At 42.6% G+C, this 70,651-nt stretch overlaps 2 protein-coding genes across 7 annotated transcripts; one reads left to right on the top strand and one right to left on the bottom strand.

The window, feature by feature from the left end:
- Positions 1 to 2,081: 2,081 nt before the first annotated feature.
- On the bottom strand, positions 2,082 to 8,558 carry EXOSC9 (exosome component 9). 2 transcript variants are annotated; one of them, XM_030478763.1, is made up of 12 exons: positions 8,222 to 8,558; positions 8,003 to 8,097; positions 7,299 to 7,418; positions 7,009 to 7,111; positions 6,324 to 6,461; positions 5,786 to 5,868; positions 5,385 to 5,517; positions 4,887 to 4,975; positions 4,541 to 4,687; positions 3,974 to 4,164; positions 2,949 to 3,027; positions 2,082 to 2,374 (listed from the first exon to the last, which is right to left on the bottom strand). In XM_030478763.1, exons 1-12 carry the CDS (start codon positions 8,285 to 8,287, stop codon positions 2,293 to 2,295), a joined length of 1,326 nt encoding a protein of 441 aa, XP_030334623.1. In that variant the 5' UTR covers positions 8,288 to 8,558; the 3' UTR covers positions 2,082 to 2,292. The 2 variants fall into 2 exon arrangements, with proteins under 2 accessions (XP_030334623.1, XP_030334622.1); XM_030478762.1 differs by having other exon boundaries at positions 7,946 to 8,097; positions 8,222 to 8,332.
- ANXA5 (annexin A5) lies at positions 8,387 to 50,247 on the top strand. 5 transcript variants are annotated; one of them, XM_030478767.2, is made up of 14 exons: positions 8,387 to 8,784; positions 29,209 to 29,365; positions 32,610 to 32,677; positions 35,924 to 36,008; positions 37,120 to 37,214; positions 37,850 to 37,963; positions 40,475 to 40,565; positions 41,553 to 41,632; positions 42,099 to 42,155; positions 44,481 to 44,574; positions 45,648 to 45,743; positions 46,288 to 46,346; positions 48,437 to 48,559; positions 49,688 to 50,247. In XM_030478767.2, exons 3-14 carry the CDS (start codon positions 32,669 to 32,671, stop codon positions 49,748 to 49,750), a joined length of 966 nt encoding a protein of 321 aa, XP_030334627.1. In that variant the 5' UTR covers positions 8,387 to 8,784; positions 29,209 to 29,365; positions 32,610 to 32,668; the 3' UTR covers positions 49,751 to 50,247. The 5 variants fall into 5 exon arrangements, with proteins under 5 accessions (XP_030334627.1, XP_030334629.1, XP_030334628.1 ...); XM_030478769.1 differs by lacking the exon at positions 8,387 to 8,784 and having other exon boundaries at positions 29,349 to 29,365; positions 32,622 to 32,677; XM_030478768.1 differs by lacking the exons at positions 8,387 to 8,784; positions 29,209 to 29,365 and adding an exon at positions 32,342 to 32,356 and having other exon boundaries at positions 32,622 to 32,677.
- The last annotated feature ends 20,404 nt before the right edge of the window (positions 50,248 to 70,651 follow it).

Here is a 70,651-nt window from a genome sequence, read left to right on the forward strand (position 1 = left end):
ATTGAAGGACTTGAATTTACAATGACAGGCAACTTCAAGGATGGCTTTCAAGAAAGAGAATGGCTTTGGCTATGCTCTTGCTTCAAGAGCGTGGGGTTTGCGGCTACTGGAAAGCTAGAATTGATCGTCGTTGTATCCACATGCGGAACGGGACTGGAGATGCGGAGCATGACTTCTTGCAAAAGGTAGAAGAGAATACTGGAAAGCTTCACCAAGACATCCAAGAAAGCTGGAGAGAGCAAATCTTCAAGGGCTTAGGATGGAATTGGAGGTGAGGGACGGAAGCACCGATTAGCACTGCATTAGCCATGTTGATAACCTTTTGAACAATTCTTTCGATCTACTGGTGTTTCCAAAGGCAGCTAAAGAGGAAGACTGCCTTGAATGGAATGATCATCCAAGCAGCGGCCAGAGCACCAGACGAACAAGAATGAATTCCGAAGAGTCCCACTACCCTAGAATGACTGCCACCACTAAGCCCTAAAAAGAAACATTTCAAGGTTGGAATGAAAGCAGTGAAATGATTTTGCAGACTTTGGAAGGGGGGAAATGTCAGGCAGGGTCGGGCTCGGGTAGTGCTTGGATGGGAGAGCGCCCGGGAATGCCGGGCGCTGTAGGCTTTTGGCAGTCCGTGGGGGCCCGTGCGGGCGACGGCGGCCCCCTTGTTGTCGGTGGGGAGTTGCGGAGGGGCAGGTCGGCACAACGGGGTCGGCCGTGCCATGTTCCTGGCGGGCGGCAGGAAGGGAGGGAGCGTGGCGTGTCTCGGGCGAGCGGGTGTGTGTCGGGGCGGCGGGGCCAGGGCTGTGCGGGGCTCTGTGCTCGGGGGTGTTGCCGCAGGGCGGGCCGGGGCGGGGGCGCCCAGTCGGGGTCGTCCCGGTGCCGTGAGGCGGTGGGGCTGTGGGGCTGGGCCGGAGCGTGGCGGGGGCGAGCTAAGTGCGCCGCTGGCGGGCTCCTGGTGGCCTACGGCGGCACCACCCTGAATGCGCCCGATCCCGTCAGATTTCGGAAGTTAAGCTGGGTAGGGCTCGGTTAGTCCAAGGATGGGAGACCTGCCTTGCATCGGATCCGTCCGTGCAAGGGAGGAGACCTATCTGCGGAAGGCCGCGTGCTGTAGGCTTTTTTCAGGCGCTGCCGGCCCCCTTTTTTTCCTTGTGGGGCTGCTGCGGCCGGGCTGTTGGCGAGGGGCAGCTCTGCGGGGGGTGCGGGGGGCGCCCGTGCGGCTCTCGCGGGGGGGCGGCAGGGAGGGAGGGAGGGAGCGAGGGAGGGCGGGAGCGTGGCGTGGCTTGGGCGAGGGGATTTGTTTGGGGGCGGCGGGGCCAGGGCTGTGCGGGGCTCTGCGCTGCTCGGGGGGGTCGCGGCGGGGCGGGTCGGGGCGGGGGTTGCCGCAGGGCGGGTGTGCGTCAGAATCGTGCCGGGGCCGTGGGCCGCTGGGGCTGGAGCGCGGGGCGGGAGCGTGGCGGCGGCTCGGCGAGCGCAGCAACCTGCGAAGCTCCGAGCTCGTCTCCTCTGGGAAGCTAAGCAGGGTCGGGCTCGGTTAGCACCTGGAGGGGAGAGCGCCTGGCAGTGGCGGCTGCTGGAGGGAGGCTTTGGCCAGGCGCCGGGAGCGGGCGGACCCCTTTTGCTTTTGCTTTTGGTTCTGGTTGGGGGGGTGTTGCGGATGGGCAGGTCCGCGGGAGGCGCGCGTGCCATGTTTTTGGCTGGCTGGCTCACACGGCCAAGTAGTAATCCCAGCGCTTGGAAGGAGGGTAAAACGACAAACCATAAAGAACGGCAAATAGACTAATCCATCTATCTCCCAAGAAAAAGCCAGGTTGAAACTTTGACGTTATGATTAGTGAAGCGTTTGCTAATTTGCAAACCCTGTCGCAGGTGACCGCTTGTTTACCAATTCCATGAGCAGTGTGTGAATAATAAAAATTATTTATAAAGTTTTTCCATGGCATTCAACTCAAGCCATAATTACTTTTAGCACCTGACTTGTGACTATGTGCACCTCAGTTCAGTAATGGCAGAGGGAGTTTTGTTATGAAAAGCATGCTTTTTATCTGTGCCACTCACTCTGTAGAAATCAAATGAGTGAATTTACTGTTGTAGCTGTGTGCTAATTGTGAGATTTCACTTTCTTGCTTTTTATTTTTTTAGGTAAACGTGTGTACAACAATTTAATAACATACACACAAAAGCAGAACCAGATAGGGAGTGGTAGTATGTAGAATTATCTACAGAAGTAAGTTCAGTAACTATAGATCAAACTATGAATTATACAGCATTTCTGAAGGAGGGATGACAGCTCTAATGAGTAGCTCTCTTCTTTTTTCTTCTTTTGGTAAATGCTTTCTTACTTGTACTTCCTTGTTTCAAGGTGGTGTGTGCTCTGTGAAGAAACAACGCTTTTATCATAGAAATGTACTGAATGGTTTTACTTCAAGAAAACACAGGCTCATCGCCTGTAACAGTGCATCCATCCACCATTCTCAGCACAAAGTTCAAACTTCGTCCTACACGAAACAACAAGGGTTTCCATGGCTAGTGCAGAGCTACTGTAATCGATCTCGCTTCTAGGAGATAAAAACTTAAGATGCAATACAAGATTCAGATTAAGTTAAGACGTGGTAGGACGTCTGCAGCATCTGTAAGGAGCAGCTGCTGTAAATCTACTTCTATGCTCTCGCTCCCTTTGGAACCATTAGTCATCTATAAGTATCTATACTTATAGTAATCCTCATTAGTATCTATAAGCATTTCAGCTGGCTGCAGGTCAGCCAGGATGAGGAGGACTGGCTTCCTGGGACAGGAGCAAACTAGCCTAGATTTAGAATTCCTCACTTTCAGTGATCTTTGTATTCCCCTTGATCATCTGAGACCTCTCTTGGCCTTGCCAAATCCTATGCTACCTGAAAATACTCCTTACGAACCTCTTTCCCCTCCTAATTTCAAATAATGGTTACCTTGTTTTCTTCGGTAGTTCCTGTGGCTCTAGAATGACAACTTCTTCCTCTTCACTATCCGACAGCACAATAGGTTCATCTAAAACAAACCAACCAACCACAAACCTGTGATCATTTTTGTACAAACAACTTCTGCAACAAATAACTAGTAAGACCATTGTCCTGGGTTCATCTGTAAGAGTTATTTTTGTCCTTTTTAGTAGCTGGTGCAGTGCTGTGTTTTGGCTTTGGTCTGAGAACAATGCTGATAACACACTGATGTTTTAGTCGTTGCTCAGTAGCTCTTACCCCGATCAAGGACTTTTGAGTCTCATGCTTTGCTAGGGAGAAGGGGCACAGCAAGCCAGGAGGAAGCAGAGACAGGACACCTGACCCAAACTAGCCAAAGGGTATTCCCTTTGTGGTATTCTATACCACAGCACATCATGCCCTGTACAGAAACTGGGGAGAGTTACCAGATCACTGCTCGGGTCAGGCTGGGTATCGGTCGGCAGGTGGTGAGCAATTGTATTGTGCATCACTGTGTTTATTGTTGTTTTTTCCCTCTTTAGTTTTATATTCTCTCCCCTTGTTTTTTCCCTTATCATTATTATTATTGGTGGTAGCAGTAGTGGTTTTGTATTATACCTTAGTTACTGGACTGTTCTTATCTCAACCCATGGGGTTTACATTCTTTCGATTCTCCTCCCCATCCCTCAGGAAGCAGGGAGGGATAAAGGGGGGAGTGAGCGAGTGGCTGCGTGGTTCTCAGTTGCGGGCTGGGCTTAAACCACGACAAGCATTTTTCAAGAAACATTCAGAGTGGTTACTCTTTAATATGGAGCCCTCCATATACTACAGAAATCAGTATTTACTTTGAAGAAAACAACTGACCTGGTGAAGTGAGAGTAGCAGACGTGTGTAGCTCAAGTGGAAAGTGGCTACAATGGTTCTCATTCCTTACTAAGGACTTCTTTCACATTTTAATCACTTTATGTTAATAAAGTGATGTAAGAAGCACATGTGATACCAAGATAAACGCTTACCCATCTTAGTTTCCTTCATCATACTTGCATCCTCGGTTTCCATTTTCTGGCATTCAAAGGCAGTAGCATCACCTTCACCTTCCTCTTCCGCTGTTTCTTCCCTCTCCGATTCTTCAAGGTCTCCCCAGGAGTTCTCTATTCCTTCCCCAATTTGTGCTGTCCCAGGTGTGTGCAATATTGGATTGGCAAAACTGAACTCGTTAAGAAAAATCTCGGTGTTTGCTGGTAAACTTGACATATTCTGAGAGCAAACCATTTGTTTTTTTCAAGCTGTATCTTTTCTCCCCAGGGAAGAACATCCTTAAAGGAGAGGTGAGAGAGAGTACTACTACTCCAGTTACTGTAACAGTCGGTCACTTCAGACCTCAGTGTTGCATTTTAGGCTAGGAATTAAGTTACCTACAAGCAATGAGAACCAAACCCAACGTGCTGTTGATGTTTCCTCTGAAGGCTATATCTAAGGTATATCTAAGCCCTGAGGACTCTTGGATGTGTGTTTAGTTTCTAGTGCTAATGCAGGTGCTGGGAAGCCTGGCTTCCCCCTGAATAATACAACAGAAAAGATACACTTCTGAAGGCGGGTCAGCTTTAGTTATGATTTCTTCTGCTTGTTCTTCCACATTGTTAGTATCCACAGCAGGACTCTCCATTTTGAAGGCAGTGATCTTTTGATTCGGTATAGATTCTGCAAAGCCAAACTTGCCACCTTCTTTCCTAGTCATTCAGTCAAAGACATTAATTTTTTCAGGATGTTGCACGCTTAAAAATGTTTTCTCTTTTCAAGCTCAAATATACAAGCACTTGCTATTTAAAACAAATACAAGTGAAAACAATTTGCCGTTCAAACTACAGGCTGACTTTTTAATATGTTTCTTAAAAAACACCCATTTCCCTTCCTTCCCAAAACACTCACCTAACTTTCTGGTCATTCTCCAACGCTTTTTGAATGAGTTCTGTTATTTCTGCAACCTTAACAGCTGTTATTTTACTGCATCTCAGAACCTGTTAGTTATACATATGACAACAGTTTACTATCATGAAAGTAAGATATTTTTAAACTGTATAACATGACAGGAGTCACAAACACTTGAAATAAAAGATAGTATGCTACTAGGAGGGACTTGGATATAGAGTTGATGCAGAAGGTTAACGCAACAGCCTCCAGCTATTCATGAGACTGTGGTCTGAATTAATTTACAGACTCCCACAGGGGGGGAAAGATCTGACCCAACAATCTGCATGATACACAGTACTACGCTCTTCCATTAGGACTAAAAATCCGTAATCTTTTCCAATTAAATCACAGAGGTAATTGATTTCTTAGCTTCCAAGTGTGAAGGATACTTCAATATCAAGATTACAGCACAGGAACTAGTTTCTATACAAGAGGCTGGCCAAGGCAAAGATTTACCTGATCCTTTATCAGCACAATCCCTCCACTAGAGTCGATGGTACAAATCTCTTGATGTTTATTCATGGCAATTACAAGGAGACCATCCATTACACGTTCCTCACGTTCACTTGGATCCACTAATAAATAGGTCCTATAATCAAGTTTTTAAAGATAAGGCAACAGTAAAAGCTTTAGGTGAGTTACTACCCTTAAAACAATTAAACAAAGGAATTGGTTTATGTATTAGAAATTATGAGTATACCCCCCCCCAAAAAAAAAGTTTTCTATGTCGTGTCTATCACTTCAGAAAGTGTTTTAAGAAATTGGCTTGTCAATATAAACATTTTTAGGACTCTTCTGTGTTTAAAATTCAATTCTGCAGAATAAGTTGTTTTTGCTGAAAGCCTGAAAAATCTTACCCTTGCTGGAAGAAGGCAAAGCTGACACAAATAGGCATGTGGTGGATGCTCAGGGGGACAGGGTCACGTTCCTCAGGAGTGTACTTTAAAAAGAGTTTGTTCAGAAAGACAATTACTTACAAAACACATTTAATTTTCAAATTACATACTGTACAAAGACATTTTAAAAAATAAGAAACAAACAAAAAGGCTAACAAATGTTTTGTCATCTAAATATTTCAAATATTCTTTTTATTCTTTTTGTGCAATTCTTACCCTTTACTAACCACACACGTAAATGCAGCATATTCATCAGCCTTATGCTTGGTTGAAATACTGTAAAATACTTGATCTTTTACGATTATTATTCTCATAAACTGATATTCCTAGAATTCTGTATTCAGCAGGCTTCCTTACTACCCTTACAATTTTTGAATAGCAACATATCTATCCTAAAACATAAGCACCTTGGAGTTTATCTGCTTACCCAAACATCTAATTCTCCCCTTTAGAAACAAACAGCTACCTGAGATGCCTCATGTAAACCAGTACAACTTACCACAGTTACTTCCTCTCCTTGCACAGACACATCTGGTCTGCGAAAATGACACAGAGCTACAATCCCTGCTATGCTGGCAGCATCAATAATGTTACCGTCATGATTTAACAGGTGCACGTCCAGCCGGATTTGCCAAACCTGAGAAGAAACCCATACACAGCTGCTTGGTCATTTGTGACAGGATTCTAAAGAAGTTACTAAAGTAATCGTTTTCCAAACGATTTCATTTTCTGAACCATAAGAACCACCATCGCATGTTCTTCAGGTCTTTGCTTAAGAAGATGAAAGATTTGAGCAACCTGGTCTAGTGCGAGGTGTCCCTGCCCCTGGCAGGGGGGTTGGAACTGGATGATTTTTAAGGTCCCTTCCAACCCTTCCATCCCTTCTATGATTTCAGTATATTCCAAGATAACCGGTGTACTAGTTTTAATTGTGACAAAATATGTAACACTTAAGTATAATTTAAACTTTATTCTGCAAAGAAAATACTTGAGTGTGCAGGGTCCCAACCACTTCAGAAAGCCTATGTAGATACGTAAGTTAAAAATGCCTGTAAAGTCAGATATGTGGATCTTTACATTAACCTACTATCAGAATTTCTATCTTGCAAAACAAGGACCATCTAAAAAACATAGTATATGCATCTCTGAGTTTAAACCCGCTTGAAATTCACGGGGTTTCATACCTTTTCACCAGCAACAACGCAGAGAGATTCAGTATCTATACATCTGGAATTTCTCAGGCATCGCTCTATTTGTCTGTTTAGTTTCACCAGCAAGTCAGACTGCCTGTCGAAACAAAATTAACCCCAATAGAGTATGATTATGCTCTACACTTCCTTGTATCATAGAATCACTAAATGGTTTGGGTTGGAAAGGACCTTAAGATCACCTAGTTCCAACCCTCCTGCCACGGGCAACCATGCCAGTGGCTCTTCTGTCACCCCTGTGTAGTCTCTTTAGGACAGCTACATACCTGCCAGGCTCAAGACCAGGTGCGGCCATCGGTGAGAGCTCAAGATTAACAAAAAGTATACCTTCTGTCGGCCTATTTGGCTTGGGGGGAACAAGCTCACATGATACTTGTGCAAGAACCCTGCAAAGGTAAATAAACCACCGAGTCACGGAATTTAGCTGGGAAAAACCTTCTACCACTAGAAACAAAACATACACTTTGAAAAAGCATGCAGTTAGGGTTTTAGTTTGTATTTCTCACTCCTGTCAGTTTCTCGTTCTATGCCTGTCATATGTATTTAAACTCCTGTCAGCAACTGAGAAAAGGAAATGTAGGAATCGGAACATTTTCCTGTCTCTGAGGACTAAAAATAGACTCAAACACATGGGAATCTATAACTAAACGCTTACGTAAGCGCACGTATTCCACTTTCCCACAATACAGAAAAGGCTGTTTGAACACAAAGTGTGAAATCAGCAATTAAAGGGACGACAAATTACAATAGTTGTGTCTTACATACGCTATTTTCAACCTACACTCACCGCAGAAACCCCACCCCTTCCCTCCTCCCCCCCCCCATCCCCTCCATGGTCTCTCAGCTCTTGTTTACTGCGCTCTCTCTCGGCGGGCTTTCGGACGCCCCACGTTGAACGCTACACAGGTTTTGCCTCCGCCCGTTCGGAAACGCAACGCCCGAAGGCCCCTCTCCCCTCCCCGCACACAACCTGGTCTTCCCCAGCTCCACGATGCAGCAGCCGTATTCGGTGCCGAAGGAGATGCGCACGTTCCGGTAGTCATAGCACTGCCGCCCGTCCAGGCGCTGCGGGCCCAGAGACACACACACACATGCACACCCGGTTAACGCGCCGTCCCCCCGCGGGGCGAAGGGGCAGGGGCGGCCGGTGCCGCTGCAGGGTGCGGGGAAGGGGAAGCCGGGGCCGCACCTTCCCCTCCTCGATGGCGCGCAGGAGGAAGCGCCGCTCGCAGTTGGACACCGGCGCCGGCTTCATGGCGGACCGCGACCCGCGCCTGCGCCACCACCGCGCGGCGGCGATGGGCGGTGCTTGCCCGGGCGCCCCGTTCCCGCCGTTCCGTGGGGTACGCGGGACCCGCCGCCTCACCGTTCCGACCCGCGGAGCCGCAGCCCCGAAACGATGGGTGCAGGCGCCTCCTGCCGCACCGCAGGGGCCGCCCAAGCCGCGGTTCGGAGGCAGCTGCCCAGAGCGCGGCCTGGGATCGCGGATCTTCGCGCGCCTTCAGCGGCCGGAGGGACGGAGGCCGGGAGGGGTCGTGCCGAAGTGCCGGTCGTCATGGAAACCGTCAGACATTAATAAACCCAGAGGTTTTGGGAGGTTAACGCTGTTGTAGGGCCCAGTCTTCAAGATGTGCGTGCTCCTGGAGCCCCTAAGGAACGGCCAGGGTGGTGGTTCGAGCGAGGCAGGCAGTGCTGTGGGCAAAAAGGCAGAAGAAGCTTCAAATCTGTCAGAATATCCTCTCCTGTTGGTCTGTAAGTAAAAACTCAAAGCCTTTACAAGTGGCGTTTATGCTTAGTTTGAGCTCAGAAAAAACGATTACTGTGTCTCCGTGCCAATGTTAAACCCCAGACACTGACTTTTCTCACACAACATTGTTGGATTACCTCAGTTACACTGTCTTTCTAAACCTTGTTAACACACTGGAGTTCTAGTGCAAACTACAACGAGCCACGCTTCAGAAACTCCAAGTTTATGCGGGTGAGGACAAGTGCTGTCTGATTTTGCAAGGGTATTACATTTTCAGGTTAGGATAGATGACTATCACCACAAATATTCGGTGTAAAAGAATATTGGTGAGATTACACAAAGACCCTTTTTCTGTAGGGAGAATAATAAGCATACAGTTTTCCCACATGGCGCTACACGTGGAGCAACAATAAGGAACAAAATGATGTAACGCTTGCAACTTTTTCTCTAGACATGAATATGATAACATTTGGCATAAGTTTCATCTCTCTTTGTGGTTGTTTAGGTATTTTCCTTGGAGTTCAACTGGCAGTCTTTAGGTAGAAATTCTGCCTGGTTTTGCCTTTTTTGTTAAGTTTAGTGATAATAGTATTCATTAGTGAAAGCCTGGGGTTAAATTCCAAAACTCTTTGGTTACTGTCAACAACTTTGGAAGCATTTGTATTGTTTGTAGGAGCCTTCTAAACTCTTACTCCCTAACAATTACAAAAGTGTCACCTTGGGCATATGCTGAGATTTGTGCTTGGGGCTGGAGTGGGAAAAATCTCTGTTCCGGCTTCTCCGGGTGAGCTATGGTGTGCCTCGATCTGACAGGCTGGTGGCAAATGCCCTTTTTCATCACTGTTCTTGACAGAATTGGGTGGCTGAGTGTTTGGGCTGGCGAGGAGTTGCGGTCTTGTCGCGTAGCAAATCGCAGCAATGGCTTTTTTGCAAAAGAAGCTTTGTAACAGTTTTGATGAAGTAGTGTTTTTAAAGGAGTCACATTTCTGCCACTAAACCAGAGCGTTCAACAGTGTTGTCAGTCATTTGCATTTGGTTTTCTTGCACTAATAGATGTTCTGTCGGAAACATTTCCAGAAGTGCTAATTATACCTTTATTACTGGGAAGGCAGGTATGGTGGATTTTGCTTCTGATGCTGGTCCTGTGCAAGATCAGCACACAGAGAAGTTGGTGGTGAACTTCAGGAGGAGATGGATAGGATTCCGAGGGAATCAGGTCAGGGGAAGAGAGGCCTAGAAATCAGCTATGTCCTTTGATCCCTGCCATCTTTGCACAGTCTACTTTGTGGATTTTGGGTGTGCACATGTGCTAGGAAGGGTAAAGAATTTCATGCACAAATCAAGCAGACATGAAATCGCAGCACTGGAAATCTGAAACAGGCTACGTGGAAAGTAAGGTCAATATAAAAAGTTAATGAAATAGAAGTTGAGCAATGACTATATTTCTGTATGGTGGAAGGCAGAGTTACAATTGTAATCAAGTAATAGAAATACTCTGGGTGTTCGAAACCAGAAGGAAAAAGAATGAGTGTATTACACTGCAGAGTGAATAAATGAGTGAATAAATCACAGGCACTCAGGCTAAAGCAGGAATTATCAGAAAGAAAACCCTAATGATCTATTGTGCCCACATAGAAGAATTTCATTTGAGATGAATGCTCTATAGGCTGCAATGCTTGAATTGGATTATCTTACCAAACCGAGCCATGAGGGAAAATCACATTTGAGGACTGAAGCAAAAAACCAAGCTGCATCAGAATCTCAGCGTCTTGGCAGCAAGCTTCCAGCAACCGTGTTTGATGGCATAATAATAAATAAAAAATTGATCTTGTCCTTTCATGGTAGCCTTAACTGTAATGTGCCTTTGCTGGTTAGCTACAAGCCCTGCTCTCCAGTGCCTCCAGTATACACACTTACCCGCGTATGCACAGCATCCTGCATACGGTATCTCAGTTCATAAGATTATTTGGGCAGAAAGGCTCCGCAGATATGCAATAATATCATTTGATGAGAGCCTTTAAGGCTTTGAAACAGATCCAGTTCCATGTGGGCGCGAGGATGGGTGATCACTGCAAGCAATGCAGCCAGCGGCACTGGAGCACAAGCAGCTCAGCGTGCGTCCCAGCTTGCTGCAGCAAGGTGCGAGGTGCTCTGGCCCTCATCCGGAGATGCACCAGTGAACACGCCTTTATCTGAAGCACAGCTGTAAGCGCATTTGTTCTTCGGTTATTAGAAGGAAGGTATCACAGCTTGTACAGCTAAAATTTAGGAAAGTAGTTGCCTAGTATATATATGCTAAAGTAATTTTATTCCAAAAAAGGGACCTGGAACTGCCAGCTTATCATCCAAACCCCAGCTTGAAGCAAGTTGGTAATAACTTCTGCTTCATCTACTTGCCAGATGTTTGTTTGATCATCTTTCATACTCTGGATTAATGATAAACTCCAAAATATTCTTGCCATACTTAGCCTTCATATAATCTCCTGGGTTTTATTATTCTTGTGAAAGAAATTGTTTGCACCAAAGAGTCCTACCAAGAGTCCTGATCCTGTAGACAGTGCTGCATTTAGCACTTCCCAGCTCCCAGCAATCTTTTTGGGAAGGTGAGATGTATTTGCAAGGCTGGATTCTTGACAAGCAACGAAGTTGGGTGAAAAGAAATTATACCCCTTCTTTTTTTGCTGCTGCTGCTGCCTGCTTCACCCTGTAGCATTCCTAAGAGCAACTGAAATGGCTGAAGTGCTGTTCTGCCACCAGGTGAGTGCAATTAATTAATGTGCAGCTCAGCACAACAGCTAAATGCAGAGGTCTGCTGTCTCTACATCACACAACTCCTCTTTCTCCAGACAAACTGCGTTCATGATTTGTACTGATTCAAGTGAAAACTGTTGGTAAGTGTCATGTTAAGGCAAAATTGTTACAGCTAGAGTTGAAGGCTCTGAACATACAAAACCAATGTCTGGATCAAGATTTTAGTGTTGTTTAAGATTTAATTTTCAAACCTTTTAGAAGCATCTTCAAATTCTCAAAAAAGTAACCAATGTTTGTTTTAAAGGAGAAACGATAGTTTGCTTTCATGTAGAGCAGGCATTGTGAAAAAAAAACAAAACTAAAGCACTTTCTCATATCCTAGTCTTAAATACTACTTGGCAGAGAGGTTAAAGACTGGCTTGGTACAAGATTTCAGGAGTGTGAAACTGAAGTGAATACCCATTTGGAAACTTTTTATTTCTATTTGAAAAGAGGACAGAAGATGTTTACTTATACCACATATGTGTGACCTCATGCCACGTACTCTACAACACACAGGAAATCCAGAGCACTGAAAAGCTTATAGGTCACATCTGCGTAGTAAGAGGTGATAGCACATTTAATAAAATTGGGGGATAATTTTCTCCTTTGAAGCCTGGATTATTTTGAATAATTCAGTTCAGTGTTGTGCCACTTTTCTCACAGTTTACTGTTCTAGTAGTGGATGCCAGATCACACTGCTGCTGGTGTACTGGCGGAATAAGTATCTATGGAGCGCTCAGATAACGTGATCTGGATTTCTGCTGCCTATAAATTGAATCTGCCCAGCTCTGCTGCTCTAACAAACCAGTATCATCCCCACTCCCAGATTCTCCAACGTGCCATCGTGACGCAGAGTGATAACTGAATGAATATGAATGGTTGGATACAAACATGCAAGGAAAATCTGACTGTGAACTTGCAGCATTGCCAACCATAACCGTGTTAGAACAGTGTGTCTTGATGCACTTACAGGAAAGGTGTGATCAGCCCCAGGATAAGCAGGATAAATGATAAATGATAGAGTTAAACCATTAAGTCAAAATGGCTCATTTCAGTTATTTCAGCTTCCAAGTATCTGTTACAAACCAGAAGTGACTCTTGAGCACCTAGCTGCTCGAAACGCTCAAAGTCTTCATCTTTTTGAAGCAAGTATTTTTTTAGTTCTATGCGAACGACCTCTTTTCAGGCAAATAAATCTTGATACTAAATATTTCTTTTGAATCAGGAGTTACATTTTAGAAAATTTATGCATATTCCTCTTCTGAGTAATTGTCTTGCCATTGTTCTGCAGAGCCTGACTGCTTCTTTACGTGAGGAATAAGGATTGGGAAGGAATTCTAGCATACCTGCTTGTTTAGGTTGTGTGTTGTACTCAAACTCTAAGCAGCAGCCTGTATTACTTCTGCACAGCTTTAAGATATTTCAGAATTTGTTTTGGTCATAAAACCCACAACCAACCTCCAAACCAATACATCAATTCAGCTGATTTTAAATACAATTTCCCATTTACAGTTGTATCTTAAAATGCAGTCATTGTTAAGGGTTAAAACCATGGTTTAGAAGGTACCTGCTGTTGTGTGCAACAGCTACACAGAAGGCACCGTGTCACAAGTGTCTCTTAACAAGAGCAGATTGTCTCTCACAGAGCTTCTGATAAACATTCTGTGCATATCAAGTGCAAACATTAATCTTACCATATTTCCCAAAGATCTTAATTCCTTGCAAAGAAACACTGATAAGAAAACTGTGTTTTGAGTAGTTCAATTCCCCGCTAATAATACAGACAAAATGGGAAAGTGCTAATTATAGTGCCTGAAGGAATACAGAGCTGGGATGTGCGAGTGCTGGGGTGCGATGGATGCTGGCCTTTCCTGCTTCTGACAGACAATGTTTTCTGCAGTAAGGATGAAGATGTCTGAATGAAGTTTTGCTACTTCAAGAAAAGGTGAAAGAACATTTTTGTCAAATGCTTCAAATTGTTTATTGAGCATTATTATGAAGTAGTATTCTAGAAGTCCAATAAGCATAGAAGATCTGGTGTAAAACAGTAACTCGACATGTAGTCATCTCCTTAGCTCAAACTTGCCATGGTGCTATACTTGCGTTAAGAATTTGGGAGTCTTTATGAAGCAGAATTTATGGAGTGTTTTTGATGTATTTCTTCAGGAAGTAACACGCTTTCTATGGCCTTGACAAAATTTTCAATACATGCAGCAGTGGTTGTAGTGACTCTATGAAACTTCACTTTCCGTGCTTATAAATCTGTGGAGGCACTGGGGATGTGGCTTGAGCCGAGACCAATCAGGTGGGCAAATGGCACCCAAAAAGCGCAAGTAGGGTTTTCCCTGAGGACAGCAGCAAGCTGGCACCCCTCCACCCCTTCACCTCGCCTGCTCTCCTGCAGCTTCAGTGCCCCAGTGGTCACTGGGGAGCAGGGAGAAGTAGAGGGAGGTTAGATGCGATAGTTTGAGGGTGTGAAATATGTCTGATTTTGTTTTTCCAATCGGAGCAGGATTGGAAGAACTGTCCTGAGCGGGCCAATGAGCCAACACTGCAGCCACGCTCCCATGGCACAACAAGTGTTTTCGTTTCTGGCCAAGGAGACGGTTCTTAAATGTCTTCAAGGAGACGGACATCTTCTGATATGGACGAAGTTCAAAGCTGGTTTGTGGGCAGCCTGTGCAGGTGGACGGCTGTGAAACGTGGGGTGAGAAGGATGGGAGGCTCAGTGTGGATGGGAAGCTCCACTTCGAAGTGAGCCACCCCAGCGAGCTTCCCTTGGCGGCGGCGGGTGGTCTCAGAGCATCGTTTCTGTAACAGCGACCTGTGCCCAAAGAGCACGGCCAGCGTGCCAGGACCACGGGCTCAGAAGTCTCAGCCGCCGAGGCGGGCGTGGGGCGGCCCCGGTGTCCTCCTGCTGCCCGGTACAGTCCTGCCCGGACCAGGAGATGCCGCAGAGGCGAGGGTTGAGGCAGGACCGGCTTCGCGGGCGACCGGCCGCAGCCCCTCCGCCCGGCTCCCCTCTCCAAGGGCCGGCCAGCCGCCCTGCCGCAGGGGAGGAGGCTCCGGGCGGTGAGAGGAGCGGCGGCTCGACCGGCATCAGCACCGGGTGGTCCGCGGGGAGCCGTGCCGAGCTGAGCCGCGGGCGGCATGGAGTGGGAGCTCAACCTGCTCCTCTACCTGGCGCTCTTCCTGCTGCTGCTGGTCCTGCTTCTGCTGCTGCTCTGCCTCCTCCTCCGGCAGCTGCGGGGCTCGACAGGCAGCGCCCCCGGTGCCCCCCCGCGCCGCCGCCCGCCGCCGCGGCAGCCGTGGGGTACGTGCCGGGAGCTGTGAGCCGCCCGTCGCCGCCGCCTCGGGCCGCCCCGCAGGTGAGTCCGCGGGGAGGGACGGGGGCCGCCTCCGGGTCATCGCATCCTCCGGGAAGGGCGGCTCCCGCTCTGCCCCCTGCCCCCTTTGAAGCGCGCCCCCCGTCCGCGCCCCGGTGCCCCGCTCTCTCTGGAGCGGCTGTTCGCCGCGCAGAATCCAGGGAAGTTTGAAGGTGAGCTCACCCTGCAGCTTTTACTCCGTAACGAAGTGTTATAAAGCTGCAGCCGCTGTTCCCAGGTACTGCCTGGGGCCGGTGTCCGCTGGCCACACTTCCTCGGTGCGGTGGGGAAGCCCTGGGGCATCATGCACCTTCCCGCCGGCTGCCCCCAACTTGTGCTGGGCATTGGACGGGGGGGGCATGGAGGAAGCAATTCGGCCGCTGGGCCTTTAGGAAACTCGTGCTTGAGGCAGACCGTTGGTTGCCATCTCCCAGCATCGTTTTTGGTAGTTCTCTTGTACCATAGTGGCTTTTAGAGAGAGAGAGCTCAAGCAAGTGTATGGCCTGTGCCCTGACGCAAGTTCTGATCCAGTCATTTATTTATGAGACCCTCTCACCATACTAACTTTTGTCAGTAAAAAATCTGAGAGGAGGGTTTAGGAGTGACTTTTGATGGCTGGAATGGCATGTAGGTACCTGCCAGGTCTGTGGGGCAAAGCGGAACTGCCTGGTAATGCACTATGTTAGGTTTGAGGTTGCTGAGCCATCAAGGTGGCAACCGGCAGACACCAAAGTGAAACCCCTCGCGCTTTTGCGGGGCAAGGAGGTAAAGCTCTCCAGTGAATTTCTGCGCCCTGGCAAAGAGTGGACACAGTTTTGTCCTTACAGGAAAGACACGTGGAGAAGTTAAGGATAGGTGCTAGCAGCTTGGTTGAAAGTATTTTAGAAGTACTATAGAGCTGGTGTTCTTGTTCAAACGTGTGGGGCTTGGGGGTTCAATTTTGAATCACATTAGATGGCAGCTGTTGGGGTGGTCTGGCTGTGGAAGCATCGCCGTGGGGTGTATTTTACAGGGCAGAAAGCTGCTAATTCCAGCAAGTGCCTCTCAGTACATGGTCTGCCTTCTTCATGCCTGCTGTGCATTGCTTTGTTGCAAGGCAGTGTGCTGTGAGGATGAGGCCACTGTTAGAGGCTGCAACGCTCATACGATGCTCTGGCTTCCCAGACCTCGCTTGTCCATTACCTTTATTTGGAAAATGAAAACTAATAGGTGATTTTCCTCTGACATGTATACATTTTACACCAGCGCAGTGCAATAGAAATTATGAGGGGGTTACTTGGTTAAATATTTGGAAGGTAGAAGGTTATCAGCTCTTTGCTCTGTCTTGTTTTGGTACTAGTACTGCATCTCAAATGTCCTAATTTCACACATACCTGCAGTAGGAATAAGCACCCCAAACTTCCAATGCAAATAAGACGAGCACTCCATATTTCACTGCTGTCACCTGCAGTGTAACTTGAAAGGAAAAGCGGGGGAGTTGTTTAGCATCACACACACAAGTGACATCCAACATCTGTGCCATTCAAATTAACTTCCATTTCTTGATACGGATTTTAGGGCACAGCTGGAGGCAACACCTTCCCCTCTGGTAGCATGGTCACAGGGCAGAAAGGTGAATGGGGGTCAAGCTCTTGTGTGCCAATGTTGTACCTGATTATTTTTCCAAACGGAGATTGATGTTGCCAACAGCTCCTTGATTTTTTGCTCAGAGAGGAGGGCAGGTCACCTCTTGCGCTAAGAGTGCCTGTCCCACTGTCCAGAGCTCTTCTGGGAAGGTTATAAATTCCTGCATCCAACTTCGCAACAAAAGACATTCATCATTTTGTTTAATTAGCGATGAGAGTCAGAAGTGAGCTGAAGACTAAAAGATCAGCTAGATGAATCATCTTGAGAAGACGTAAACAAATAAACTGCAGGGCTGGAGAAATACAAGATGTGACCATTAGCAGTAAATTAATCCCGAGGCCTGTGTGTGCTGAAGCGCATAGGCATAGGCAGCCTGTCCTAGGCGGGGTGAGGGCTCCTTGCTGTTCAACACTAACATGCTAGGTGCTGTCATGACACCTCATTACTAGGCCGTTGTTGACAACCAGGGGGCATTCAGATAAGAGCAATGAAAAGTCTTTGGGGTATTCTAAAGAAAAGAGTAAAATAAAAAATACGTATGCTTTTGTTAGCTGGCAGCTATAGGGGAATGCAATCATCTGCAAATACTTGAAAGATATAGATACCTAGGAAGAACTTACTTAGCATAATCTGTAACTGGGCATAACGACACAGAGTACAGATAGAGATGAGTAAAACTAATAGCAGGAGAACAAGGTCCCAGGAACAACCTGCTCCCATTTTCAGAAAACTCTCTAGCTCTCATGATGCGAGGAAGAAGTTTGAAATGGAAGAAGGTCATCAATCAAGGTCTTGTGGTTGCATCTTAGTCCTTGTGCAGAAAAGTCCTGATACCTTTTTTCTGCTTGCTGAAGATACCAGGTGATAAAGAAAAACAAATTACTTTCCTGTCTTTGTACACAAGGCTTTACCTAATCTCTATGTTAGTAAATGGAACTTCTGTCCTTCCAGTAAGATTCAATATAATGTGTTCAATATCTTTAAATTAACTGCGAGACTGCTGTGAACACCAAGGCATACTTGCACCTCTTTAACACCTGGGAATTGGTGTGTGCTAGCATGCATTTCCAAATGAAGTGAGCCTTCACATATCTAGGTATCCTTCATAAAAATTAATGTTACTGTGAGCTCTGTTTCTTTATCCCGGTTATTAAGATATCAGAATGTAGTAATCAATGAGCCTGATGATATAGTACGTGTCCTAATTTTGCAATTGGTATAGTACTGTTGTTTGTAGAAGAGTTAAAAGCATGTAGGTTATGTCAAAACTTTTGTACAAAGTGATCCATAACACACAATATGTCAAGATTAAAACCAAACCCAAACCCAAACCCAAAAGCAAAAAACCCAAATACAAGGCTAAAAATCAATTCCATGTCTTGGCTGCAATATCTGTGTATTGACCTAAGAAGCAGAGAATGACCTAGAGTTTTTTTGCTTATCTACTTATCCTGCCAAATACTGTAGAAAAAAAGTTATCTTGAAGTTATTGCTTCTGACCTTAATACTGTCCCCTTTTAATAGTGTTTTGGGTACCCACTTAATGATTGGAAGAAAAAAAAACCGGTTTGGATTGTCTGAGCAACTTCGTAGCAGCTGATGTGAGACAAGTGGTTATTAGAAAGAGGCTGATGGATGCAAACTTAAAGCCAGGCCTGTAGCCTGCACATGCAGGCTGCTGTTTCTCCCACATGTGATTAGCAGGAAAGATTTTCGGCAGTACCTAGACAGGAAATGAAGAGGAGTCATGGAGAATTGTTTTCCTAAAGCTCAGCAGAGTCTGGGACCTGCATTGTAGCTGGTGGTTTGTGCACACCTTATTAAAACTTACGCTGCCCGAGGCAACTCTTTGTTGTAAGGATAGCGATGAAGTTTTCAGAGATATCTGTTCTTTCACAAAAGACCACTTGTCTTTGGTAGAACAGGTTTTGCTGGAGCCTTGATTGACTGCTGAAGACAAGTTTAGCTATTCCCCTTGGTGAGAAAGGACCGCTGGCATAAACTTCTCTTTTGTTTTCTCTTTTTTTGAGGTGATTGATCTACTCAAACTGGTCCTTTCTACATGGTGTGAACGCCATGCAACATCCGACATGTGATGAAAACTGGATATTCCCATGCTGAAATTGATAAAAGCCTCTGAAAATCCGGCTTGGACCTTCATATTGTGACTGTTGCTGGCTTGCTGACTCTTTGGGATAGCCCAGGGCTGCTTCTGTGAACCCTGTGGGATCCTGCTGGCCAGAGGGAGCCATGTGGGGAACAAGGGGCGGGCAGGAGGTGAAATACAGGTGTTGCCAGTAGAGAGGGGAGCTGGCTTCTTTACTTGTAGGGAGGAAAGTATGGAAATGTGTTAAAAGGGGTGGGACAGACTCCTGACTGGGTTTCCTGGAGAGAGGTGAGGCCTGAGAGGGGTGTCTTGCCTGCTGGTGGTGATGCTCTTTAGAATGCCTTGGTGGGTGTCCGTCAACAGAAGCAGGTAAGGATGCAGGGAGATGGATGGGCTCAGGGCAGAGCAGATCCAGGAACAGCAGATGGCACGTGTGTGTGTTTTGCTATACTCAGTTGCTGGTGTGTAAGAAAGAGCAAAGGCCCTATATAGTGAAATACCTCTATGGGGGGAAGGAAAATGTGTTTGTGGGTTTGTAGGGGTTTTTTGTTTGTTTTGTGGTGGTTTGTTTGTTTGTTTTTTGTCTTTTTCAGCCAAATAATTTCCAAGAAAATAGTGAGATTTTGGTGTCTATGCAGAGGTTTCCTGTCTGTCTATGAGCACAGCTTAGCACCTTCCTGCCAGAGGGAAGTGTGTCTGGCCTTAGGGTGAGGTGTCCTCTTTTACTTGAAAACTGGGGAAAAAAAGAGAGTATTTCTTTATGATCTTTTCATAAATCTCTAACAAAACAATCTCATTAAGAGTGACTTATGGTAACTTGTCAGTAGTTGCAGTGACGTAAACCACTTGGGTGTTAAAATGCACACTTGGTAAAAATAGAAGTCATCATGTTTTTTATCTCTGATTTACCGAAGTCTGCTTTAACTGACCTGTCTGTGTCTGTTGCCCTGTTCCAAATATGAAATCCCTGGTGACTCTTGAGTTGTCAGAAGATTATGGATGTTTAGCAGCAGAATTAGAGGTCTACAATACATTATTGTGCAAGGAAGAAGCATGGAGGGAAAGATGATTCATCACTGCTCTACATCAGCCCTGTATTCATGTAACTCATTCAAACTTGGATGAATTCAGCCACCTTGTACACAGCTATAAAAGCCGGGAGGGAAATGTGCTGCTCATCCTTTCCTGGCTGCCATGTTTGGCAAAACCCTGTTACCCTACTCCCTCAGTTGGGGAAACTGAGGTATAAAAGAATCCAAATAGGCTCAGAGCTATGCCTGCATGCGCTTTTATCTGCTGCTTAAATGCTGGTCTGAAACCCAAGAGGCTGCTAGAAAGTGCTTTATAATGCCAGGTGAACAGAGATTGCAATTTGGTCTTCACTTCAGGAAACCCACAGCATTTTTCCCTCTTGTCCTGTTGCTGTGTGACAGGCAGGTGAAACTGCTTAGGAGAAAAGGAATGTTTACTGGGATGCAGGCTTATTTTGCCCATGGGTGGCTGGTTGCTAGGAGATGCGTTGAGGAAACTTGCTTCATGACTCCACGAAACTTCCCCCTTTGCTTGCAAGTTGGTGGCTTTTACTGGTAGCACTAAGACCCCAAACAAGATTTCATTTCCAACTCCTCCTTTCTGCTGCCAGCACTGTAAGTGAAGGCAGGCTCCATGGAAAACCTGAAGGTGACAACATTTTAGAAAGTAAAAGACCTCAAGCATCAACAAATACTTGTGACAGAGCAGAGTTGTTTGATGTGAGAAGATGTGTAACCAAACAATCTGTCTGCTTGTCTCAGCCTGCAGCTCTGTGAAATGAAATATTTACCTGTGAGCTTCTGCAGGAATACTTCAACTTTTGAAGTAAATGTGTAATGCTGGAACTGTGCACTGTTAAAGAGAAATTAAATTTAAAACTGCCTTTTTTTTTTTTAATCTGGTATCTCTAGTTTTATCCAGTCCTTTGAGCAGTCAGTGCCTGACAGGGTTTCTCATTCACCATTTGAAAGTGTTTGCTTGATTTGATGTCTTTTACAAACATCAAAACGAAAAAGGTTTGCTTGACTGACATCTGCCCCAACTGTACAGACAGTTCATTGTTGTGAAAATCCTTCCCCTTTCAGCTTCCCTTTGAAGGGAGCTGCCTCAATGCTAGAAAGTGCTGAAACTTTGCTCAGTGCTAGTGCGGAGGGAGAAATGAAACACTTTTCTGAGTTGTGGTGGGTTTGGTTGCCGTCTGTACTGAAGTAATCTCACTGATCTACACGCTTTACTGTTTTCTCTTTATTTGTTCTTCACTACTGTAGGATTTGCTAGTATGCAGTTTCTCAGGCACGAAATCTATTTCCTCAATGTGTAACACATAATCCAAACTGAAAGGCAAAGCCTTATTAAGGAATGATGACAACAAAACCAAAAGAACCCCCCAAAACCCACCAATGCCAAACCAAAACACACCCCCCTCCAAAAAAAAACCCAAAACCCAAAACAAAAAACCCACACGCAAACCTCCCCCACAACTCAGGACCATATTTTTTTGTTTTATCTTTTTGTTTATTTTTTTTTTAAACTGCACCTGTATTGGGTCCATTTCCAGTTCAGAAATTTGCTTTCCTGTTGTCCTGGGTTCAGGACAAACTCTTGGCATGAGATTATTTATCAATATAGAACATTTTACTTACAGAACCCTGCTCACAGTTTCATACTGAAAAGTGCAGAGCTGGCAGGAGATCTGCTTACAGCTTATGGGAATGCTGAGTGAAAACAAGTATTCTGGGACCAAATACTAGGATGTGTAGGGAGATGGTGTAGGTAAACAAAGCCTTTCTTTTTCCCCAACACCAGAGCTCTCCTACATTAATTTATTACAAATAACAGCAAACCCATGGTATTTTGAAGTGTGAATCCATAATTCAGATGCAGTGGGATGGCATAATGTAAACATTTGGGCTGGTTTTGGGGGAGAAAGGAAAGCAAAGATCAAGTGTGTGATAAAAGCAAGCCCCATCCAGTGGAATATCTGCCTGATCACTTGGTTTGGGTTTTTTTTGGTTTGGTTTTTTTGGGGTGGGTTTTTTTTTTGTTATTATCTAGAAAGGGAAATTTTTGCATGAACTCCTGGAATAAAATATTACCATGTGTCAGGTTTTTTGAGGAATCAGATATTGTCAGTGTTATTCCTCTGCTTTGTCACAGTCTTTACGGAAGAGGGTTTGAGACCTCTCTCCTCCGTGCCGCAGTTCCCGGACAGTGCCACTAGATGGCCCGTTTTCGTTAAGGTTTAGGCTGCTTTCAAAACCGCTGGAATTCCTTTGTGTTGGAAGTACGGGAAGGGATTTCAGCAAGTCAGCATTTACATTATTCAGGTGTTCACTTCCCCGTTAACTATAACGATACCTGGGTTTGAAAATCTGCCGCTAAGAGTGGTCTAACATGATTTAGCTGAAACTCCTACAGCGGCTATGACCACAGGCAGGGGTCTGACAAAACGCAGGCATCCTTCTCTGTCACTGTATTCAGCAGAATAACTTGTGATAATTCGGTTTTGAATTGCTTATAGCAGCACTGCAATACTGCAGTATACATCTCAATGAAATCCTTGTATGAAACCCAAGCTCTTGGTTCTGTAGCTACTAACAGTGGGAGGTATTTGGCATAAAGTACTTTTTTCGAGGGTTCCTTTGGTTTAAGAATAATTTTGAGGCAAAGCTGCGCATGAATTGTGCTATGTGTCACATTTCTGTGCAGGTCTGAGCAGAGGGTTTGTGTCTCTGTGCAGCAGTATAGGAATTACACCATGAAATACCAGCAGTGCACATGCAGATGGTGGCATTCACCACTGCCTTCATGCCAGTTATATGCACCAGGGCTCTAAAACTCAGCAGGCACAACCAATAGAGGTTTTTGGCCTCTAGATCCCGAAGGACTGTTTCTTGATCCTCTTGCTGTAAGCCCCTGGAAGTTTGTCCCGAGACCCCTCATGGTGAGTGCTGAAGCTGTCTCGGCGGCTCTGACCCACAGAGCCACAATGTGGGGCAGGAGGAATCGCACTTACCCTTAATGACTGTGCAAATGGGGGCTGGTGTTGGCATGAAGTTTGTGTGTTTGCTGTTATCCTCCTGTGGCTGGAGGCATAGCAGTTGCTCCCCATGTCTGGGATGTATGGCTGCTTGCCTTGCTTGGCTCAGCCTCGCTGCGTTTGCGCTTACTGCAGCAGTTCAGCCAGGTGAACACTCAACCGAGAAAAGGAAGCCCTGATTAGCCATAAACATTTATTTATTTTGGCTGAAGGAAAAAAGGTAATTTATGTCTGCAGATGTCTTCAGCAAATAATATCACACCAGGAAGCAAATAAGTTGGGCATTAAAGGAGTCAAATGCATCTGCTCATGTTTGGTAGTTCGGATGCAAAGTTTAAATGTGCTGATTTGCCTGGTGCCGTTGCAAGGATGTGAATGCACCACCACAACCCACAGCCTGCTGTTGCGGATCCTGCCTCTGCCAGTGGCACTACAGGGCCTGGGGGTTTTAAAGTGTTGGAGGAATCAGGGCAGGAATTTCTCCCCTTTTCCTTGGTCTCCCCAGTCCAGAGCTGGGAGGTGTGCAGCTTTACAGGAACAATATTTGCCACGTGTCAAAACCTCGGTGCTCTCTAACCTCAGTTTCACTGATCTGTTGCTACAAGTGCAGGCAAATATGCAAGGGGATAATGAGGTCTGGGTGTTTCTCTTTTCTCATTCTGGGAAGATGAATTGGCTGGCTCAGTCATGGCATCTCATTCTTTCTTAGCTCCATGCATGTATTTGGATGCTTGCTTTTTTGAGGAATGACCTCCAGACCTGAAATGTAACAGCAATTTTATTTGTAGGATTTTGATTACGTGGGACATGGGCAAGCAAGAGGTGTTGCAGGCAACCCACGAGAAGTCATTCAAGCCGCTGATCGGAAATAGATGCAGCAAAATTAAGAGCTCAAGATATACCAGGAGGAGGCAGGGAATGACATTTAACATAAGGCATTCTGTGGTTCCCATTGCAAATGTGCTCATCCTCTTGCACCGGAATGCCAAAAACCAGTCTGGTTTTTTGTTCTGGTAATGGATCAAGATAAGTGGCAGTATTTACATGCACACTGTAAAAACAATGCTAACATGTAGTTTAGGATTTATCATTTGTCATTAGTTTTTTAGTGCAGAGACTTTTATCAGGTGCTTTTATGAAGAATAAATATTATTTTAACCATATCACTCCTGGAAAAAGAAATTTGGGGTTTCATAGTAACCTTATAGTGGATCTTGAAAAGGACTCACAGCCTCTGATTTGCAATTCATCCTCCTACTCTGGAAAAATTAGCATTTCAAAAAGCTGTCAATATGATCAAGAAACCCAGATTTGCTCTTAAGAATGCTTTCCCTGAGTAATAGCTAAATATATGTTCTTGCTGTGGGGGAGAACTCCTTTAAGTAAACAAAGCTGCAGTTTGCATCAGGATGTAATTTGTTATTGTGTTCCTGGACCCTAGCATGTCTCTAGTTTACCTAAAGCTCTGCTATAATTACTGCTACTGGAAGGTGTTGGTGTGCTATATTAATAGTTTTATGCTTGAAAATGCAAATTAAGGTTAAAAACTCCACTGAAAGAGGAGATGCAGAGGCCCTGGGGCTTTTCAGAGGAACGTTACCACAGGCATTTCACCCAAACTAGAAGTTTATTTTAAGAATAACCAGCTAGTTTAGAAAGAATAAAAATTTTCTGTCATACAGCCAGCTCTTAGAAACATGATTGGGGTGAGAAGTTTGAACTACTGCAGTGTTGATTACACATAGAAATTTGTCAGAAGTATTACATTTGCTGCCTTGCTTTGCTAAAACTTGTACTCCTTGAATCATAGTATCACCTGGAAATCTCACTTTTCATTAAACACCCCCAATACCCAATGTTTCTTGCTGTAGGGAAAGGGATTGACAATATGATCCAAACAGTATTATGGAAGAAATGCATATCTTACTACTTGAAACCCATCCCTGTTCTTGAACAGTACTGCCAGTGATTCATGGAGGTGAAAAGCCCCCCTTGTGCCTGGCAATGATCAGGGAGAGAACAGGAGAATGCCAAAAAATGTGATTTATGTGGTTTTCTTCAGTTGAGGTGAGGGTTGGGGTTTAGGCTGCAACCTTGTATGACACTGAGTAAGAGAAGGCTTATGGAACTTTATCCTATACAGGACTAAACCCAAAGTCTTGTGTTTGCATGGCTTTGTCCATGCATACACCTTCGAGTGACTTGCTCACATTAAGAGTGTGTGCCTGGGCACAGATTGGCAACGACTTACCAGGAGCAGTTAGAATAAACTTTACATATGTGCTCGCAGTTTAGGTAGATTTTTGCCTAGTTCAGGTGTCAAAATGTATTGTAGAAAGCAGGAAATGGGCTTTAGAGGTCTTGAGCTAAGTGCTAAAAGCGTTTCTTGTGTTTAAAGAGCACTAAACATCCAATGGCTGGGGAATATATGAAAAGTTATGGACAGAAAGAATGTGAATCAGTTCCAGCAAAATCATTAAAGCTCTGTAAGATGCTAATGCCTCCTGATAGAACTGTTAGGTTGTCTAGGCAGTGGTATAGGCTGCACACAGTCTACAATGGAAGCACTCTGTTATTTGGGGTTTTGATGAATAGTGGCTTGGAAGATGGAGGTCAACATGCTTTAGTAACTGTTAATGAAGGCTGAAGAGAAAACATGTCGATGTAGGCTTTGGTTTTGCCTCCAGACTTACTTCCTCATAATCAAACCAAAATTTTGTGGGCCTGATTCTGTTCTTACTTAAGAGAGTCAAGGCTTGTGCTGTTTCAGGTGAGAATGCAGAGTGCAGAGGTGGGATGGTGCTGCTTATCCCGCCACCTTTAGAATAATTTATAGTTTCTTTTATTCTTCATCAGTGAATATGTAAAACAAGGAGGCAGTTTTCAGTGACACTGAGGCCCTTTGGCAAAGTAAAGAGAGAAGGAACAGAGCAATGCAAAGTCAGTAGCTTGTGACTTGAAACCTGGGTTCAGTTACCAGTGACCTTGGGGAAACCACAGAGCCCCACCTTACCTTTATTCTCCATTTGAAAATGAAGATAGTAGTGTTCCTGTATCTCAAGACTCTTGTGCGAGTGCTAATGGAAGGTCCCTACATGAGAAAGAGGTCTTGTTACAGGACCTCAGTTAGAAGTATTTGGGAATAATAAATGCAAAGGCCAAACTTGTTTAGTGACATTATGCAAGTTCATTTCAACTAAATGGATTCTTATTTCCCTTCCCTACAGAGAGAGAGAGAACCACTCATGGGTAACTTTTAATTTCTTTCCTCAGGTTTTTCAAATTTCCTTTAAGCTAACAGAACTGAATTATTATTCTCTCTGCTCCTCTTCCCTAAGTAGAACTAATTGTGTTACTGACTAAGGGAAATATCTTTCTTAACTTGTATTGGTCACTCTTGATAGTTACTTAGTGCTATCCTGAAGGTTTGTAGTAGCTCTTAAATTCTTAGCACAATGCTTCAAGTTCCTGGCAGGGGAACAAAACAAGTGTTCTACTATTGTGGATGGACTGTCCCCTCACACACCATCACTGTGTGGAAGTGTGTAAAGCACAAAGCCCAAGTGGTCTGCTCAAGATAAACTGTAGTGCAGAACAGCTGAAAATACAGAAATACAGCACCTGGGTCTTTTTCTTTCCCTTTGTCCTGGAGGAGGAGAGGAGTTCGTATCACTACTCATCAGGGATGGAAATTCTGTTTTTCGGGAAGAATTAGGCAGTCTGGAAATCAAGCCCTACCTTAGCGTAGTACTGCACAGCTGTCCTAGTAATCAAAATTAGCTTCCAGGGCCTGGGACAAGTACTGAAATATGGCTCAAGAGATTTATCTTTGCTTGAGTTGAGATTATTGCATTAGTGATATCCTTGTGATGTGTCTTTCTCTAAAGACAACTTCAAAGAAACCTGTACCTACTCTGACTAAAAGAAAGAATTTTTCCAGTAAGTTGAACTGAGCTGGTACGTAACTGAGCTGATGCCGTAACTGGTACGAATGTTCTTAGCTCCCATTAACCTTTTCACATTGTACTGCTGTCCCAAGAGAAATCAAGAATCTGAGAGAGCAGTGCTCTGTAATGGGTTGTGGATTAGAAGTAATGGATCACTTACAGGAAGTGGTCTTTGCAGGAATATAAGCCAATATTTAGTCTCCAAAGCAAGCCTCAAAGTGCTTTAGAAAAACAACCAACCAAACAACAAACCTTCTCCTACTTTGCACTCTCAGCCTGTCCTTCAGCAGCCCCCTGATGCTAGCACCTGCAGCACGGAAAGAATCTTATAAACTTTCTGTTAGTGTTAAAATTGCACTTCTTACTCTGCCTGTGAACCAGTATCACCTTCCTCGCTTCTTATTTCAGTAGTGTTGTTGCTCAGTGTTTGCCTCGTGCCTGCCACCCAAGGTGCCAGAGTGCAGCACAAAACTCTCTTCGTTTGTGCCAACAGCTGAACTGTTTTCCCACTCCTACACAAAGACAGCAATGAGGCACTGAGAAATGGCCATCCCCTGGCACCCAGTCTGGAACAGAACCCATTTCTTCTCTGTCAGTATTAATCAAAGCATGAACTTGAAATTGCCCTTTGTTTTCCTCCCTCACCTTTGCTTCTGAGTTGTGGTTCATCGAACAGCTTTGACTGTTTCACTTCCAAAAAGACATTAAAGTGTGGAAAAGCATTTAAGATTGATCTTCAGTTATAATTTCATAAGGCAGCTGTCAGCTCCGTGAAATTTCCCAAGCCTGATAATCTTCCTTGGCAAGCCTATTACACTTCAGTGCCTCTACAATAGGCTTTTTAAATATTTTGCAATGGGATTTTTTTAAGAGAAAATATTTTAACTAGGACACTAACTGTCCTTGGCCTTTCTGTATCATGTGAAAAGGGCTCTAATGTGATTGCTGTGCTGCAGCTCTGTTAGATAAATTGAGGGACCTTTTCCTTTTCAGCAGCCATCAGATACACAGCAGAAGCAAACTTTCCTTTAATATGGGCCTTGCTCTTTTTTTCTCTTCTGTGATGCATTTAAAGGCAGCTATGTAGTGTCATGTAATAGCTAAGAAATATTATTGGTAGCAAAATGATGTATAGTGCTTTTGGGCAGGAAATGAGGACACCCGCTAGAAGACTGTCTTGCTGGAGCAAACCATCCATCTTCCTATTTATTTATTTAAGAAAGTGGAAGCTACTGGTCTTTCTGTGATCTAGCAGGCTGCTCTTGACAGCAATTGCAAAAGGGTATGCTTTTGAAATGAACTGCTTTTGTGCTAACTTTTCATCCTCTAAGACTCTGTTTCTGAAAAAAACCAAACCAACCCCAAAAAACCATGCAGATGCATTTTAGTGCTACAACCAGACTTTGAATTAAATGTTTTCCAGCTCATTATTAGAAACCCCATATTAAGTTAATTATTTCACATATCTGATGATTCTTGTATGCAATCTTTGCGTCCTTTCTAGAACTGGAACTGCTCTGTGGTGTAACTGTGGTGTGATAGCAATTTTGGACTTTGGTCAGACCTCAGGGAAATTTGCTTGCTTATTTATTTTAAATAAATATGCCTAGATCTTCTCGCATACCTGAATTCCATAGGGAAGTGAGAAGGCTTACTGAGATCACACCATTGGGGGTAGCATGTGCATACTAGTTTTGTCCTGTGTCATGTGTGATTCTGCCTACAGGCTCTTGAACCTTGGCCAAGAGGTTCAGGTTATACTGAGGTATAGCTTTGAAGAACAAAAGGTGGCTTTTGGAGGCAACAAAACCCCCATGTTCTCCCAAAAGTAGAGAAGCATTTGACAAATGAAGATGGGTCCCCATGATAGTCTTCCTTTCTTCTCCCGTCATTCTATCTGCAGGAAGAGACTGTGAAGACCCTTAAAGTTGGGTTTCAGCCTAGCCACGTGTCTCCCAGGTCCTAACCTCATTAGGTGGAACAGATACACTAGTGAGCAAGACCGAATACGGACTAATCATCTAATTTTTTTGCCATGATGCAGTTTTGGATTAATGCATAGCTTTTAAAATCTCTTTTCAAGAGCTTAGGTCAGGGGATTAGTAAACTGTGACACAGCAGCACCAGCCGATGTACCTCCAGAGCAAAACCAAAGTCACCCCAGAATGTATCCCCAAATGGATGCAATCTCATCTTTGCCTCCAGAAGAAGTGCAAGGTTGCTGGTGTAATCTGTGCTTGTGAGGTTACTTTGGCTTTCTGGTCGCTGAACACTTCCTGGTTGCTTAATCAAGGCACATTCTGCCTCAGTGTGATATTTAAGCATTTCATGTCCCTTTGAAAGGTGATTTTGAGACTAACCCCAGAATTTCATTCCATATGGACAAGACCTGTGCCTCGAAGTTGACTGGGAACTGACAGGGCCCTGCTTGCCAAGTCACAATGTGTGCCAGAGCTAAATACATCATTAAAACACTACCGTTCTTTCTCATAATATTTTATTGCTTTTTATTGTTCCAGGTGTTTGCAGCTCTGTTCTAAGGAAGGATCGGAAGTGCACTGTGCCAGCAGCAGCCCTGGGAAGCCACCTGTTACATCCTGGTATGAATCTGCTTGTGTTTGAAGATGCAAAGAGCAGGGAAGAGCTTAGAAGGCACAAAGACTGATTTCACCTAATGTAAGCTTTTTCCTTGTGTGAAAATTTGGCTTTGTTTTAAAAAAAAAAAAAGGGGGGGGGTGTGTGTGTGGTGGGGGGGTGGGAGGAAAAGAATTCTACTAAATCTAGAAGGCTTCTTTGTGGCTTATGAGTGAAGGTTTGCTGTCAGGTTACATACTTGCCCATGGTGACTATGAGGGGTCCTGCATCTGGTGCTTTTAAGTCACCATCTGTTAACTGGTTTAGCCTAACTGGAACTGTTTCCTCTGAAGGCAGTCAGTAAAACAGGCATTTCTCTCCAGTTACATGCTCCTGTCTTCACGTTCATTCTGGATTTGCTGCATCTCTTCCCTTTGCATTCAAATTGATGCAAAGGCTGAATTTCTGTGAGGATCAGGAGATTCTTTTTCTACCCCCCTGACAGCTGCTCTTGCTGAATGGACTGGCAAGTCTTTCACACGATTTTACTCTAGCATTTCCCCTGCCATGGCCTCCTTGCTTTACAAAGTTACGCAAATATTTGCTTGCTCAAACAAATATTGATGACCTTTTAGATGGACTAGAGTAGATTTTACTCCTAAGTTTATCTGTTGGCAAGAAGATGGTTCTCTTCTCCTCTGGTTAAGCTTTTCCTACCATTACAGTCCATCTTGGATCATGTATTTCAGACCCCTTCCAAAGCAGGAAAATATTCTGTGTTCTCACGTCCAAGATTGTTTTCGCTGTCCTTCACTGATTAGAAATCCAGAGATTACTTTCAATTGACTAAACATTACCTCATGTTTGGCCGAGGGTAAGACTCTGCACATAGATTAGAATAAGAAGCTATTGTGTGTAAGCTGGTCAAAGGTAGAATAAAACTATTTCACATACTGTGAAATGAAGAAAGATAGGCTTCCTCCACTGGAATGAGAAGCGAAATGCACACAGAGATACTTACTGCAGAACACAAGGTATGTATTAATCGAGTTCCAAATCCACAACCACCAACACAAAATTTAACAGGAAAACTGGAATTGAAGGCATCTATTTATCATTTATTTAAATTGGAGAATTGCTATAAAATAGTAAGGATGCTAAATAAGGCGTAGGAATCAAAAATGCTATAATACAGAAAAATTGATCCTCATAAATCAGAAGGTATGAGAAGAGGCAGGAAGAAAATGAGCTTTTCCCCTCTTGATGTACTGTTATACACATGACACACTTGGAACATTTTCATTCAGCCAGCAGACACTGTATGTCCCATCGCCTGGTTTAAACTACACTTGGATTAGAGGAAGCAAAGAATTCAAAGCTTGTATTGCAGTGCTGGGTGCCCGAAGGGGCTTGCTGCAGCAGAGGAGAGCAGAGGGAGGGCTGCTCTTCTGAGGCAGTGCAGTTGCATTCCAGGTGGTGGTCATATGCTAACTGATTCATTAGACAAATATACATCTTTTTCCAAATCATTCAAGGGTTTATTTGTGCAGTTTAATGGATACATTTTTATCAGAAAAGGTAATGTACAAACCTTTATGTATGCCGTTTGCTATAGTAGAGTGATTCTAATATCATATCTCGAACTGACAAGGACTACAGCTGTATTAGTTTCTAGACACTTTATTAGTTGTTCACATGATACTGATAGAGCCTGTTTTAAACTTTCATGTTACCCAGTAACTTTTCCTTATCACACGTGAGTCCTTAATGAGGTTTGACATCCATTTGTCTGTGCTCACACCTGTGTGTCATTTGGCACTCGGCACATTTACTGCTGTGTTTATGCACCTCGATTTGATGGACAGAATTTTGGAGTGTATAAAAGAGGGCAGATTCAGATCTCACATGCATTTGTATGCACTTTCTAGGTGGTAGAGCTTGAAACATGATCACGGCATTGCCTGGATCTGCTCCAGATATAACATGTAAGGAGAAAAAGGCCTAAGTTTGCAGAAAGAGGGGTGTGTGTGGGCAAGATTGTGCTTAAACTCAAAGCAACCCATTTGAATGTCAACTACCATTTTTTAAACCGTTTCGTAACCCGTAATATTTTCTTAGTTATTCTAATCTAATCCATATGTGCATTTCAACATGCATATTATGAGCAGCTCACCATTCTCTGTGCATGTGTGGAATGCCACTTCAATGGATTAGATTCAAATTACACTTTAATAAGTAAATCAGGCCATTTTAGCAAACCATTTGATCCTCAGCCCTGCAAAGGAAGCCAGCAGGGTGGATCTCATGTTTTTGCTGAACTCTGTGTGCACTTCTGGGCAACAAGACATAATGGAGAAAATACTTAAATTGACATCACAATCTGCATTTCTGCTGGTGTTTCCCAAGGTAAACACAACTCACTTTAAGGCAGAAGTGACGGTTACATGTTAAAATGCTCATGTGATGAGATAACATTCATGTGTTGTTTTGGCAAAGACACTAAATTCCATTTGTGTTGCTGTCTCTTTTTCTTCTTTCATCTGATGCTCAGCTGGATTGCATTTGTATGGCTGAAGGAGCACGTCTCTGCTTTAGATGAAAATGCTCGGTGAATAGCCATGCACACTGCATCCTCCTTGCTCTCCCGAAGTGGATGTATCTTCTCTATACCTGCGTCAGTGAAATGATCCTGCTGTAACATGTTGAGAAGTAGAGAATATCATCATGCAAAATGCTCACTGTACTGATAGTCTAGAACTACAGCCCTTACATTCTGTTCCGACGCTTATTTTACTAATGTTCTGACTTGGAAGATAACCTTGGTCAACTAAAAAAGTGCCTGCTTTACAATTCAGCACTGACTTGCCCTTTGGTGGTGGGATAAACGGGCTTGAGACCCCACGGCGGCTACGGGTCTGTGAAGCGGCGGGAGGGAACGCTTTCTCTTTGCTCCTCCCGAGCTAGCCCCGTTTACTCGTAGGGGACAGAGGCGCGCCGACCTGCAGGGTGCCCCTTCGGCAGCCAGCGCGGAGCAGCTCGCACCGGGCCCTGCCCTCCGCGGGCGGGCGGCGCTAAGCGCGCCTCGGGGCCTGGGTGAGTCGGCCGGCGGCCCGGGGAAGGCGGCCCTGGCTCGCCTCCCGCCCGGGGTGGGGCCTGGCCCGGCCCCCGGGTGAGGCAAGCAGCGGAGCGGGGGCCTCCGCCCTCCCTTTCTCCCTCTTCGCTCAGCGCTCTCGGCGGCTCTGTGCGGCGGAGCGGCTGCGGTGAGGGCGCTGCCCCGCGGCCAGGGGGCACCGGGGCGGGACGGGACGGTCCGGGCGGTCGCTCATTGTCGCGTCTTTCGTTGCAGACTCAGACTCAGACTCGGACTCGGACTCGACCTCGACCTCTGCCCGGCGGATACCAGAAATGGCGAAGGTGAGGCGGGACGGGCTCCTCTTATCTGCCTCCTTGCTTTTCTTCCTCACCTCATTTTCGGTCTCCCTTAAATCAACTCATCCCTACGGCTGGGAGACGCGGAGGGGAGGGGGACGGAGAAAGCAGCTCATCATGTGAGGCGCACGTCAAGCAGAACTTTTCTTTTTTTTTCTGTCAGTTTCCACTAATTGGCCAAGTTTTCGGTACCGTGTATTTATATTGTGCCTGGGTGGAGTCTCTTTTCACTGAAGGAGGAAGGAAAGAAACATACAGCCGTGGCTGTGCCCCACAGATACAGGGGCTTGGTATCCCCTATCAAACTTGATTTTTATCTGGAATTCTTGCAGCTATCATGCAGTACTTCGTGGGATTTTTTTCTTCCTTTGCAGCCCTTGTGTTGCTATAGTTTGAGCCTGGGTGCAGGCTTGGAAAACAGGGTGGACTCCAGTGTTTGTTTCTGTAGTTGCATCAGATGCAACTGGTGGTGTTTTAACACTCCTGTGAATATTTACTCGTGTTCTGTCTGCATTTAGTTTTAAACCAAAGAAAGAGTACTTCATTTAAAAAAAAAAAGTTTTATTTTTAACAGTATTATATCCTTAAAGTTTTGGGGACACACATACATAGATGGATGAAGAGGGGTTTTTTTCTGTCTTTAAACATCAGGCTTTGTAGGGCGCATCTTAGGAAAAACCGATGTCAATGCAGGGCATCCGACCAGACAGATCTAAGTTGACAGCCTTTTATTACGGTATATGTAGCATTGCTTACAGGCTTGAGAGTAACTTCACTTTTAGTAAAAGCATGAAAATTTGAAATTGTCTCTTCCAGAGAGACACAAACTTTAATTCTTGATCTTTGTAAAAGGGATATTTAATTCTTCACTGGTGCAAACCAGTTGCTGTTGTATTCACGTAGTAGAATTTTCTACTGCCTGAGGTAACACTTTGGGCTGGGTTACTGTTGTCCGTCTTATACTAGGTAGGCCTTGTCCTCCGATTTCCACCTTTAGAGGGCTGCTTTCCACTTAAGTAGCATTCTTTGCCTGTGTGATTATGCAGCCGTGAAAGACTGCAGTGTTAAAGCTTTGTAGCCTGTTATTAATTTTATAGAATTAAAAACCAGTGTGAAGAGTAAGCTCTGCTCCACGTGCCAGGTGTCTGTTCTACATTTTGTTGTGCCATGAAGTAGTGGTAAGAAATGAAAATTCCTGGCAATCATGAAATGTCAAGTGTCAATTGACAGTAGTTATTCATATGTACAGCTAAAGGTTCAGAGTTCACAAAGGCTGCACAGCACAGTGTACTGAAGCTCAATTTAGTCTAGATACATCACTGAAGAATAAAACCTTTGAAGAAGGTAAATTATCTTTAGAGTCTTGGTCACTGAAGTATTTGTTCTTGCTCAGTTATGGGAAGATTTCTCCCCCCCCCACCCCCCAAGACCTGAAGGATTCTGTGTTTTTCGTGCTTGGGACAACAAGGTTCCTTCACTTTGTAGGAAAACTACAGCATGCCGTAATGTGCTGTGCAGACTGGTCTCTCCATGCCTGTGTTTACCTGCTTTCTTTGGAGGAACACTGCTCGCCTAACAAGCTGCCTTTTCTCACACGGCTGTACGTGTAGTGGTCTTTGTTAATGCATAGATGCACATGGTACAATCTCTTCCTGCTCAATGAACAAGCAGCTTTGGAAATGCTGTCCCCTGTTTCCTAATTCAGAAATCTGGGAAGAAAGCAGCAAGAAGGAATATAGTTGCTTGCATGCTGTGGACTTACCTGTTTTTGTCTGCTACTCTCAAAATTTTCTCTGAATGTGAAGTTGGGAGTATTTTGTGTGTCCATTTATAAACTGCCAGGGAAGGGTTGCTTGCTGCTGGTGAAGGTCTGGCTGCTGTGTGCTGTATCTGGAGTTCCTGTTCTGCCAATGGGCATGTGTGACTTGGAGCACAGGAGTAGTATCGCCAGCTCCAGTAAGGATTCAGAGGATTATTTCTCATACTCTGAAGTACAAACACTTTTTCAGCATCAGGTCCTAAGGACCTGTTTGGCATTGCTGAACGTATCTTTGCGAGGATAGGTTCTCTGAGTGCTTTTGCAGATGTCCTTGCGCTGGTTCCTACGTTGCTGTTGCTCGCTCTTGTCCCTCTCTCCCACCCCCTCGCTTGCCTTTTTTTTTCTTTCCTTTCTCCCTGTCTTTGGTGTCTCCATTGTCTCCATGGTGTACTGACTCAGAGTTCAACACAGAGGTTGTGTAACTCCATTTTTTTGTCAGGAGTTTAAATTTAGTGGGGCAGATGTGAATATAGACTGCTGACTAGAGCTTACTCCTTCCATTTAAGTGGACAGTCTGAACTTAGAGAGGTTTGTTTTAGAGGCATCTTTATAGCTGTGTGTTTGTATCAGGTCTGTGCCTATATTCATCAACTGACAATGTAATTTACATCCTACTGCCCTTAAAATTGTGGTAAGGATGTTATGAAATAATTATATATTTCTTCAGTGATGTTAGTTTTAAAGCAGAGTTTGAACTCTTGATCTCTCTGTGGTCTTCAATGGCAAGACTTTTCCATAAGAGTGATGAATATCCCCTTGTGTTTGACCCAAAGAGAAAATCCCATGGAAACTTAGTGGAATTATTTTTGTGCTGGACAGGCTGATCTGTTATCCATATGGTTTGAACTGTTATTTCTTTTTAGCTGCAAACTACTGTGAGAAATGTAGCTGGATCACTTGAGTAAGGAACTGCTTATGTCAAAAGAAACACAGTGAAAAAATAAAAAGCCATTGCAGTTCAGTAGGTCTCATTTGCAACACGATGGAAGAAGATCAGTGTGATACTGATTGAGAGCTCCAGTTGATTTTTCTGGAGGGGAGGAAGTTTATATTTCCAAACATGTCTTGGATCTTTGTGCAGCTTTTCTAGCATACATGATTTGTGCAATTAATTTCCCAAGTTGCCTGAACAAATTATATTTTCTTAGTAATTTTCCTGCAAACTACCCCAATATAAACATACCTGAACTTAGCTGGTGTGCTGCTGAGTAAAACCATAGTAGTACCTTTTGAGGGACCTGTGTTTAAGTACCCGCAGATTGCTATTGAGTCACTTGCAAGAAAAACACTATCATCTTTTGGATTATGGATTCAAATTTAGTCTGAGCTGATGTATGGAGAGCTGAAAGATGCTATCCTCTATTTCATGGCTTTTTCCCTTTCCCCCCCCACCCCTTTTTTCCCCTCTGTAGTACACGAGAGGCACCGTGACAGCCTTCTCTCCTTTTGATGCCAGAGCTGATGCAGAAGCTCTTCGTAAGGCTATGAAGGGAATGGGTAAGAATAATGTATTGAATGAAAAGGGAAGAGCTCTCTCTCCTTTGCAGACACCCTTTCTGAACTCATTTCTTTTCTCATCAGGAGATGAGGGTAAGGCATGCACCTGCGTGCCATGGAATGACAACCCCAAGAGTGCACGGGCCTGGGCATGGCCTAGTTGTGACTGCTGCTCTCGAGGATGTTGATTTTTAGGTTAGCGTAAGCAGGGGGGAAAAAAAAGGTGGTTTGTACTTTCCGCATTAAAAATTGGTGCTCCGCAGGCTTCTCTGCACTCAGAGTTTTACTGCACAGTCAGCTAGGCTCTGGGTTTACAGGTGACCACTGTGGAGAGTTCCAGTACACTGGAAGCTCTGTTCTTGGCAAACGTGCGACAGCCCCCTTGGTCTTGGAAGTGTGGTCTTGGAAGTGTGTAAGCATGTTACAGTTACTGTGAACAAAGAATGCAAGCACACGGCGTGAATGTAGACCAGCAAGTGGTCTGTAAATTCACACTGTAGCTTTCTGCCCCAAAGCTTCCCTGTGGGAACAAATCCTAATTTGCTGCTTTCTTTGAAGCTGCCTGCGGTAGGAAGCAGAGAGAAGGGAAGAGAGGAAATGTGATACACTTCAGCCTATTGGCTAATTCAGTAAGGATACTAAATGCTGTGCTGTGAGGGCTATGTTGTGAACGGCGGTGTATGAAATGGGTCATAGCTCTGCACTTCTGTACTTTGGGGTGTTTGGGTCACTGGACTGAATTTAGCTGGAAGTCCTTAGATTGTTTATTCTAAAGAAAATATCTTGGTGAGCCCAAAGGCAAGGCTCCTATGTAGAATACAGACTCTAAGTAAATGGTGTAGCTGATGCCTGGGGTGCTGGGAGCAGTGTCTGGAACAGAGCACAGAGGGAGAACGACCAACACGCACGTCCTCCAGTCATATTTTTGCAACAGCCGGACACCAAACCTGGCGGCTCAGCTTGGGGTATGGTGACATTTGTTACTTAAATGCTTCTGCTGTTTGTCAGTAGACTGTTATTTTCAATGTGCCTTTCACTGCCTTTTGAGTTTGTGACACAGCTGTTTGGTTTTTAGAGCGTGTTTGTAACTCTATGTTCTTTCTAACTTCAGGGACTGATGAAGAAACTATTCTGAAGATCCTTACCAGCAGAAACAATTCTCAGCGTCAAGAAATTGCATCTGCCTTTAAAACCTTATTTGGCAGGGTGAGAAGAAGAAAAATACCCTAGAAATAAGCTGAAAGTTACTTACAATGTTTACTTAAACCTGTGAGGCACATTCAGCATGTTCCCTGTAAAAGGCTGCTTTGAAGAAAATCTAGTTTTGCTTCTGTCTCTCCCTCTCCCCACCCTGCCATATCCTTAATTGCTGGCTAGGTTAGAGTATTCCTTTTAGGCTACCACAAGGAAGTTACTTCCTTTTTCTATATTTCAGTCCAGTGTGCCCTAGGTAGAGTTTTGTGCAGAATTCCTGTAGTTTCCTGTTAGTATGCTTCCAGTACTAACCTCGTTCTCTGTACGGAAGGAGTTACAAAATATTTTGATGCAAGGTCAAGAGCTAGAAAATGTGACAGAAATAAAGCAGCCCAATACCATAGGAGAGAACAAATATATTGATTGATAAAACCATAAGTGAGTTCACACTACTTTTCGGGGTTTCCAAATGCCCTTTTCTTCTGCCTTATCTGGCTACATTTGTTTCAGTTCAGGTACCACTTAAAACCGAAGCCCTGTCCCTTGTGCTTTTTGATGTCCACAGTGTCTTCCAGCTTGCAGGCACACATGCATCCATTTAAAATGGTTAGTCTTTGTTCATTACAGCGCTATTTGTTCTGCATTAGGATCTTGTAGATGATCTGAAATCTGAACTTACTGGCAAATTTGAAACATTGATGGTATCTTTGATGAGACCAACATATATTTTTGATGCTCACGCACTGAAGCATGCCATCAAGGTAAGAGGAGTGAGGGAAAGGAATTCATACATTGTATGAAATGTTTGTTGCTCTTTTGTTGTGGGTTGGTTGGTTGGTTTTTGGTTTTGTTTGTTTGTTTTTTTGGTTTTTTGGTGGGGTTTTTTTGTGGTTTTTTTTGGGGTTTTTTTTTAGGAATGAACATTTGGTAGGCAAGAGGAATTCTAATAAAGTAGCCTTTTTTGCTTGTTGGTTGTAATTAGGAATATTATGCTAACACCTGCTATTATTGCCAATTCCATGATATTTCCTGGTTTGTTATTCATCCTAATAACTCGTTAGAGGTAGCTTAGAAATCTGTTCAGTATAATGTTTTATGTGAAATTATTTTCATGAGAAACTGTAATCTTAAGAGAACACTGTGGCTGTAGATGCAGATTAAAATCTACATAGCACAATTCTAAGAGTTTTTCTTTGATTTAAATGCAATGAGTAGATGTGCATGTTGCTTTTAAATTCTTTTTGCTGCTAAAGTACAATGTTTAAGACCAGTGGACACCAGATCTTTCTGCTGTGACCAGCCTAGGTTTTATAGCTGTACAGCTCTACACGCTGGCTGCAAATTAGTTCAAGGCATTTCATCGAAGTGTGATGTTACTTGTTTGTCTCTTCTTGACTATTACTTAAGGGAGTTGCACTGTAATCCGTCAGGGGAAAATACACTAGGGAGTGGTGTTCCTCTGATGGATTACAGTGCAACTCTAAATTTGATAGGCTAGCATACATGTGTAAACTAGTGTCACCAAAATTGTGAGGGAGTATTATGTGTATTATTGAAGGTGTTCTAGAAGCTGCTTCCAGGCATACAGGGGGAAGAGTTGGTAGCCCTGTCAATGTTACCATTCAAATGTTTCTCTTCAGCTGAATTCATTTAGTGCCTTTCTGGGAACGCCAGGTAAATAAGCAATTTGCAGTCTGTACGTGTAGATCTTTTAGTGTGTTTTCTTCCATGTGGTCCTCGTTTTTTTCCCCTCTGTCGCACCTGTCTGATATCTGCCTGTGGGAATTCAGGAATTGGATGTACCTGGATTATTCACAGAAACTGTTGATTAACGTAGGGGACATTGAACTTGACTAGTGTCAGGTAGTGCTTGGTTGGGTGACACACAAACTCCCCAGATCCTTGATGACCAACTGGTTAATATGTAGACTTGAGTCAACTGTGCAAGCTTAGTGCTCATGAACCCATGACCCAGCAAGTAGTACCTCAGACAACAGAAACTTTAATCCTGGACACTTTCTGTAATGTCTTTATATGCAGTGGGGGAAGGGGAGATGGCACCTGAGAAAGAAACTGATGAAGGCCTTATTGGCTAATAGGGAAAAATGCGTTCCCAAGCTGCTCTTGTTGACATAGAGGTCAAAGACTGACAGGGAAATGGCAGAACAGATGTGTGTAGGAGGGAAAACAGAGACAGTGAAACGAGTGGTTTTGTTCTTGACACTTACAGAAATGATATTAAACACAAGATCATAGGATTTCAGGGAATGTGCGCAGGAAAAGATATTGGCTGCAGTTCAGCTGAGGTGGATAACAACAGCAAAGAAGATGAGATAGTGGAGACTTCGGTGCAAGATAACAACTCAGCTAAGAGTGTTAAGTTTGTGCCAAAGGTTGTCCTACCAATTTTCACTGCTATTACATGGATTAGAATTAATACAGCTGTGCCTGCCGCACTTGTTCAGTAGGCATGTTCTTGAAACAATGTGTATTTTGAAAGGATTATGTGTAACCTGGCAGATTTGTATTCTATGTATATCTATGTATGCAGTTGGATACCTTTGTATGTGGTTAGTATTCACATTTTCCTTCCAGGAAAGGTTGTAAATAACACACTGAAGCAAAAAAGACAGTATTGTATTTCACTATTGCTTTTTGAAATTACTCCTTTGGAAGTGTAAAGGGCTTATTCTTATAGACAAAGTATACTCAGACTTGTGGAAACAAGATGTTTGCTTGGCTTTCGTAAATCTTATCCTTGTAAAAGCCAAGAGTGGTGGTTGTGCTTGCTGGAATGAGTGCAGCAGCTTGAACTGTCTGGGTTAGCAATTCTATTGTAAAATGTGTTTGCAGTGGAAGAGAGCGTGAGTTTAACGTAGCACAATTCATGGAAGACTTTGTTTATCTGTGTACTGGCTGATGAAACACAATATACGAACTAGAGCTAAGATGGAAATTGTTAGTCTGTTCATGCACTTACGTTGATGTCATTGACTGTAATAGTGAAGAACTGAGCCATATCTGGGTGTGCTTGAACATGGAAGGGCTCATCTGAATCCTGCAGCAGTGAGCCTTTATCAAGTGTTTTGTTGGTTTCAAAACCAAGCTGGGAGTCATTCTTTCCAAACCTCTCATAATATACCAGAAAGAAGAAAATAGTTTTTCTTTATTTGGTCCAAGCGTATAAGCTGATGCTTGCTTTTGATTATCAAAGGGGATTCTTCTTTTCCTTTTGTTATTCTATCAACTGATTTATACTTGCACCCCTGCAGGGAGCAGGAACCAATGAGAAAGTGTTGACTGAAATTCTGGCCTCCAGAACACCTGCAGAAATGCGGCATATTAAACAGGTTTATCTGCAAGGTAAAGTTCTGTATGAAGTAAGGTTCCAGGGTCTCCGTTCAGTTCTCCTAATAAGATTTTAGCTCATCTTTCAAATAAGATCTATCTGTGAACTGATGGATGTGTCCAGTAAGTGGGATTTTGTTCTGCTGTGTTGCAAAACTTCAGATTGAAATAAACTAGGGTTTGGATTGTAAGCTAAACCAGTTTTTATTTCAGGGTATGACTGCAGGTTAGGGTGTTTTGTGCTTTACAGTTAGAATTCTTTCAAATGCATTTCTTTCTTTCACCGGTGATTTTCATCCCTTTGACTGAAAGTGGATTTTTTAGTCATTGAAAACTAGGAAACTGGTATCACATCAAAAAATTTAAGTGATTATTTATTTTTTATTTTTTTTTTTCTTTTTGCTCAGCAAACAGATTTGCACAAAAGCAGGTGCAGCTTTTCAGCTGTCCACAGGAGTACCTGCTTTTACCCTGTGATTGTGGGGCTGTTTGTGTGGGGTTGGGGTTTCTGGGGGTTTGGTTTGTTTGTTTTCCAAGGCACTGTTTAACTCAACACATTTCTTCTACCTCTGCGCAGGTTCCTGCTACAGAAGAAATTCTCGTGTGTTCATAAAGTTCAAAGTGAAACTTAGGGTCTCCAAGGGCAAAATTTATTAGCACTAAACTGGACTCACAGTTGTTGTACACTTGTGAGACTACCATGTTTCAGCATAACTCCAGATCTGTATCATATTTAGTTCCTTAAAGAGTTAAATCTACGCATGTCACATTGTATTTAAAAATATTTTGAGTAATCTGCTCCTGATACTAGGTGTGAGATGCTCTCTCTTTTACAATAATGCTAGGTTATAAGTGAAAGCAGACTGTGTCCTAGTTGTTAAATCTGTGTCTGATAAATGTTTTGCAAGCTGTGAGTGAAATTAACTTTTTGCTTTTCCTTGCTTTCTCCTCAAAATAATGAGGAAGTATGTAAGGTGGTGAATGGGTACTGCTCTTTTGCAGAGTATGAGGCCAACCTGGAGGATAAGATTACAGGAGAAACATCAGGCTATTTTCAGAGACTGCTGGTGGTCCTGCTCCAGGTCAGTATCTCTTTGTATATGGGCATGTGTGTATGAGTTTCGCTTCTGTTTTCCTGTCTGATGTACACTTGTCACTTTCTGCTTATTAAGCTGGGATTCTAGATAGACCTGGTGATAGGCAGGGTTAGTTCTGAAACTGGGTCACTTCTGATTTCCAGGGTCAGTCTTAAGCTCTGTTATGGGTCATTTCCACATCTACTGACTTGAGAAACTTCTGTACTGCTCACAGGTATAGCAGAATGTCTGCTACGTTGGGTTTTGAAAGCAATAGGAGAAGAGAACGTTTATTTGCTGAAGACACATATGAGCAGAAATGAAAAATAAGGTGATTTTGGAGAAGATGCATTAGGGGCTAACTTCTCACAGTTCCTTTTAAAGGCTGCCATGGCTTAAGTATAACAGATAAGTTATTTTTTGATTCAACTTTTGATTCTTCAGTTTAACAAGTTTTAAAAATTCTCTTTAGGCAAATAGAGATCCTGATGGCAGCGTCAACGAGAGTCTCGTTGAGCAGGATGCTCAGGTGGGTGAATGCCTTGGGCTTGGGGGCATTTCTACATTCTCTCTACCTTGCAAAGAGAATATAGAGCTAGAATTCAAATGTGAGAGAAAAATTGTTAAGGTTCTCTGTGTGTGCTTCTTAATATATATTCCTGTGCTTTTATAAATTCTGGACAAAAGAAATGCCAAAAGCTGAAACATTGGGATCAAGATTTTTGGCACTTTGATGTTACTGTGTAAAGTATGTCTTGTTTTGCTGGAAGACTCAGAGATGTGAATGGTTCATTCCTCAGTGTCTGGCTTGAATTTCTCTCTGAATTCAATCCTTATGTATCATGTGTCATATACATGTTGTGGGGAGATATTAATGCTATTCAGTGAGAGATGCCTCCGTAGAGGGTGACATACTAAAAAGAGGAAATATACCAAGTATTCTGGTTTACTGTAATCAGATGACAGCCTGTGAATTGCCTCTAAGGAGTTTCTGGCGACCCAGGTATTGTCCTTTGTAAGCATTGTCCGTGATGTTGCCACTGATCACTAAGCCTGTGCTCCACAGGAAAAGGAATACCAGCAGTTAATTGGCACCCTTGGTGGAGTCTCTTGTGGATGCTGTTGGCTTTGTTAGTTGTAGCGATGGTCAATATTTCAGCAGTTTGATTGCAGAACTCATGTAATGGATGTTTCTTCTCAGTTATTTCAGATAACTCTGGGATAGACATTTTCCTCTCATAAGTTGTCAATTGAGATGAAAGAAACTCTATGGATTGTTCAAGGAGAAAAAGCAGAATACCAGACCAATAAATCATTCTCCTGTTAGCAGGGCAAGATGGAGAGACAGACTGGCAAAATGTATTTTACTGGCACAGCCTATCCTTTGTTATGTCAAATCAGAAAATATTGTTATCCTGCTGTTACAAATAATAGTGAAAATTGGAGCTTGAAAATTAGCGAGGCAAATGTTTGCATCAAGAATTAGAGTGTTTTGTGAAATTGTGTCAGTCATGCACTTAGCTGGGCTTATGTAATTGAGGAAACCTGTGAACCACTGGCCTTGGTAGGTAGATGGATTCCTTTTGGCCTCTTTCATTGAATTTAAATGAGCATGTAAATTTAGGAGGCACCATACCTAAATGGTGAGAAATCCTGGGTTTCTAAATGGTCAAAACCTGAAACATTGGGATCAAGATTTTTGGCCATTCACAACTTCTAATATATCCAAAGAAATGCATTCCTGGTGTTTCTAAATGCTGTGCTGGAACATTTGCTGTTGGATGGAGAGTGCTGGTACTCATTCGAAGATCTTAGCATATATTATTTGAATTAAATATCCTCACAATGTCTTAGTAGCTTTTCCTTCCCCCTTTTTGTAGTCTGTACCATTAATATTAGATAGGGCAAGCAGCGGTCAGAAATTTGTTTTGAATAGGATAGTGGGACAAACATAAATAGGAAATTCCTAACATCCCATTCAAGTTTTACAGTATGGAGAGGCAGATGGCCAGCAGCATTGCTCTACAGCAAATTTGTTTATGGGGATTTTCCTAAGAAGTATTTGATTGCCTGAATGTAGGTAGGTGGTAACCTGTTTGCCTGTCTTCTGCTCACTGAGGAGAGAGAATAGGGACAAAACCTTTCTCCTTACATGGTGTTTAGCACATGATTTGGAAAAATGCTTCTGAGTGTCAGGAAAAGGAACTAATCTCATTTTCTCTGTGTGTTCTTTTTATTTTTTATTTTTTATTTTTTGTAGAAAGACTTGCCTGAAGACCAGTGAATGTGCTAAAATGATTAAACGATTAAAATTTGGTTTTGTATGACTATGAATTTAGCAGCCCACACATTCGCTTTCCGAGAGGTTGTAAATCCATCTTCCTGTCATTTTTGGAAAACGTCCTTCTGAGCCAAGTTAGCTTGGTTTTCCCGTTGATAGGAGTCATCATGTAATGAAGTTTTGCTAGTCTGATTTGAAGAAGTGGAAGGAAAAAGTGAAAAGGGCAGGAAAAAGCAGTATGGGGAGTGGATTTTCTCCTGTATTATCACAGTTTAAGAAAACTTCAAGCTTATGAAGGGGACTATGCGCATAGTCAATTTTAGGGCCTTAAGCAGTATTACTCATGTAAAGGCTTTCACAATCAATTTCAGAATTTATCATTTATTTCTTTCAAAGGTCAGATCAGTACTTGGCAATTTTATTTTGGTTTTGGGTTGTTTTGCTCACCCCTCCTCCCCGCTATAGTTTGTTGGCAAGTTTAATGCTCCTCAGAGTGAGACAAATAGAGTTTTTTGACAGGGTGCGTGGACACATAACAAATGCTGCTGTTTTGATCTTTGGAATTTACAACAGGTTTTGTTTAGAGCTGGGGAGCTGAAATGGGGAACAGATGAAGAAAAGTTCATCACCATCTTGGGAACCCGAAGCGTTTCTCATTTAAGGAGGGGTAGGTAGTGTGGTTCATGTGTGCTTGAAAACTTTTGCCTGAAGTCTCAGTATTGCCCAGCTTGGGGTAGAAATGGTAGAAAAGTTGTTTCTGGTACTGCATTTGTCAAGACTAGAAATCTTTAATCACCTCTTCCCTATACTTAATACTTTTAATTTTGTTCTCTGTAATTCAGTTCGCTCCTAGCAGTGGTTCTCTTTTGCTGGAAGGATTAGTGCAGTAGATCTGAGGTACAGCTGGGGTGGTTTTTTCCTACATGCTTTTGTTTTTTCTCTTTCTTTCCTTTCCCGTTTTCAAAGAGGTCATGGCAATAGAAGTGATGCTGAGTCTGTTGTGAGTCATCCAGCCGTGAAAAGATCAACCCTTTTGTAGTGCATACTTTATTAGCTGTCAATAGAAATAATTTTTATCCCTGTTCCTTACCCATTCATAAGTCTTTTATCAAGCTGTTTAGGCCCTTGGAAATAATGACAAGGTAAGTTTTGAGGTCCTTTCCAAACTGGTATTCTCCAGGCTGAACAGTCCCAACTATCTCAGCCTTTTTTCATAGGAGAGATGTTCAAGTCCCTTAATCACCTTAGTGTCCCTTCACTGGACTTGCTTCAGTTGCTTCATATCTGTTTTGACCTGGGGGGGGCCCAGAACTGAACCCTGCACTCCAGGTGTGGCCTCACCAGTTTTGGGCAGAGCGGAAAGGATTACCTTCCTCAACTTGCTGGCAGTGCTTCTCCTAATACAGCCCAGGATTCCATTTGCTGCCTTTGCCGCACTGGCATGCTGCTGGCTCATGTTCAACCTGGTGCCCATCAGGACCCCCAGCTCTTTTTCTGCAAAGCTGCTTCCCAGCTGGTTGACCTCCAGCAAGTACTGGTACACAGGGTTCCTCCCAAGGTTCAGGATTGCGTTGTATAGTAGGAATATGGTAGGAAATAGGTATTAAAAATAGAACAGAGGGAAGAATGAGTGGATGATAGCATTTGAACTGTGGATAAGGTGGCATTCACTTGTACTGGGGATGATACTGGGAGAAATGCTGGCTGTACGGGGGACTAAGCACACTTTCTGCTTTGCAGTGTTTGACAAATACATGACTATTTCCGGCTTTCAAATTGAAGAGACCATTGACCGTGAAACGTCTGGTGATTTGGAGAAGCTGCTCTTGGCAGTTGGTAATAAAGTCTTAATAGATCTAGAACTGGCTTTCTTCATTACTCCCAGGCCTCCTTACGTTGCAGCTGTTGTAGGAAGTGGCATGAAAACATGGTTCCTTCTTACAGTTCATCACCCGAGATCCATTTTGATATCTAGAGAATAGGCCTTTATTCTTCCTTCAGGAGATGGGGAAGGCGGGGGTGAGTGGGCCAGGAGGTGGTGGTGGACAGTGTTCTGTTTGGTCATGCGCACTTCTATCAGAAAGTGAGACAAAACTGCCTTTGTTTGTATGCCAGGCATCGCACTTAGGACAATGTAATAGTAGATTTGTGACTGGGAGTAGAATTTGATTAGCAAATTCTCTTTTCCGTTAGAAATACATGATGCATTCTAACTCCTAGAACCCAAAGAGTTGTAGCAGAGGAACAGACTAGCTGACAGCTGTATACTTTATTGTCCACACTGGAGAGAATGATCCAGTAACACACACCTTGTCTTGACAGTGAAAGATTATTCTGTGTTGAAAAACAGTCAGTAATTTAATCCTTTGCCTTCTCTCAGTGAAATGCATCCGAAGCGTACCTGCCTATTTTGCTGAGACTCTCTATTATTCCATGAAGGTATGTACGTGTTCTCCATGCATCTTTCCATCTCCCCCAGCTACAAATCCTCTCCCTTTCACTTGTTCTTCATTTCTTCTTTCACTGTAAATGCCAACAGCATACACTAAGTATCTGCAAAAGGTTTGAGGAATGCAGATGTGGTAGAGGATACAAAAGATTAATAAATTTTACTTCAAGTTCACTGTAAGTTTGTCAGACCATAAGTCTTTTACAGGAAATATCAGTCTTATCAGCTATTTTTGGACTTGGTCTTGCTCCATTGGAAAATGTCAGGCTAGATCCACTGGGAACTTTCAGCTAAATAGAGACTACAGTGTTCTTTAGGTGGTGGATATATTGAGGAAGTAAAGATGACCAAAAATTATATTGTAGATTGTGCAGATTTAGTGCTCTTTGTTTTGGAGATGAAGTGTAGTTAGCTTTGAAACACATTTTGATGACTCTCCATCCCATTTTGAGAAGGAAAAGAAACTCTAGAAAACAAGGAGAGAGGCTTAAATAGCTACAAAAGATTCTGCAGGGGAATCCCTTCAGCAATGCAGCTGTGTTTCTGTTGGCTTTGCCTCCTCTTGGATGGGAAGAGGAGGGGAAGCAGAGGAAACTGCATTTGTAACTGACAGTGGCTAATACTAATTAAAACCAAGGTAGGTAGTCTATTGTTTTCAGGCAGGTTATCAGCTTCGCTGAAGAGCTCCTCCCTTCCCCTTGCTGAAAAGCCCTGAATTATGTTTGTCACCAGATGGTTGTATTGATGAGGTATCAGCATGAGAATTAGTACAAAAGAAATTAAATGATAGCCTAATGTTTGAAAGCTGCTTTGCTGCTTCTATAGATACCAATGTAAAATAAGGTTCAGGTGGAAAATACCGAATATTATACCAATATGCTAAGCTGAATGAGGAGGATTACTTTTTTTCCTTATCTATTTATTTTTATTTTTTAAAGAATGCAATAGATCTTTTCCTGTAGGTTTTAGACTCTAGTACACTTCTATTACAAGAGGCCTGATTAATGTCTGCTGGTGAGATCCTCAATTATTTTTAGTATAAATAAGAATCACTAAGCACCTCAGATAAGAAAGATCTTCATCAATTATTACATTGGCAGAAGAGTTTGTACTTCTAATTAACCAGTTTGGCATGACAAAGTTCTACAATGAGCAGAGTTTGCTTTCATGATTGGGTGTGACAGAGCCTGACTTCACCGAATTCTAATGTCAAATCCTACTCTGAAACCATCGGACTCATGGCATAACTTTTGAGCAGCTTTAGGGCATTTTTAGATGTAATCCAAGAATATTACATCCAGTCGAAGGATTGAATGACCGTGGACATTAGGCTGAAGATGATCGTGGGGGCTCTGCCAAGTCCTTCCTTGAGGTGCATTAGCAGGTCAGCATGTGAAAGTTTGCATTGCTTCAGCTTGTGTGGAGTCTGACTTGTCTGAGCAGGAGGGGTCAGGATGTTAGTCTGGCATCGCCTGCCAGCAGAGGAACTTGAAAATGTTTAGAGCAATAAAGATAGATGAGTGGGGCATATCTGTGTGGTTGGAAACGGTTTATGAAGTTTGCCTTCATAATTAATCAGCTGAATAAGTTGTGGAATGAGTTGCTCTGCCTGCGTCTTGCTGTATGATGTTACATGGTTTGTATTAGTCATTGTTAGGGTTTATGTACCCAACTCCAGAACTGACTGCAATTCTGAGTCTCGGACTACGTTGGAGGAGTGATTTGCATGTGGTGATGGTCTATAGTACTGTGTAATCTTGGAACTTGGTTATTTTAAATTTATATGGGCATTCACAGTGAAGCCTGTGAGATGTAACGTGAAATAAGATGTCTGGTACTTCACAGAAGTCCAGGGATTAGAGTACCTTGCATGGCTAGTCCTCTGTTCTCCACACTGCAGTGTGAATGTCCCAGATATCCTCTGTTTTGGAGCAGAAATATAATGCAGGAGTGTTTTGAGACACCACTTGTTGCACTTGGTGTGTCCACGTTGCACCCAGTTGTTTGTATGTGTTGTTTTGTTACAGCATCTCTCCCGAATAAACTCCACTTTTAATATTATTTAAACTTTTCTCTTTAGGGGGCTGGCACTGATGATGATACCCTGATCAGAGTCATGGTTTCGAGAAGTGAAATTGATCTGTTGGATATTAGACAAGAATTGAGAAAGAATTTTGCAAAATCATTGCATCAAATGATTCAGGTAAAATGACTGTTCTGTTGTCAGGGAAAACAGGGGTGACTGAGATGTCAGTGTTTCCCCTGTTTATTGTTATGGGAGGGGGCAGATGTGAACAGTACGCTCTGTGAGCAGTGGTGGTTGGTCTGCAGTTTTATGAAGTACCCATGTCATTTAAGTGGGGGATACTTCCTATGAAAAGCTATAGCTTTTTTCCCAGTGTTCATTAGGAGAGCAGATGTGGTTTTCTGAAATTACAATTACTCATACACCATTTTTAGCTGCTGCTTCATTTCCTTTTTCTTGTCTGGGTTCCTTCTGATTTTCAGTGCTTCAGAGGAGGTGCTGGCTCCAGAAAGCTCCAGAAATAATATTGGGGTTTGGAGTCTGAATTACCACAAGGTTGAAATTTAAATCTTGAATTGTGGCGTGGAACCTTTGGCACCATTTCAAAGTAGAAAGCATTTTACTGTGGAATCACTCTGAATCATAGTCTCATTTGAGTGGATAGAGGGAGCAGGAAGGGAAAGAGCCAGTAAGAAATCCAGAGGCAGCTGTTGCTGCAAGGTTGAAGCCAAAATGCATTTTTTTCCTAGGGCTTTTTGGGGGTATTTTGTTGGATTTTGTTTTTTTGTGGTTTTTTTTCTTTTTTCCTCCCAGTGCTGTTTTTTAGGATTTCATGTTATCATTCCTGACATTATGCTCTCTTAATTGCTTTTGATGCTGTTGGTTGGGCCCGTACAGCTGTCCCATGGGATTTGTAGCAAAGCTTCCCATCGATTACAGGGAGCAGGGCTGGCGCCTTCCCAGTGATGGGAGGTGCACTTGGCACGTTTAAAGGTTGCTGCTTTTGGTGCTGCATTCAGCTTCTCCTTTGGACTTTCTCACTTGCAGATGAATACATTCTAATATGCAATGGGTAGCTCAGTTCTAGTAGAGCTTTTGGAGGTTTTTTTGTGTTTCTTAAAGTCTGCCTGTGTAAATACAGCTCTAACGTAAGAGACAGAGAATTTCCTTGTGTGATTCCTGACTGGAGGAGAGTCATCCAAGTGGATTTCCTGTGGGTGGGACAAGCGTAAAAATCTCTTGGCTGCTGCTTTTCTTCACATTTCTTGGTTGTGACTCATGGTGACTGGTCTGTTATATTAACAGAAAGATACGTCTGGGGACTACAGGAAAGCGCTCCTGCTCCTTTGTGGTGGAGATGATGAGTAATGGTGACAGGAACATGAAGGATTTGTTGTACTCCAGCTTTGCAGCCCTTCAGTTAGCATGTTTAGCTACGTTTTTGTATCTTAATGCTTTGTGGCTGTTTGAATTTATACTAGTATTGCACTTACTAAAAATGAGTGTATTGTTACCCAAGTGATAGCTGATCCCTCGTCCTCCTGACATCCCAACTTCGAGGAATTTCAAGTGCCTTCTGTGACATGTGAGAGTCCTATTCATAGAAGATGGGTGGTGAGCAAAGAACCGGGTTCTGTGCTCAACTGTTCTGCTGAAATAGGAAAAAAATAATAATCTATTTCACTAACAATTTGAAGATTATCTTTTTTGCTTTAATTACTTACATTTCCACTAAATGTTAAGCTAGCTCTAACATTGCAAATGAAGAAAAGATGTATTTGTATGTCATATTTGAATGAATTTGCTCAACATAATGCACACAATCATTGGAAATCCAAAGGACCAATAAATTTTTTTCCCTCTGAGCAGAGTTGTATGTGGTTTTTAATGGGCAAAAAAAGCTGTTTCTGCTTCAATATGATTCCACTGCTTCAAACTTTTGGTTTATTTTTGCTACTATTATGCAGGCTTCTAAGTATATAATGTTTGGCAGCTGTAGGTCTTGATGTCTAGTCTAGTATATGGGTGTTGTGGTGATGCTGCTGTTGAGTATAGCTGGAATACCAAATTACTGGTATTTGCTGGGAATTGCATTCTCATTTTGTGTTGCTTTGTGTTTCTTCTCCAAAGCTGGGGGAAAGAAGGAGAGCTGTTTGCACAGTGCCAAAGTAGAGCAGATATGCTGAACTTGTAGGACCAGTTGAAGATTTCTGGGGCAGAAGCAGGTGAAGAAGAAAGATGGTGATCTGTACTTCAGGGATCTTGGGTGGAAAGAGGATGGTTGCAGCACCACTCTCTCATCAGGTTAGCAGGGAGCAAAGCACAGCACAAGAGAAGCACTGGCCTATTGCATAGACTGCCTTAAATTCACTGCTTCGGTTCATCACTTATGATTGTCTCTGAAAGTTAAATTGGCATGTGTGAAGGAGAGTAGAGAGACTTCTGTTCCATGCATTGTAAGGCCTAAGCACCATGGTTCTAAACTTAGCTTATCAGTCACATACATCAGCTGTAGAAACTGCACATTTTAATAGTCCTGTTGAAATTGATTCTTCAGAGATTAAGAGCTTTAAAGCTTTCATATTGAATAAATGTGAAGTTTTTTTAATACTGTAATTCTGAATTATTACTGTCATGATCTCTTGCTAATAAGTACTTGGTTTCCAGTGTGAAATATGAAAGCTCTTTTTATAAGTAAATATGTTCACTACAGCCTAATCCACTCTAAAACTTTCTTTGTTTTCCATTCTTGCACACATACATTCACTCTTTCCTGCTCATGCACTCTCGCTTTAACTGTCTTACTTCTCCCTCCTGCTTTTTTTTCCAAATGTAAGAGTTAAAGACTTAAAAGCAGCACAATATTTATTTATTTATTTATTTATTTTTAAAGGTGACAGTTAAATGGTTTACTCTGCTCTTCCTGGACAGTTTACTGAACTCTCTCTGTCATTGCTGTATGTGGTTTGCATTTCCATCATAGTTCAAACTGATGTAAATGGTGCTGCTGTAATCCTGCCCTGCCCTCTTCTTCAGGCTACGTGTTCCCACCTCTCTGACGTGGTGGCACTGAAGCTCTTCTGACCCATGGGGTGACGTGATCCAGGGCCCTGGGCTGGCAGAACCCAACCACACAGCTACAGCCCAATGCCCTCAATAACCCACAGGGGCAGCTGGTGAGTGCTGCTGCTGGTGGAGGGAAAGGCTAGGAACATGTGCAGGATGAGAAGACCTTTTGTGGAAAGGGAGATGGGACTCAAGATGGGTTGCTCTGGGTTGGTGTTTTCTGGCACAGACTGCACCTGGGATTACAAGAGCCTCATAAAATTAGCAAAGGGATTCTTCAAATTGTTTTCTGCAGGTACAGACCAAATGAAGAAGTTCAGATTGAGTGTGAAGTCAGAAGTGGTGCTTGAAATCCGATTGCGTGAATCTCATGACTGTGCCTTAATCGTAACATTTTCTCTTCCACCTTTTTTTTTTTTGGCTATGAGGGAGACTGGAGCAGAATCCAGATGTTAAAAACCTACTTAAAAATTAAACCCAATGTACATAAAATACATTTGAGACTTTATGCATAAAGGCTTAAATACGGTCACTCTAGATATATCTAGGCTGTCTGTATGGTTTGCTACTGTACCAGTTACAAACCTTGTCTGTCTATATTGTGTTTACCAGCTTGTCAGAGTATTGTGTTTTGGAATATGATCAAATGCTTTCCAAACAACATGCTATAAGGGTAAAAATATTCAAGCAGTAATAATTTTAGATATTTAGATATTTTTATTTAGATCTTTAGGTGTTTGGCAGAAGTAAAAAAAACTGTGTTCGGATTTTGTTTTCTTCCCTTTCCTGGGATTAATTTTAGTATTTGTCAGTTTTGCTTTTTCTCAAGTCTTTACAGAATGGACTGTTAATTTGCAGTTAGTCACCCTTGAATAACATGGCCAGCTGCACACACTACAAGCCTAGTATAACCACTGCCTAGAAATAGCTTGTGATGACAGAAAGCTTTTTGGGGTTTGGGTGTGTGTTTTGGTTGTTTGAGTTTTTTCTTTGGTGGTGTTTTGTTTTTGGGGTTTGCTTTTTTTTTAGGGGCGTTTTTTTGGGGGGGGGGTTTGGGGGTTGTTTTTTTTTTGTTTGTGTGTTTTTGGGTTTTATTTTGTTTAGTGAGTTACTATTTACTGAGGTAAAGTCATGCACAAAATAATTGCTGCTGAGCAGCTAAGAAAATAGCTGTGAAAATGGCTGTGTGGGATCAAATCCACCTAGAGATAGTTGTCGTCTGTGTTTGTATGCTTGTTGACTTCTCAAAAAATTCAAATAGATGTAGGCGCAAGACTTCCCCTACACCTTCCCACAAAAGCTGTGCTGGCTCTTCTGCAATGTCCTCACTCCTGATATTTGTTATTATGTTTTTTATCCCTTTGTTCAGTGTGGATGCTGGAACCACTGGTCTGTAGCTTCAGCCCAATAGAGCCCTTTACAATCTTTGCTAAGGCGCCACATTTGCTGCATTCTGCTGCTCTGGAGGTTAGACACTAATTTCTCAGCTTCTTTCAGTTTCTTTAGAGTTCTCAGGAAAACAGCATCTGATCTTTGTGATTTGTTACTGGTCCTTTTGTGGATTTGTTGTGTATTTTCTGTTGACAATTGAAACACGTCCTTCAGTGTGTGCTGTGTAAGGAAGGCTCCTGCTATGTTTCCTTCACCAAGGGCAGAAGAATCTGTGATGTTTTGTTTGCACATGAAGCTATTCCAGCAAAAGTTGACCATTGTCACAAACCTGATGCTTATGTCTGAAACTGAATGATCTGAATTACTGTCAGAATCTGTAAATAGTAACTCTGAAGAGTAGGTGTGTTGGGGGTCAGTATATTATCAGTCATCTACAGAAAGTTTTAAGATGCAGATAGTGCAGAAGTGTTTGAAATTCCCTTTTGAAATACTTACACAGAAAACAAAGTCTGAAAACCTATGCTTTCTCTAAGCAGTCTAATTGAAATGGAAAGAAGTTTATTGAATTATATTTCTAGTATTTGGCATGTAACTTCCCTTTAGGAATACACAATATGGGATCTCCAGGACAACACCGACTTTGAACTACAGCTGCCTCTGAATTACTTCCTTCCTGTGAGGTGATAGTTAATCGTTGGGGGAGTGAGGGGATGGCTTGGGTTTTTTTCTCTCCACCTTCTGATTTTGATTCCTGAAAATTTGTGTTAGTTCCTGGCACAACTCTGAAGTGTTGAAAAGTCCTATCACTCTCTTTGCTGAGTGTTGTGGTTTGAGCCTAGCCGGTAACTCAGAACCACGCAGCCGCTCACTCACTCTTCCCCTTCTTCCTCCCCCTGCTCCCAGAGGGATGGGGAGGAGAATCGGAAGAATGTAACTCCCACGGGTTGAGATAAGAGCAGTCCCGCAACTAAGGTATAATACAAAACCACTACTGCTACCACTAATGATAATAATGATTAGTGAAATAACAAGGAGAGAGCATACAATTGCTCACCACCCGCCGACCGATACCCAGCCCGACCCGAGCAGTGACCTGGGCCTTCCGGGTAACTCCCCCCAGTTTATATACTGGGCATGACGTGCCATGGTATGGAATAGCCCTTTGGCCAGTTTGGGTCAGGTGTCCTGTCTCTGCTTCCTCCCGGCTTCCCCTCCTCCCTGGCAAAGCATGAGACTGAGAAAGTCCTTGGTCGGAGTAAACATTACTTAGCAACAACTAAAAACATCGGTGTTATCAGCATTGTTCCCAGCCTGAAAGTTAAAAACACAGCACTGCACCAGCTACTAAGAAGGAGAAAAATGACTGCTATAGCTGAACCCAGGACACTAAGTCGAGAGCAAATTGTAACATGAACACTACAATCAACTCTCTTACCTATAAAGAATGTATTTTCAAGCAAACTTCAAGAAATTGAATACTGTTGATTTTGCCTGGAGAGCCTACTCTCCCTCCTCCTTTGTCTCTCTTTACCCTCCCAGAAAAGTGTTTTAGGAGCTACTATTTTATTACTAGGAATACGATTCTCTGTTATCTATTTGTTTTAATCACAAAGAAGTGTTTACCTTAGCACTGTTACATACAGTGTATTGGACAAAAAAAGTGGGATTTACTAGCTTATTGATCTATTTTTTCCTCAATTTTTTGTAAGGTAAAAATACAGGTTTGTTTTATTTGGATTCATGATAAGTGCCTGTTAAACTAAATCCAGCTGCTTATTTACTTGTTCAATACTCCAGCCATTTAGAGAAAATATTCTGGTTGTAGCCTTTTAAATCTAAAACTAAAACAGAAAAAAATGACTTGTGCTGAAGCATAGAGGTTATTTTAGGAATTAAACAGAACTTTGTGGGCATGTATCACTGGATTACCCGATGTGGTGCTGTTCATATGTTTCTTTATCCCATTTCGGCTCTGACAGCTGAAGTTGCTGTGGGCATTTATTTACTCCAATCTGTTTTGAAATCAGTAATTTATGAATAAGGCAATACCATGCCCGAAAAGCCTAAGCAATAACTTCTGTTTTCTTCTTTTGATTTAGTGTACAGTGCATCTGAAAGTCCCAGATCAGCAGAAGGTGCCCAGTGCATTGGTGAGTTATTATGTGGAAGAGGGTGGATGATAGCTTTTGTGTTCTGTATAGGTGTTTTTGTCATCCTTTAGAAATGCCACTCAATAGCATTCAAAGTTGATGTTTTCTTCCCCTGACCCTCCAAAGACAAATGGGCTGGGGAGAGGTGGGGCTGCTGGACCTGTGACAGAGTACAAACTTTTTTGCTCCATCTTCATTTCCAACTTGTTGGAGAGTGATTGAGTGTGGAGAAATGAGATTAGAGCCATCCTTAACTAATTCAGATGCTGGTTTCTCTGCTGAAACTGTTAATAGAGATGCTGATTTTTTTGTCTTGTCAGAAGTATAATCAAATGCCTCAGAAATGAGACCTTTTCAGAGCTCAATTGACGTTATTTTTCCCACTTCATCCCTGTGACCATAGGTATACATTTGTCCATTCTTTAAAGAAATTAATTACTCTGTAAAATCCCTGCTTCAATGCCTAGGATGGGCAGAACAGGCAGACCCTTATCTTCCACTTGGCATTTAAGGAGAAGAGAGGCGGCTGGTGCAGAACATACAGTTGCCCTGGATTGCTTTAATCAGAAATAGTAACTTTCCCCTCTGAAATGAATCTTTCTGTGTCTTGCAAGTTTTAAATGAAAGAAAAAACCACCAACAAAACACCTTCAAAAAGACTATGTTAAAAATTATGTTGTTGCTGAAAAGAATCCAGACCCTGGAATAGGCACGTGGAATGTGACTAAAAAGCACTTTGTAGATGAACTACAGGCACTTGACAGTAAAGTTATTACCACTGACACTGCATTTCTGACTTGTAAATGAAAGATTTAATCTCTTTGACCCAGTAAAGCTTTTAATCATACGATTATTTTTGTCCCTATTCAACAAAGCATCTGCAGAAATGTAGAAAGCTCATGGAGGGGTCTCTGGGCTGGTCATCTCATTGCTGTAAGGGCTGCATGTGCTTCCTGCGCTCAGGGCCATGGCTGGTGGCACGGCACAAAGGCTGCTGTGTGGATGGACTTGTTACCTCTGCATGGTTTTCAGTTCACTAGTTATCTTCAAAACCACAGCCACTGGAATATGCTGTCAGGCTCAAGTTGAATCCCATGCATTGATGATTTTGGTGTTTGTGTCTGGCTGGGTGCAGCACTTGTGGGTCTCCCCTTCTAAGCTGAGCTTGGCACCCTTGGTTGGGCATCCCTAGGCTACTCCCTGCCTGGCCAGCAAGAATTCCCTCCCTGCCTGGCAATGCGCTTACCTCCTTCAAAAAGCAAATAAACAACAAAAGGTTTAGTTGTGGCTTCAAGAAATATTTCCTGCTATAATCGGGAAAAAGAGCTAATTTGAAAGGCTTGTTTCTAGTTTTTTAGCGTCTGTAGTTAACGAATGTAGTGAAAGGGTTCAATTCCCCTTTCCCAAATGGGTCAGGAGTGTCATCTTCTCCAGTTGGTTCCTGTGACATTCGCCATGTGGGCAGTGGATGGTGCTGTTGGTCCAGGTAATCTCGTGCAGGCGATGGTGCTGCTCAAGGTTATTTCATTCTTTCTCAAATCACTTGTTTAATATTTGGGGTTTTTTTTTTTGGTACTTTTTTTCAGGTTGCTTGCTCTGGTTTCCTCAACCTAAAGCATGGGTGTGACAATTCAGTTTTTTGTTGTTGTATTTTCAGAATCCTTTAATATAATCATGTTTTCGGTATAAAATGAGAGAGCATTGATGTGTGGGGAATAACAAACAATTAGATATAAAAGCTGGGTTTATGTACATGACATCTTTCTTAATGTTGAACGCTTACCTTCTACATACACAATATCCACTATTCCTCTCCAGTCACAGTTATGATAAGTTAGAAAATAAACATTTGTTAAACTCATGCATTTACAACTTGTGAGTTTAGTGGAACAGATTTTGCTATGCAGTATTATTTTATATGCAGAGACATCTAAATTCAAGTCCCTGAATTACTACCATGTTTTAGTAAGCCTGTGGCATTCTTTCATGTCTTTCAAGCACTGGTATAACTGCCCTGCACTGTCTAGAGAAATTGAATGGCTATGGAAGATCTGGTATCTTAGAAAGTATCTGTGTGATCAGCAGGAAAAACTAATTACACTCAGGCAGTGTAAATGAGTGGAAAGATGAGGTTTTGAAATCTTTTTTAACTTAAACCAGTTGTGGTAACAGAGATGGCAACTGTACAATGTGATGACAAGCTTGGAGAAACAAAGAGGAGACATGCCATAAGGTGTGGACTAATCTAGTCTGCTACCAAAAGAAACCTTTGGCCATTTTGTCTTACAGTCTGCCGTTGTCTGGGGAATTGTATGTCTGATGTTTTTTTTCCTGTCAGATCTAGCTGCTAATTAGCTAGATCAGAGCTGCTGATCTGTGTTGCGACATAATTTCTGGGGAGTTTTTAATGCACAGAGGAAAAGCATCCACCTCTTACCAGAAGGAACAGTAAAGTAATCATCTTCAGGTTTTTCTGTAGTTTCTTAGGGGGTGTTCTAGATTTAAAGGGTTAAATGCTGTGATACGCTGGGTGTGCAAAAGTTTCAGCCCCAGCCTACAACGATAGTAGCATTTAGTCAGCATTTATCTTCCATTGGTGTCAAGTTGTTTCTTGACAATCATAAAATAGAATTTTATGATTCTATTCTATGGGAAATGGGCTCCTAAATCCTTCTGGATCTAAAGCATGTGCTAACAGAATTTCATCCACAGAATTGTCTAATAGTTTTCACTTTTTAGCTGCTTCTAGCCGCCATTTTAATAGGTAGCAGTATGGTAGAACAAGAGGTCCAAGTTTTGGTCATTCTTTTACACACACCTATGAAGTCTGTCATGACAGTGAGGTAACCTGAAGGGAGGAAAAAGAAGACAGCCTGTGTAGGTGTTGTAGATGGCTGTTTCCACACATCTTGCAGTAAATGTACTTTCCTTTTACCCTTCCTGTTCTCAAAGCCTCCTTCAGTAATATCAGCCCACAGGCTGCATATAATGAGGCCTGAAAGGCACAAAAGTATTTCTGAAATCTAGTGGAAATGTCATTGGAAGTCTCACTTTGTATTAGTTGCCAAATACTCATCCAATTTTATGTTCTTTCATGCTGAGTGCTTTGTCTGTGTATGTGGAAATATTAAACCAGTGAAGTTACTCTGTGAATGCTTCTAAAGCTTCATTAACTATGTTTTACCTTTTTATCTGTGCTTACCCTTCTGGTATTTTATATTTACTTCCAAAAAACTACCCTCTGATGACAAGGATAGATGGAGGAAATTAAGATTTTATAGACCTGACTATGCTGGCACCACAAAGTGAATACAGATACTATAAAAAAAACCAACCAAACAAAAAAGCCCATTAATTTTTAGTGTGTTTTAGCAATGGCAGCTTAGAAGTAGAATGATTTTTACAGTGTTGCCATCCACTGCTGCTAACAAATAAATTCAGTAAGCCAGTATTTAATCACAGTTTACCTTTTATTGTATTCACCATCTCAACAGCACTGCTTACATTATATGTAGACTTTACTCGAAACAGTCTCTTGCAAGTTGCTCCTTGCTAGACACAGCCAAAAATTTCCTTAGCAATGGTACAGACATAGTTGACATGACTTGTGAAGAGAATGAGGCTGGCATTGTGTCCGCGCCCTCTTCCCTCCTGCTTTATGTTAAGATTTTAAAACATTTTATGTATCCCGTTATCTTCAGGTAATCTGACTTGCTGCTGCTTGAAGAGCAGCTGCAGTGATTCTCCTGTATAGCTGGGTATAAAACAAACATCTGTTAACCTTAAGGATATAGTATAACAGCCACCTCGTAATGCCATTCACAGGGATATAAATCAACTGACATCCTCTGGCTAGAGGAAACAAAAACCAGTCAAAATGATTGCTTAATTATTTAACCTGTTTGCATACTATTTTGCCTTGGTTCAGAACCAACTGTGCCACCTTCACTTAAGGCTGATGTATCTTGATCTGTGTTTATTTGGGGTCTCTGTCTGATCTATCTTACCAGACTTCTCTGTTGCAGAGATCCAAGCAGCCCTCTCAGCATGTGTGGTTCAAGATAATGCTGCATTCAAACAAAACATAACTTGTCACAGTCTGCTTCAATCCATGTGCAAGTAGAGCCTTGATGTTATTATGGCCTATGAGCCATGTATGCTGCTCAGAGATCAAAAGGATGGAGGGACTGCTGCTGAGACAAAAAACAGCTGGTGAGGAGGGATGAGAAGACTGTGAACTGATAAATGACCAGGAGAAGAGAAGTCATTATTCACTCTTCTCACACTAGAAGAGCCAGCCCCCCTGAGCAACCTTGCCGGGTAGTGAGTTTAGAAACAAAATGAAAAGAAACAAATTTCACATGACATGATTAAAGTAGGGAACTTGCTGTTACATGGTGCTGTGGAGTCCATGACTACAAACAACGCAACAGAAAAAGAGAAGTTCATGCAGATGGGTCCATTGGTAGGCTTTAAATCAGACACTGTGTCTAGCTGCTCTCACCTGCTTTTTCTGGGAGCTAGCGGAGAGCTCTGTGCTTGTTCTGTTTCTGATGCTCTTTCATGACTGTTGCTGCTGGCAACCAGTTACTGGATTAAATGGCCCATCCTCTGACCCAGGTGACAGGTTTGCGTGCTTTGGTTCGGGGCTTTTTTTCCCCTTAACAACTTGGCTAGCAGTTAGTCTGTCTTCCCCGTGGCTGCCTGCTAAGTCATGTATTAAAAAAGCAAAACATTCCCCTGAGACGTTCTCCACACAAGCAAGTGCTGCATGTGTCAGGAGGCTGTTAATTAATGAACTCTTGGGAGTGACCTTGATGAATGCCTAGGTGAGCTGAAGTGATTCAGGAGAGACAACAATCTGCCAGGAATGTTGTAGATGTGGCTGGGCCTGCCCTGGAGAGGGGAGAAGACAGGGCAGTGTTTCTCAGCCTGTTTGAATTGAAGACTTGCCTAAACCTATTTTGGGGAGGAAAAAAAAAAAATCAATGAAAATGAATGAAAGCTTTGAACATGCCTCTGTTTCTTCCCCTCCCCTCTCCCATTTTCTTCATGTGCATGGGGGGGTCTCATTCATCCACATCTCATCTGTGTATGTAGATGAATGAGGCCTTTCTAGTAAGTGTTTGTGGTTGGTTGTTAGGCTGTATTGTGGCATCTGTAACATAACATTGACTTCTGGGGGGCGTTCAGTTTTTCTGCAGTGTGAAGGGGGACAACAAAGAACCCGGTGGCCCACCTTTTGCAGTGTAAAGGGGGTGGTGGCAGGTACATACGTGTGTCAGTGTCACGTGAGCACCAACAGGATTTGGACACTGTCTCTTAACCCTTCTGTACGTCCTTCCACAAGCTCACCTGCAGCACTGAATGCAGCACTGTGGTTGTTTTTGCTATTCACAAAACACATTAATTGCAATCTTGCTAAGAGTTTCTTCAAAACTGCGCTGAACTGGAAGAGGTAAGTAATGTGACTGCTTTCTCTGTGACTTCCTTTCTGCTGTGGATACAGCAGGAAACATCTCAGCTCTGGAGGAGCTTTGGTTTAAACAGACTTCTGCCAGCTGCTAGTCTCAGAAACAACTGCTGAGGAGAGCTGTCCCATCCTGCCGCTCTCTCTACCCAGGGCTTGCACTTCCCTGGAGCAATGCCAAGTACCGATGGGCAGTAAAGACCTGACATCGACAGCAGCAGGTCAGTCTGTCTTTTTCTTTTTTCTTGTTTACACATTTCAGACCCTGACCTTGCCCAGTATCTCATGGGCTGGCCTGAAATAACCTCTGTAGGGTATTAATGAACACAGTAAATTCTACTTAGAGTGGGAACAGCCACATTCATTTTTGACCATAAACACACTAAAAGCTGTAACTGTTTTTCTCCTGCTGCATTCCCTTCTCTCTCCACAGGCTGCTTGCTCAAGGACATACTTTTGAAGGGCTGACAATTGAACCGTTTGGTTTTTGAACTCCCTTCTTTGAGTTTGTCAACTCTGCTCCCCCAGTAACAGTGAGGGAAAGGTCAGTCAGCAACATGAAGATTTCAAAGCCTCCTGAGGCAAGCGGCTTGTTATTTTTAAAGTGAGAACATTAAGCTGATAGATATGAGACTTGTAGTGTAAGAGGAGTAATAGTCATGTAGTCAGAAGTGTCTTCTTCCAGTGTTGGTTGGCTTGGCTTTAGGTTATTTTTCATAGTCAGTGCTGACTATGCAGAACACATAAAGTTCTCATTGCAGCAGATTGGTTTAATACAATTAAGTTTATACTTGACCATATCAACGTGTGCTTATAACCACTGTTTCAAACATGCAGTCTAACATTTTCAGTCTGAAATAGTAAGTGCTTAGAAAGGACAGCTGAAATTGCATTGTAGAGCCCAACCTTTCTCTGCTGGACTAATTTGAGCTCCTGACAATGGTTGTCCTCCAGTTGCAGTGTTCTGCTTCATAAATTTTGGTTTTACTGTACAAATATTGCTCCCTGGAGCAACGGGTTTGCTCTAGGACATGAGCAAGATCAACAGATGTCTATTTCCCCAGCAAGGTTCTGCAGACTGGGACTCCCCTGTTATCTCTTGGTTGCTGTTTCCTATCTGTTCCAGTGGTAGGAAACCAACCTTTTCAAGGGGCAGCACAGAGCCAGTGGCTGATAGCTGCCAGGCAAGAAGACCGGTGTGAGTGTGTTGGGCCAGGGAGTCTGCATGCTTGTGTCAGTTACCTTAAATTTCTGAGAACCTTGAGTATGTTGATTGCAACACTTCAAAAGCTTTCACAAAGCCTGTACTTTGGCTGGCTTGTCGTCCTTATGAGTGTAAGCACACAAGAAGAACCTTAGAAGACTTGCATGTGGTTAGGCTTTCAACACGTTGGTAGAGCCCTGTATTGGAAAAAAATAGTTGAGCTGCAACATGCGTTAAAGATACAGGATCAGAAATTGTGAACTTTGGTCAGAGCCCCATGGTACAGCGGCTCCTAGGACTCCATGGTTGAGTGCAACTGTAATTGACTGACAACCCTTATGGAGAGAGACTGCCTGGGCTGTAATTGTTACATTTATTCCATTTAAAAAGGCCTGGATGTTCTTTTCCCTGGGAGCTGTGAGCTCTACACTCCCTCAAGTACCAGTGTAGCTGCCTTTCACAGTAGTGGTGGAAGAGGCGAGGTTGAAAACAAGTAACTTGCTGTTTGGAAGTTCTTTTGTTCTTTGCTCCTCTGATAATAGCCAAGTCCAAGTGAACCTTCTCTGCAGATTCAAAATTAGCCTCTGCTGATAAAAGGACCTTTGAACACCTTTCACCTAAAATTTCCTGGAAGATTTGGCCCACAATTAGTGAGAAATTGAACGAACAGAGCAATATATAGCAAAGGATCATCCCTCTCTAAATTCCACAGGTATGCTTTGGCTTTGGCCGTAGATCAGAGCAATCGGGCTGTTCAGGATATTGTGCTACTCTGAAGTTATCCTGGGAAACACTGACTTGGTGACATTTCATTCCTTCCCTCCTGTCTCTCTTCCAAGGAGGGATGTGATCGTTTACTGCTAGCTTGTGCAGAGAACTGGGACAGATGAGGAGAGGTGGTTCTGATTCCATAAACATGCTGTCAGTCCTGGAGAAATCAGTGCAGCAGAGCGGTTATAGGGAGAGAGCCATGATTAGGGTTGAATTGTGCCAAGTCACGACCATTAAAAGCTGAAATGTGGGCAAGTTTCTTGAGAATACAGTGATGGGAACAAATCGAGGCTTTGTAGCACTTTGAAGAGTAGTTTTTGATTGCTTTTTGTTCTTCTTTGATCCTCGGATAGTGAAAACCTTACAGAACACCATGGCTGGCCTGAAAAAAATTGCTGTTGGTATCAATCTGAGTACTCTTCTTAACTCATCTTTTTCTAGCAAGAGTTATGCTAAGAGAGTGTGTGTTGTAGAAACTCATAGAAGAGGACAGGGAGAAACAACATCCATTCTCAGTTGTCAGTCATTCGGAAAAGTAGTAGTTTATTGTTATCATTTAGTAGTTACAAAACAGAACTTAATGTGGCTTTTTGCAATAGGAGGCTGTAGATAGCCAAAACAGCATAGGTACGATTTGTTGATTTTTGTTGCTCTGGCCAGGTTTCTGAGGCTGTCCTATGATCTTGCTGCTTCAGAAACCAAAACTATTGTGTGGGGGATTGGTGCTAAAAGTCTATGGGATGCATGTGAAAACTGTGACTTTCATTCAGTCAAGAAGAAAAATAGTTGATATAAAGGAGACATGATCGTATCTACCCTCAGGCTGCCTTTGGATTTCTAAAATCAAGTAGGTAATGATTTTAAGAATTAGTGAAATAAAGGAGTGACTGGAGTCCTGCTAAGTTTGAAAGAGTAATACCTGCATGTTTGAATTGCAGCCTGATCCTGTTCTTATTCACTCCTGTGCTTATTGGTGGAAAATCCACTGGCAATCCCTGCCACTATCCTCTAGTAAACTGCTGTAAATGTGATATTCTTCTTTAGTCTTTTGTGTTTCCTTCTGAAGGAGTGGCGGCCTGTGTCTTAAGCCTTTCCTAAAAGTTTGTGCTTTCTCTTTTGCTAGTTGGGGTTGGGCACTGATTGTGTTTGCTAAGAAGAAACACACCATTGTTTGAACAGGGACACTTAAAAAGAGGAATGAAGACAAAGAACAGTTTGTTGGTAACATTGTGTATAATTAACAGAACTTTTAATAGCTGTTGTCATAATTGCTTTAGAGATGCACTGCCAACTTCAGAATACGATGTCACAGAAGAGAATTTGTAGCTTACATATTGTCAGGTTCAGAAAATGCCTGTCATTCTCAGGCAGCTGCAGGAAAAAAAGTACTGAAAATCTACAAGGAAGCTGCTTAAATGCTTAATATACGATTTGGGGCATGCCCAGAAATGCACCACATCTAGCCCAATCATGGCTCAGTCAGCTTTCCCACCAAAACCCGAGCAGAATTTGCAACAAAAATGTTTAGATGTTTCTTTATCCATCTGCATAAACCATGAGACAGCCTTTCACAAATGAACATTTAAATTCCTCCATTTTGTGATTGTGAAAACAGAAGCAAAACTGAAGTATCTTGTCTGGGTTGGACACAGTAAGTCAGTGACCATTTTACCTTTCTGTTGGTTATTAGACCACCAACATTCTCAGAATGCTCCAGAAATGTTAGTTCATAACTCATGGGGTGGCAATGTTGTATGTGAGTTGCTAATGGTCATATGTCACATGGGAGCTCTGAGAGGAAATACAGAAAATATCAGGTTTTGTCATCTCATCCATCATTTTAATGGCAATACCATTATGCATATATGAGAAAAAACTACTGAGCTGGAAAATACACTGAACTGATACTTTTTCTGCATGAAAAAGTTGTTGACTCACTTTTGGCATCAGTTCATCTGCCCTTATTATGACATGTAATTTAGTTCCTTCTATGTAATATACTTCATAGAACTTGATGAAGCTAAATAGATATTCTACTTTTTCAATCTCTGGTGCATACAACTGGAGAGAGATCTTGGCTCAGTGTTGAATAAACTCACAAATCCCCCCCCAACAAATTCTGTAAATGCTTTTGTCATGTTTCTCCCCGCAGAGTTGGGGTCTTGAAAATAGGGCAGTAGCATAAGGGCAGTTTCCTTAGAAAATTGCCGATTGGTATAAGTCACTCTGTGCTGAAGGTGCTTTGGGGCTGCCTCCTGGCTTCCTGCCTTTAGGGTTGCAGGCTTTTCACTGTAGTTAATCTACCAGCCTTGTCTTCCCCGCTCTGGAGCCATCTCTCCTCTGCGGCAGTTTTCCAAGCTGCAGAAATACTTGGGACCTTCCTCTCTGCCCAAAATTGTACCCTGTATTTTACTTGACTTCTTGTGATGATGGGGGCAGTAATTAAGAACAGAACTTCAGCCTTCGGCAGCAGCAGTTCCCACATGAATTCACTGTGATTGGGAACCCTCAGGCTAATTGGCATTTAAATAATCATGAAACGCAAAGGTAGCCTTTTTTTGGTGATAAATGCATTTAATCAATAAGGTTGGTTGAATTAAATGTCTTTTCTATGACGTCTAATATGCAGTTGCAATTTGTATTTTAAAGAGATTTTAGGCTGTAACACAACATTCTTGTTCAAATATACAACAATTTCCAGGACCTGCAGAGATGAAAGGGAGAGGGAAACAAGAGAAAAGATGCAAAGTTGTGAAAACAGTGGAAGAAAAGAGGAGACCTGGAACAATTAACTTTTGTATCAGGTGGGCAGTTTCACTAATAATCTCTTATGAGTGTCAGTGAAATACCCGAGGCTGTATGGTGGTACCACAAGAGACTTACATTATTTTGCTTCCAACCTCCTGGAACTTAGAAATAATTTAATGGGTGACAGACACTCAGCCTCTTCTCTGAAACTCAGTTCAGTAAATAAGTACAGGAAAAATGAGAGAGAGACTTCAGCAGAGACCAAGGAAATGTGATATTGTTTTGAATGAGAAGTGTTAAAAAAATATTAGGAGGTATTGGTTTTTCTGGATTGTTTTATAAGGGCAGCTGAAACAAACACTCATGCTGGTACGATGCATATTAAGCAAGATTAAATTAGGTTTTATGATTAAATTTACATGAATTAATATGATATCTATTAAAAAAGCCCCTGGAAATCAAGGACTGTTTCCTTCTTAATGTAAAAAAAAAAAGGAACAGAAAGAACATGGTACCCTTGGGCTATATAATTCTGTTACCAGCTTTTGGGAAAAGACTTTTTTTTTCCCTTGCAGTTTTTCAGTCTATCTTAATTTATATTCCTTCAAAAATGTTTGCTGGGGGGATATATGTGTCTTTTTAGTTCCCAGAATTTAGGTGAGGCAAATGGAAGTCTCATGGAAGTAAAAACAAAAGGCTGAGAGTATTTGTTGCTGGCTCAAACTAGTGCAAACCAGAATTTAACTGGTGAACTAGTCGCTCAGTTGACCAGAGCAAATTAGTTTGTCAGTTTGGCTGTATCTGAACAGATGATTTTTAGATTTCTTGGTCTGGTTTTGTGGTTAAGCTTATGCAGAGTTAATTAATTGTTATAGTTTATTGAAGAGTGAGCTCCATGATCTCTCCAAGAGAAGGCTTGAAGCAATCATTTGGCACAGTAAAAACTTGCTTGCGGTAATGGCATAAATACAAAATGACTTTATGATCTATAGCAGAGTTATTGAATGCCAGCTGATTCATAGACTACAACTTAAGAATCCAAGAGGCTGGTAATGGAATAAAATGGAATAATTAAACAGAAAAGTGATGAGAAAATGCTTATGCAATTGCTTGAGTCATGTCTTACCACTGAAGGCAGGCTGATTTGAATCCTTAAGCTAACTGGCACTCAAGATCAATGGGTAAATCTGAAGTCCTGAAGTCTTATTTGACGGAGAGGTCTGTAGCTGTGCTTTTGCTATGCGCAAAGGACGAGTTCCTGTGTTAAACGCTGAAACCTATTGATTCACTTAATGGACCTGTTGAGTTTGAGCCAAGTTCACAAAGAAACCCGAGTGAGGAGGATGGTATTGAAATCTGCAAAGCTCCTCTTCATCTGCGTGTGAGGAAGATAAGTACGTAATCCTCAACTGAAGGCATGCTGAACAGCAGGTGGCTGACTGGGGGTGGGGATTCCCAAAGAGAGGGGTGGATCTGAGATCTTGCAGTGTTAGTAGTCCTCGGCCCCTGAATTTGGACTGGAGCCTAGTGCCTTTTGGAGAAAAAGTAGAAATCCAGAACTTGGAAGCTTCTCTTCCAAGTGGGGACTCAAGTCACTGTTTTGAATCCCCATTTTAAAGATTTCACATTTCTATTAACTTGAAGTAGTTAAAATTTTGTGCAGCTGAGGGAAAACTTTTACTGAGTTTGTTCTTTGTGGAGATGTATTTATGTTTGTAAAGTCTGAACCCAAAGGCTTCTCTTTTCTCAACAGAAGGGAAATGCATATCACTTTGTGATTTATAGGAGACTTTCTTGTTTACTGTGGAAAACTGTATGTAGAAGCATAAAATAGTTTCTTGCAGGTAACCTGGGGCTAAGAGCTACCTTGAGCTTTTTTGCTTTGCCAGTATAGTCAGTAAAATATTGTTTGTCGGACACAACATCAGAAGCACTTCAGATTTCTGGAGCTTTAGGAGGAAAGGCACAGTAACCGCCTCTTGTCTGTGTTCCTTCTCTAATATGATCTGCTTTTCAACTACTTTTTCAATGATTTGCACTATGGACCCCTATTCAGTGATTTAGTTTCTCATGAAGGAGCAGGAACCTTGACGAATTTCTCTTAGATGGCTTTTTCAAATACCATTTTTGTCTGCAATATGGAGCACACAGAGAATCAGCACTAATCTAGCATACCGTTTGCGCTGATGTAACCTGTCCTGCTGAAAGATCATATGTATATGGCAGCTATTGGGTTTTCTTAGTCTCTGATTTTTATTTTTTTTTCTGTTTTATGAAATGTTAGGCATTTGCTAAGACATAGGAAGACATAAGACATGTCAGGAGACAAAGCAGTCTGCATGGACTAAATCCACGTTCTCCTGCCTAGTGTTTTTTCTTGGACTCCTTTGACACATGTTAGGTACACTCCAATTCTCTTTGTCTTACCTCTTGCCTTAGTGTTGCAGCCAACCTGCTCTTCCAGTCCTTTCATGCCTGGTTTTCACTCAGGATTAAGCCCTTGGGCAGGGAGACAGGAGCGTTGTAAAAGGTTTAACAGCAGAGCCCCAGCTCTACTGCCCGGCACATGCTTCAGGGCGCAGCAAATCTTGGCTGCACAGTGGAGAGGAGATGGTGTGTTACCTTCCCATTTCCAGCACAACCCTTTGCTCTGCCAGTTTATTCCCCGCTCTAAGTTTTCATACAGCAGTGGAGGAAATTCTGCTGGAATGGAAAGAGCAGGAGCTGAAAAAGTTGGGAAGGGAAAGCAGTTAGAGCGGGAACAGTTAAAGGACAAAAGAATGGGAAAAGGATTCTGCAAAGCACCAGATTGGAGAAAGGTGTGGGAGATGAAGGCATTAAGTACTACAAGAGCATGCAGAAACACTTGAAGAGCAGGAGAGCAAACTCTAAATTTGGATTCTTTATTATGCCATTACAAATAAAAATATAAAAGCATTTCATCCACTGTGAGCAACTGTTATGGAAAAAATGGCTTGTTTCTAGTGAAAAGCAAAACAAGAAAACTGTTTTGCTTAAAAAATGAGCGAATAGCTCGTAAGCTAGATTTGATTAAGGAAAAAGAATTATGTACAATATAAGTAGAAAATGAGGGATGTAAAACTGGGGTGAGGTCTGTAAGGTGTCATCCTGTGCTTGCATTTGCACGTATTCTGTCTCTCTTGCTCTCATTATGGGCCCTTTGGGTTGGGTTATGATACAGTAGTCTTTGCATAAGTCACTGTAAATGGTAGGTTTGAGTTGTCTTTTGACTCCAAACTTGCTGAAATGAGTTCTGGCAAAACTTTAAAAGAATCAGACTAGGCAATTCTGGGTTTTGAACAGGGGAAACAATGCTGAAGCAAAAGGAATCAATCAATTCCATTTCTCCAATCTCCTCCCTGCTGCTGTGTGGGGACCTAATTCAGGATTTTATGTATCGGTTTGCAACTGCTTAGAGAAAGAAAAAGTAGTTCATACTTTTTACTGGAATAAATTAATGTTGGCTTTCTTAGCTGTCACAGCTTTATGGATGCCATATAAAGGTATGAGTAATACTGTAATAATAGCACAGTAGGACAAAATGGTGAGAAGTATGGTGGTGACAATTTAATGTGTATTCTGAAAATGCTCTTACTCTAAGAAGGGAAAAAGCTGCTTTTTTTACCCCCACATCAAAGCGCCTGAGACCTTCAAAAAGGTCTGGCTGGGTCTTTTCTTCTCTTTGTGCGAACAAAGATGTCAAATACAAACATGTCACGAAGTTCTTTATATTGCCTCCTGTTGTCTCTCTAGTTATAAGCCAGGCATCAGCAAGTGGTATTAATGAACGGAGAGAAATTACTTTCTACTTGGTGTGTATCCAAATTGCAAATTTGGATGTTTGTATCCAGATTGCAAACAACGCTGAACATCTTATTTTATTTTCTCCATTTGAATTTCACTAAACTTTCCACAAATTTGTGCAGATTTCTATAATGAAACTGAACACAAATGATGCAAATTCTACATGATCGTAATACAGGGCACTAATCTGGATGGGGAATCTATGAAAGGAAATAACCAACATATGGCTCTAAGTGGTAAACACTGAACCCTGACAGTAAATTGCAAAATATTTGATGACTTTTGTGCCGTGCATAAAAGCAGCTGTTCTGGTGGTTCATTTTAGGTAGAGGCTGTAGTAATTTATTTTGGGATTTGGTGCTTGGCATGGAACAAACATGAAAAGATGAGGACAGAAGAGGTGTTGGGGAACCTGCAGGATTTAATGCTTTTGGGCTGAAAGGATATCAGGCAAACTCCCAACATTTCATTCAGCAAAGAGCAGCCTGACCAGTTATCCATTTCCTCATACCTGCTGTGAAAAGTGCAGCCTTCCCCTGCCGCAGGCCCTGTGTGGAACCTGTTTCAGTTTTGCACTAACATAACATTGACTTCAGCCCCGCACTTTTGATCGTATGCATTTCTCTGCTACTTCTTCAGCAAAACCTTAATACGTGTTTTTGTTTTCCTTAGCATTTATATTCTGGTGCATAATTTTAAGGAAAGATGATCTGGCACTTGTTTATTGAAGTAAAGCAATTTTCTGGAGAGCACGTTCTGTTACGCTTGCTAGCTTACTGAAAATGTCATCCCGGTTGGTGTGAAAGTACTGCAGCTTCAACATCCACTTGCTATTTTAAATGCTTGCTATGTCCTGTACCTTTCTAGCATGAAAAAAAGAAACTTTCAGATGTGTGGTAGGGCTCTGCTTTTCAGATGGCTTAAAATAAAACTGCCATAAATTATTTGGTGGCTGGATTATTCGTGCGTGTGTGCTGTTTGGTTTTGGTTTGTTAGTTAAAGCGAGGATGTTTCCTGAAACTTTATAAAGCTGTGATCAAATATTCAAAGACAACTGGTTTGCCAGCAGTACCGAAGGAAAGAAGAATGGCTCTGCTGTTCAAAATTAACCCCTGGAGTTTGCATTGGAGCACTCCTGAATTTGTTCTGTAATTCAATAAATGATGTTTCAGTTACCTCCAGTAATGCTTGGTGTAAAATGATATCTCTAAAGGAGAGCAGAATATTAGAAACAGACATCCGTAGGTGGCAACTGTGGGTTTATGAGAGGAGAAATGCTGTCAGCATGCTGTGTTCAGTGAGGTGGGCTTCAGGAGCCTGAGCTTCCCTGTTTGGAAATGCCTGGGGTCTGGCAACGTGGCCTCTTTAGCCCCTGTCTGCCCTTGGTGACACTGGCTGTAACGCAATTACACAGCACAATTACAATGCTGGCCTTTGTGGTCTCTCTAATCCTGCAGGGATTGAGGGAGTGGGAGAAGGCAGCTGTTGAAGAGAAATGGGATATTTGGAGGTATTAAGAACAGGTAAAGATTTGAAAGAAATCAGTCAAAACTAAGAAATTATTTGTATTAGGTATTGTATTGTACTACAGAGGCCTAGTATAGCAATTCTCAAGTCCTGCCCACCTTAGAGAAAGAAGTAGC

This window comes from Strigops habroptila, chromosome 3 (genome assembly GCF_004027225.2).
Source record: "Strigops habroptila isolate Jane chromosome 3, bStrHab1.2.pri, whole genome shotgun sequence".
In the NCBI taxonomy this organism is placed as follows: domain Eukaryota; kingdom Metazoa; phylum Chordata; class Aves; order Psittaciformes; family Psittacidae; genus Strigops; species Strigops habroptila.

Coding starts and splice junctions, on each gene's coding strand:
- ANXA5 (XM_030478767.2), top strand. Junction 37,215..37,849: donor TTAAAACCTTATTTGGCAGG/GTGAGAAGAAGA, acceptor GTTCTGCATTAG/GATCTTGTAGATGATCTGAA. Junction 48,560..49,687: donor CATTGCATCAAATGATTCAG/GTAAAATGACTG, acceptor TTATATTAACAG/AAAGATACGTCTGGGGACTA.
- EXOSC9 (XM_030478762.1), bottom strand. CDS start 8,287: ATGAAGCCGGCGCCGGTGTCCAACTGCGAGCGGCGCTTCCTCCTGCGC. Junction 8,098..8,221: donor GCGCCATCGAGGAGGGGAAG/GTGCGGCCCCGG, acceptor CTGGGCCCGCAG/CGCCTGGACGGGCGGCAGTG. Junction 4,165..4,540: donor GCTGACCCGCCTTCAGAAGT/GTATCTTTTCTG, acceptor TAACGAGTTCAG/TTTTGCCAATCCAATATTGC.